Raw genomic sequence first — 72089 nt, 5'->3', positions numbered from 1 at the left:
TGCTAAAATAAAGGTTTAAGGAAATACATGCATGCACCACATTACTACAAGACAAAACAACTCAACCAAGCCTGATGGACTTGTAAGTATAAAAGCAAAGCTTGCTTTCATGACATTTAAAAAAAAGCATGAAACGGTTGCGTAATGGGATAATGTCTTACTGTGGTGTGTGAAGAATCCAATAATTTACCTTGTATACGGTACAAATCACATTATTTTGGAAGCACCTCCTCTAAGGGCATGAATTAGGCTGTTTGAAAATGTTTTGAATGCTAAGCAACCTGCCTACACATAGTTTGAAGTACAATACCAACATAGCTATTATAGTAGGTCAAAGCTGTGTGCTGGAAATTCTTGGTGGAGTGTTGGTGGAATAGGCATTGTGGAGCTCATGTGAATTTCCTTTATTTTTAATATCAACTGAAATATTGCATTTACATAAGTATTCAGACCCTTTACTCAGTACTTTGTTGAAGCACCTTTGGCAGCGATTACAGCCTCAAGTCTTCTTGGGTATGATGCTACAAGCTTGGCACACGCGTATTTGTGGAGTTTCTCCCATTCTTCTCTGCAGATCCTCTCAAGCTCTGTCAGGTTGGATGGGGAGCGTCGCTGCACAGCTATTTTCAGGTCTCTCCAGAGATGTTTGATTGCGTTCAATTCTGGGCCCTAGCTGGGCCACTCAAGGACATTCAGAGACTTGCCCCGAAGCCACTCCTGCATTGCCTTGGCTGTGTGCTTAGGGTCATTCCCCTGTTGGAAGGTCAACCTTCGCCCCAGTCTGAGGTCCTGATCGCTCTGGAGCAGGTTTTCCTCAAGGATCCCTCTGTACTGTTGCTCCATTTATCTTTCACTCGATCCTGACTTGTCTCACGGTCCCAGGATTCACAAGATTCTCTGGTCTGATGAAATCAAAGATTGAGCTCTTTGGCCATAATGCCAAACGCCACGTCTGGCGGAAACCTGGCACCATCCCTACGGTTAAGCATGGTGGTGGCAGCATCATGTTTTTCAGCGGCATCCTTTAGGTGCCTTTTGGCAAACTCCAAGCGGGTTGTCAAGTCCACAGAGGAACTCTGGAGCTCTGTCTGGGTGACCATCGGGTTCTTGGTCACCTCCCTGACCAAGACCCTTCTCCCCCGATTGCTCAGTTTGGCCAGGCGGCCAGCTCTAGGAAGAGTCTTGGTGGTTCCAAACTTCTTCAATTTAAGAATGATGGAGGCCACTGTGTTCTTGGGGACCATCAATGCTGCATAAATATTTTGGTTCCCTTCCCCAGACCTGTGCCTCAACACAATCCGGTCTCGGAGCCCTATGGATAATTCCGTAGACCTCATTGCTTGGTTTTTGCTCTGACATGCACTGTCAACTATGAGACCTTATATAGACAGGTGTGTGCCTTTCCAAATCATGTCCAATCAATTGAATTTACCACAGGTGGACTCCAATCAAGTTGTAGAAACATCTCAAGTATGATCAATGGCAACAGGATGCACCTGAGCTCAATTTGAGACTCATAGCAAAGGGTCTGAATAATTATTATTTTATTATTTTAAACACATTTGCAAAAATTTCTAAAAACCAGTTTTTGCTTTGTGATTATGGGGTATTGTGTGTAGATGGATGAAATATACCATTTCATAAATTTTAGAAAAAGTCTGCAATGTAACAAAATGTGGAAAAGGGGAAGGGGTCTGAATACTTTCCAAATGCACTGTATATCCATAAAAATGATGCCAGCTGACTCATGATTTCGACTGGCTGAGAATAGCTGCCTGCCTTTCTGTCTCGTCCTGATACGACACATTCATTACTATGGGACAGCTGGAGGTCCAATTTGAGCTCCAATTTGAGCTCCTAAAATCACACAAAAAATGGATGTTCTTAGTCCACAACAATGCTTAAACCACATCAGGAGACCACTTTTGAGGTCTGGGAATAATCTAAGAAATGTCTATTTTTTGGTGTAGTTATTCTTTACAGTAATTCAAGTGTGCACCTGCCAGAGACCATTGTATGGTTAGCAATATTTATGTAGCACTCATGTGATTGCAGAGTTTGCAAAACAAATGGCTACTGAATAGACACATAATCATGAGGCATAGGGGAAAGCTTTTCCATCTCTACCAGAAGGTTAGGATTAGAATCATTGCTAAGGGCTAAAGTGTAGACATACGCACACAAACAACAGAGAGATAAGGATCAACCTAGAGGAAACCTGTTTTACATTAGGATGCATGTACCTGTCACTCTGTGGGAGCCCTTTTTTCAACGGCATGCATGGTTTTATAACCTAGGGCCTTTGTAGGACTATGTACTTTGGCTTGCATCCAAACTATAAACATGAGAGAGAAAGAGAAAGGAGAGAGAGAGAAAGAGAGAGACAGACAGACAGACAGACAGACAGACAAACAGAGAAGGGGACAAACAGAGACAGAGAGAGCGGGAAAGAGAGACAGATACAAAGAGAGAGTTGAGAATGTGAAGCATGCATAACAGCTAAATAGCACCCTCGAGCGTCTTGAGGGGCCCTCCATTCGGGGCTGAGAGAATCATAGAATAAACACGACAAAGACACACACACGCACTGCAGTCGGCAGAACAGGGCTGCTGTGAGTGACCTTCCACAGTGACAGTGTTGCCCATGGGAGAGATAGGCACAGGGAACTCAACCTGATTAATAATAAAGACCAGGGCCTGGATTCCCAAAAGCATTTTAAGCCTAAATTCACCGTTATATCCCAGAGCTGTCTCCAAAAACAATCGTTACTAAAGTTGCACTTAAAGACCCTTGTTATTTACCTCAGACCAATCGTAGAACAGCTAAGTTAGATGCTTTTTGCATTACTTTATACACAGATCTCCACTAAACAAAGAATCAAGAAGTTGATCTGTCTCCCTGTGACCGCCGACAACTCCCGAACCAAGTTGACTTCAAATACAAAGTAACCAATGTCTTTGCAATTGTTACAAACCCAGGATAAAAATATGCTTCAAATGAAAATTGAGATGACGACTGCATTAAAAGAAAAATACAGTATAGGCTACATCCCTTTATACATGCATACTACATGACCAAAAGTATCTGGACAACTGCTCGTCAAACATCTCATTCCAAAATTATGGGCATTTATATGGAGTTGGTCCCCCCTTTGCTGCTAAAACAGCCTCCACTCTTCTGGGAAGGCTTCCACTAGATGTTGGAACATTGCTGCTGGGATTTGCTTCCATTCAGCCACAAGAGCATTTGGGATGTCGGGCACTGATGTTGGGCGATTAGACCTGGCTCGCAGTCGGCGTTCCAATACATCCCAAAGGTGTTCGATGGGGTTGAGGTCAGGGCTCTGTGCAGGCCAGTCAAGTTCTTCCACACCGATCTTGACAACCCATTTCTGTATGGACCTCGTTTAGTGCACAGTCATTGTCATGCTGAAACAGGGTAGGGCCTTCCACAAACTGTTGCCACAAAGTTGGAAGCACAGAATAGTCTAGAATGTCATTGTGTGCTGTAGCGTTAACATTTTCCTTCATTGGAACTAAGGAGACTAGCCCAAACAATGAAAAACAGCCACTGAGACCATTCTTTCTCCTCCAACAAACTCTACAGTTGGCACTATGCATTGGGGAAGGTAGCGTTCTTCTGGTATCCGCCAAACCCAAATTCATCAGTCGGACTGACAGATGGTGAAGCGTGATTCATCACTTCCACTGCTCCAGAGTCCAATGGCAGCGAGCTTTACACCACTCCAGCCGACGCTTGGCATTGTGCATAGGGATCTTAGGCTTGTGTGCGACAGCTCGGCCCCGAAAACCCATTTCATTTAACTCCCGACTAACAGTTCTTGTACTAACGTTGCTTCCAGAGGCAGTTTGGAACTTGGCGGGGGGGTGTTGCAACCGAGGACAGACGATTTTTACACAACACGCTCTTCAAGCCCTCAGTGGTCCCGTTCGGTGAGCTTGTGTGGCCTACCACTTTGCGGCTGAGCCGTTGTTCCCCCTAGACGTTTCCACTTCACAATAACAGCACTTACAGTTGACCGGGGCAACTCTAGCAGGGCAGACATTTGACAAACTGATTTGTTGGAAAGGTGGCATCCAAGGACAGTGCCACATTGAAAGTTACTGCGCTCTTCAGTAAGGCAATTCTACGGCCAATGTTTGTCTATGGAGATTGCATGGCTTGGTGCTCGATTTATTACACCTGTCAGCAACGGTGTGGCTGAAATAGCCAAATCCACAAATTTCAAGGGGTGTCCACATACTTTTGTATATATAGTATTTCAATCACATTGAAATAAATTTCATGATAATTAAATTTAGTTATATTTTAGTAATTGTAGGCTACTGTCTTAAAATGTTGCCTCAATATATTTCATGATGTGTAACAACAAGTGCGCAATGATGTGCCAAATCTTGATTGAGTGCATTTTTATAGGTTAATTATAGGGCAATGCTTATAACTATTAGAATAAGCTGCCTCGATATTTGCAGCCATAGGAGATAATATCTCTCTAGAAGCTGATCCGTCGTCAGTATTGTGGAATAATTAGAATGTTAAGGTAAGATTTTATGGGAGAAAGCTGATCTGAGAGCAGCGTTGCTTTTCTTTCGATCCTATCAGTATCGACACGTCGTGACGCTCTTAGCAAATGTTCTCCCAGCTTAGTGTTTTGTGAAAGGAATGTTACATCTTCGGCCGTTGTTGAAACGATGCATCATTAAAACACTCGTAAGTCTAAATTCCATCGCTATCAGGAAACTGGGACGCTAGATTTCAATCACACCCACAACTGCAATGTTTACACTGTGTCTTTGTTTACAAACTAGTAACCACACACACACACTTCTTATCCTACCAAGACTGTCGTTTTTTCAGTTTCACAAGATTTTGTTTGACCATGGGCTAAAGGCCTACTGTAAAAACTAACACGGGATCAATTAATTTGCGCACCTAATGGCCATATTTACATAATACAGTGCCTTGCAAAAGTATTCATCTCCCTTGGCGTTTTTCCTATTTTGTTGCATTACAACCCGTAATTTAAATTGATTTTTATTTGGATTTCAAGTAATGGACATACACAAAATAGTCCAAATTGGTGAAATGAAAAAACTTGTTTCAGGAATTTTTTTGGGGGGGGGGGGGAAAGTGGTGCGTGCATATATATTCACCCCCTTTGCTATGAAGCCCCTAAATAAGCCCCTAAACAACCAATTACCTTCAGAAGTCACATAATTTGTTAAAGTCCACCTGTGTGCAATCTAAGTGTCACATGACCTGTCACATGATCTCAGTATACAGTTGAAGTGTACATACACCTTAGCCAAATACATTTAAATTCAGTTTCTTAGGTTCCCTGTCTTAGGTCAGTTAGGATCGCCACTTTATTTTAAGAATGTGAAATGTCAGAATAATAGTTGGGAGACTATTATTTCAGCTTTTATTTATTTGATCACATTCCCAGTGGGTCAGAAGTTTATATACACTCAATAATTATTTGGTAGCATTGCCTTTCAATTGTTTAACTTGGGTCAAACGTTTCAGGTAGCCTTCCACAAGCTTCCCACAATAAGTTGGGTGAATTTTGGCCTATTCCTCCTGACAGAGTTGCTGTAACTGAGTCAGGTTTGTAGGCTTGTGTCCCTGCTCGCACACGCTTTTTCAGTATTGCCCACAGATTTTCTATGGGATTGAGTTCAGGACTTTGTGATGGCCACTCCAATACCTTGACTTTGTTGTCCTTAAGCCATTTTGCCACAACTTTGGAAGTATGCTTGGTGTCATTGTCCATTTGGAAGACCCATTTGCGACCAAGCTTTAACTTCCTGACTGATGTCTTGAGATGTTGCTTCAATATATCCACATAATTTTCCTGCCTCATGATGCCATCTATTTTGTGAAGTGCACCAGTCCCTCCTGCAGCAAAGCACCACCACAACATGATGCTGCCACCCCCGTGCTTCACGATTGGGATGGGGTTCTTCGCCTTGCAAGCCTCCCCCTTTTTCCTCCAAACATAATGATGGTCATTATGGCCAAACAGTTATATTTTTGTTTCATCAGGTCAGTGGACATTTCTTCAAAAAGTACAATCTTTGTCCCCATGTGCAGTTGCAAACCAGTCTGGCTTTTTTATGGCGGTTTTGGAGCAGTGGCTTTTTCCTTGCTGAGCGGCCTTTCAGGTTATGTCAATATAGGACTCGTTTCATTGTGGATATAGATACTTTTGTACCCGTTTCCTCCAGCATCTTCACAAGGTCCTTTGCTGTTGTGCTGGGATTGAATTGCACTTTTCGCACCAAAGTACGTTCATCTCTAGGAGACAGAATGCGTCTCCTTCCTGAGCGGTATGACGGCTGTGTGGTCCCATAGTGTTTATACTTGCGTACTATTGTTTGTACAGATGAACGTGGTACCTTCAGGCGTTTGGAAATTGCTCCAAAGGGTGAACCAGACTTGTGGAGGTCTACAATTTCTTTTCTGAGGTCTTGGCTAATTTCTTTTGACTTTCCCATGATGTCAAACAAAGAGGCACTGAGTTTGAAGATAGGCCTTGAAATACATCCATAGGTACACTTCCAATTGACTCAAATGATGTCAATTAGCCTATCAGAAGCTTCTAAAGCCATTTCATCATTTTCTGGAATTTTCCAAGCTGTTTAAAGGCACAGTCAACTTAGTGTATGTAAACTTCTGACCCACTGGAATTGTGATACAGTGAATTATAAGTGAAATAATATGTCTGTAAACAATTGTTGGAAAAATTACTTGTGTCATGCACAAAGTAGATGTCCTAACAAACTTGCCAAAACTATAGTTTGTTAACAAGAAATGTGTGGAGTGGTTGAAAAATTTGTTTTAATGACTCCAACCTAAGTGTATGTGAACTTCCGACTTCAACTGTATATATACACACCTGTTCTGAAAGGCCCCAGAGTCTGCAACACCACAAAGCAAGGGGCACCACCAAGCAAGCGGCACCATGAAGACCAATGAGCTAGCCAAACAGGTCAGGGACAAAGTTGTGGAGAAGTACAGATCAGGGTTGGGTTATCAAAAATATCAGAAACTTTGAATATCCCACAGAGCACCACTAAATCCATTATTCAAAAATGGAAAGAATATGGCACCACAACAAACCTTCCAAGAGAGGGCCGCCCACTAAAACTCACAGACCAGGCAAGGAGGGCATTAATCAGAGGCAACAAAGAGACCAAAGATAACCCTGAAGGAGCTGCAAAGCTCCACAGCGGAGATTGGAGTATCTGTCCATAGGACCACTTTAAGCCGTACACTCCACAGAGCTGGGCTTTATGGAAGAGTGGCCAGAAAAAAAGCCATTGCTTAAAGAAAAAAATAAGCAAACATGTTTGGTGTTCGCCAATAGGCATGTGGGAGACTCCCCAAACATATGGAAGAAGGTACTCTGGTCAGATGAGACTAAAATTTAGCTTTTTGGCCATCAAGGAAAACGTTATGTCTGGCGCAAACCCAACACCTCGCATCCCCACAGTGAAGCATGGTGGTGGCAGGATCATGCTGTGGGAATGTCTTTCATCGGTAGGGACTGAGAAACTGGTCTGAATTGAAGGAATGATGGATGGTGCTACATACAGGGAAATTCTTGAGGGAAACCTGTTTCAGTCTTCCAGAGATTTGAGACTGGGATGGAGGTTCACCTTCCAGCAGGACAATGACCCTAAGCATACTGCTCAAGCAACACTCGAGTGGTTCAAGGGGAAACATTTACATGTCTTGGAATGGCCTAGTCAAAGCCCAGAACTCAATCCAATTGAGAATCTGTGGTATGACTTAAAGATTGCTGTACACCAGCGGAACCCATCCAACTTGAAGGAGCTGGAGCAGTTTTGCCTTGAAGAATGGGCAAAAGTCCCAGAGGCTAGACATACCCCAAGAGACTTGCAGCTGTAATTGTTGCAAAAGGTGGCTCTACAAAGTATTGACTTTGGGGGGTGAATAGTTATACACGCTCAAGTTTTTTTTTTTTGTCGTATTTCTTGTTTGTTTTACAATAAAAAATATTTTGCATCTTCAAAGTGGTAGGCATGTTGTGTAAATCAAATTATACAAACCCCCCAAAAAGTATATTTTAATTCCAGGTTGTAAGGCCCCAAATAGGAAAAATGCCACGGGGGTGAATACTTTCACAAGCCACTGTATGTTTGCATCTGTGCAAAATGTGTATCAGGGTTGGGGTTGATTCTATTTTGATTCAGTAAATTCAGGAAGTGATTCGAAATTCAAATTCAATAATCTAAAAATCAAATGCCCTATATATGGGTTAGCCTATTAGGCCTACTTTTCATCTGTCAAAAGATCTGTTCATTCTGTGACAGATGTAGGTCTAGGCCTATTTGGTAACTGGGCATCTTTAACAAGGTTGGCTGATTAGGAAGACAGCTTCCGGTGTGAGATGGGAGCGATTGCATGTCTGCCAAACAGTGGTTTATTTGGGCTCTTGGCTGGACAACATTACTGCAGCATTCCTGTGTAAAGTAGGCCACTGCACTGTCTGTCTGTCTACACCTGATGACAACTTGGAGCCGAGCCGGGTGGTTCATATGAGATACCGTTTAGATACAGACAATAAGAAGATGGACACACAGACAGACCATAGAAACACACGCACAAATCATAAAACATTGGATCAGATTGCAAAGCCATTACTCTATCGTTCATGTGTAAATTAGGTGATTGCTTTTTCTGTCTATATACACCCAATGACAACTTTGAGCCAGGTGTTTTGTGTGATATGCTGTTTCAATAGCCTACATACAAAGACAGACATTAAGACACACCTACAATTTTGGATCTGATTGCAATGCTTTCCAGCACTGCCCATACACATACACACTTGCAATTGCCCTGAGAATAGTGTGCCCAGTGTGTGTGTAGCATCAGTGCTCTGATACTGAGGAAGGTGACCACTGCTGATGTCATTCTGTACCATCAGAACACCATTATAAGAGAGACAGTGAGCACGGTTACACACAATAATTAAATTATTGTGGATAGTCAGGTTAATATAATAGTTAGTTTAAAAAGTTCACATGGTTTGTAAGAAGGATTTCCCTAATTATCCTGTTTACATGGATATATCTGAAATCAAGCTACTGATGGAACTTTTGATAAACGTGAAAACTAATTATAAGATGCATACTTCACTCCCGGCTAAAAGGCGTTGCATGGTCAATCTGTCATCTGCATTAGCCATGCAGCATTTACAGTGATGTGGTCTCTACAGAAGTCAGGGTATTCATACTTCTTGCGCTTTGTGGAAGCAGCGCATAACTGTTGTGAAGGAAGTTGTCAAGGAAGTGAGTTTGTGTTTATACAGAAACTTATGCCAACCAGTCATGTCAATGTGGAGCTTTACGGAGCCCTCCTTATTGTTACAAAATTTGAGCGTTACGGAGGTCATTTTGGCCCCTGCATGACTCCGGAGGCTCTGCAATTGCGTCACACCATCCATATGGCGTCTCCGACATTTTCGGATCAAGCATAAAATGCCTTTAAGAGGGAAGTTTGCGCTAACGTTACCCGGTGCTGGCACATGCGCAGATCAAATACACCACTGGAACGCGGATTAAGATGTCCAAATAATTCAAAAGATTGCTCAGAAAACCAGGTGTTTTAATCGGCGTATACTTACTTCAATTATGACCTTATGCCGATTAAGATAAGCAGAGTAAGGTGTTTACATGACTAATGTCATAATCAGTTTAATATCAAATTATTAGTGTGCATGTAAATGTACTTAGTAAGATACCAAACAAACACACATACACAGCACAGGGACGCTGAAACCAGTGAACACCAGCTATCGCATATAAATCAGCTATAATAATGTTATGATGAGGAATTATGGTTGCCCAACATTTTCAGCTGTCAAAAGAAAAAACAAAGCTTGCTACTCACTTGTCATAACTCAGTCAGTCAAAGGAACTGACAACACCAATGCCACACTTGGCCAGCATACACAAGTTGTTAGCCAGCATGATATTAACTAACCAACTAACGTTACCTACAGTATGGCACACATTTTAATACCAGTCGGTCACTAACTAGCCGACTTTCCAGATAAGTAACAAATTAATTACTTAAAGCTGCCAGCACTAGTCACGTGTATTATTGGTAAACACAGACAGTTAGAATAAACGATGGATCTGTCAACAAAAATGCAACAGTTAGCATGCTAGCTAGCTAGATAACTGGTTATCTCCCCATGCCCATTGTATATTGTTGTTAGCTAGGTACTGTACGAAGCTACTTACACATCGATAGTCGTCAGAATCTGTTTTAAAGAAAATACAGCGTCTACTGTCGTTATTTAATGGAATAATATTTTTACTATCCATTTCTTTTTACAATTTGCTAGCAATGTTTTGATGTTTGGACGTCGCTACACATCATGTGAAATTTGATGACATCAACTTCCTAGCTAGCTACAGTGCACGGATAAGGACAAACAGAATGGACGCTGCAAACGCAGAGTGATCTTCTTCTTTGGTATTATGTCGTTCGAACATTTTGTTTGTTCATGCCGCCACCTACTGTGCGGTAGTGTGTGGTCGACACGTCACATTTGGACATTTTTGTGATACAAAAATAAAAGGAAGGGAGAAAAGGAAACAATTGTACCACTAAACCTACACCTATATACCACTATTTCATAAAAACGTAAATTCACCACCCCATTCCACTACCTTGACCCTAACTGATTAACCAACAGTGCAGTTCAAGAAGAGTTAAGAAAATATTTACCAAATAAACTAAAGTAAAAAGTAATAAAAAATAACACAATAAAATAACAATAACGAGGCAATATACAGGGGGTACCGGTACCGAGTCAGTGTGCGGGGGTACATGTTATTTGAGGTAATTTGTAAATGGAGGTAGGGGTGAAGTGACTATGCATAGATAATAAATAATGAGTAGCAGCAGTGTACAAAACAAATGGCGAGGGATCAATGTAAATAGTCTGGTGGCCATTTGATTAATTGTTCAGCAGTCTTATGGCTTGGGGGTAGAAGCTGTTAAGGAGCCTTTTGGTCCGAGACTTAGCACTCCGGTACCGCTCGCTGTGCGATAGCAGAGAAAACAGTCTATGACTTGGGTGACTGGAGTCTCTGACAATTTTATGGGCTTTCCTCTGACACCGCCTATTATATAGGTCCTGGATGGCAGGATGCTTGAGGGGGAGGGGGAGACCCTCTTTGTCGTGCCCTCTTTATGACTGTCTTGGTGTGTTTGGACCATGATAGTTCGTTGGTGATGTGGACACCAAGGAACTTGAAACTCTCAACCCGCTCCACTATAGACCCGTCGATGTTAATGGGGGCCTGTTCGGCCCGCTTTTTCCTGTAGTCCACGATCAGCTCCTTTGTCTTGCTCACGTTGAGGGAGAGGTTGTTGTCCTGGCACCACACTGCCAGTTCTAAAGACCTCCTCCCGATAGGCTGTCTCATCATTGTCGGTGATCAGGCCTACCACTGTTGTGTCACAAGCAAACTTAATGGCAACCATGGCAATGAGTGCTAAGAACTTAAACACATGTAATTTTATCTTTGAAACATTTAATTGAAATACTGTACAATTCCATTCATTCCTATGGATGACTACTCCTACTGAGGAGTGCCAATATGACTGACAGGTAGCTTCAAAGCCTCTCAATGACCAATACATAGCATCAGCAATCCAGGGTTTATACATAGTACTTTATTGGTATTGACCCTTGATATGAGGTTCTCTCTTCTGATGCAGACTGTAGCTAATCCTTTCACATTCAATTATACTTGTCAGTAAGATGTATGTCTATCTTCGTGCATGTGCAAGAGGTAAAGGCTGGTGTTCAGCCAGGCATATGGCAAAATCAAGAGTCACCCTCATTTGTTGTAAATATTGAGGTTGTAAATCTTGAATCAACTTATCTGGTTTTCTTATGCAAACTTCCTCCACACTTTCTCATTTTAGAATACAGTAAAACTGTATACTTTTCTTAAATGTACCATGCTATTCACCTAACTGGTTATTACCATGTAATTAACCTTGAAATTATTTCCTTGAAATGAATTCCTTCCTTGTCCCTTGAAATGCAAAACACCCTTCAAAGGGATAGGTGACAGAGAAGTGACCAAATGATGAGGAATCCAGAGGAAAGCAAAACCCACATGTTGCAACACTAATTAGAGAGATAGTAGGAGGAAGAATACTGTGGGGGGTGTGACTGCTGTAAAGGCACAGCATGTCTTCAGGTATTTGCCAATGGGTAAGAGGTGTTGCTCTCGGTATCTAGACTTAAACTGGTTCTGTTCTGTTCAATGCTATTGTGCTTCACCACAATGGAATCTGCTGTAGGGGTGAGACTCGGAAACAGAGTTGGTGCTGACCTCATGCCAAAGACATTTTCAGAAACCTGTAATGAAGATTCAATCTTTCGATATGCAGCAGTCCTGTGTGTTTTTGTATGTGAGTATGTATGTATGTGGGTATGTGGTAAGTACAAGGTAATATTGTCCGTTTATGATTGATTTAGTTTTGTTATTTGTGTAATAAGGTCTGTGTTTGTGATAGGTGTCCCTTTGTATGTGTGTGTGTGTGTGTGTGTGTGTGTGTGTGTGTGTGTGTGTGTGTGCGTGCCTGCGTGCGTGCGTGCGTGCGTGCGTGTGCGTGCGTGTGTGAAATATGTGTAGAGAGGCCCATTGTTGCCACTAAGCCCCAGCTGCACCCATCACCAATGGTGGCTTCAGAGCTTCAGAGACTGTCACACCCTGGGAACGATGAGGCAACACTGACATGCCTCTGTCTCAGTTCCCTAGAGATGAGGTTACAATGGGACAAAACAGAAGAAATACACACACTACACAGACACCACGCACACACACCTACATTCCTCCTCGCCTCTCACTCAGTGACGCCTGCTCCCTAACACATTTGTAGCACACAATATTGAATATCCTATGACTGTAATGCTGCGTTATAACGTGAAGTGTATTTGCAATTTGCAATAAAAGCATGTTAGGTGTGGGACAATAAACGTAATGATCAAATTGATCAGTACGCTCGGAAAGTATTCAGACCCCTTGACTTTTTCCACATTTTGTTACGTTACAGCCTTATTCTAAAATGGATTAAATTATATTTATTCCTCATCAATCTACACACAATACCCCATAATGAGTAAGCGAAAACAGGTTTGTAGAAATTGCAGTGCATGTCAAAGCAAAAGCCTAAGCCATGAGGTCGAAGGAATTGTCTGTAGAGCCCCGAGACAGGATTGTGTTTAGCCACAGATCTGGGGAAGGGTACCAAAACATGTCTGCAGCATTGAAGGTCCCCAAGAACACAGTGGCCTCCATCATTCTTAAATGGAAGAAGTTTGGAACCACCAAGACTCTTCCTAGAGCTGGCCGTCCGGCCAAATTGAGCAATCGGGGGAGAAGGGCCTTGGTCATGGAGGTGACCAAGAACCCGATGGTCACTCTGACAGAACTCTAGAGTTCCTCTGTGGAGATTGGAGAAATTTCCAAAAGGACAACCATCTCTGCAGCACTCCACCAATCAGGCCTTTACTGTAGAGTGTCCAGATGGAAGCCACTCCTCAGTAATAGGCACACGACAGCCAGCACCTAAAGACTCTCAGACTATAAGAAACAATATTCTCTGGTCTGATGAAACCAATATTTAACTCTTTGGCCTGAATCCCAAGCGTCATGTCTGGAGGAAACCAGGCGCACCATCCCTGCGGTAAAGCATGGTGGTGTGAGCATCATGATGTGGAGATGTTTTTCAGCGGCAGGGACTGGGAGACTAGTCAGGATTAAGGATTGAGGGTAGGAGCCCGGACTTGAACCCGATCAAACATCTCTGGAGAGACCTGAAAATAGCTGTCCAGAGCGTCCGGCGACAGTACCCAGTCCAGAGCGTCCGGCGACAGTACCCATTCCAGAGCGTCCGGCGACAGTACCCAGTCCAGAGCTTCCGGCGACAGTTCACAAACCAGAACCTCCAACGACGGGCCACAGTCCGGAACCTCCAACGACGGGCCACAGTCCGGAACCTCCAACGACGGGCCACAGTCCGGAACCTCCTACAACGGGCCACAGTCCGGAACCTCCAACGACGGGCCACAGTCCGGAACCTGCAACGACGGGCCACAGTCCGGAACCTCCAACGACGGGCCACAGTCCGAAACCTCCAATGACGGGCCACAGTCCGGAACCTCCAACGGCGGGCCACAGTCCGGAGCTTCCAGAGACGATCCCCAGTCCGGAGCCTCCAGCGACGATCTCCAGTCCGGAGCGTCCAGCGACGATCCCCAGTCCGGAGCCTCCAGCGACGATCCCCAGTCCGGCGCCTCCCGCGACGATCTCTAGTCCGGGGCCTCCAGCGACGGTCCCCAGCCCGGGGTCTCCAGCGACGGTCCCCAGCCCGGGGTCTCCAGCGACGGTCTCCAGTCCAGAACATCCGGCGATGATCCACGCAGCGACGGTCCCCAGCCCGGGGCCTACGGCGAGGATCCGCAGTCCAGAGCCTCCGACGATGATCCACGGGTCTGTGCTACAAGAGCGGATTCAGTGTAAAGAAGGGGGGCGGCGTCCAGAACCAGAGCCGCCACCGAGGTTAGATGCCCACCCAGACCCTCCCATATAGGTTTAGGTTTGCGGCCGGGAGTCAGCACCTTTGGGGGGGGGGGTACTGTCACGCCCTGACCTTAGTTATCTTTGTTTTCTTTATTATTTTGGTTAGGTCAGGGTGTGACGAGGGTGGTATGTGTGTTTTTATCTTGTCTAGGGGTTTTTGTATATCTATGGGGTTTTGGTATTGTCTAGGTAAATGTAGGTCTATGGTGGACTGAATTGGTTCCCAATCAGAGACAGCTGTTTATCGTTGTCTCTGATTGGGGATCCTATTTAGGTTGCCATTTTCCATTTTGGTTTTGTGGGTTATTGTCTATATGTAGTTGCATGTCAGCACTTGTTAATATGTAGCTTCACGTTCATTTTGTTATTTTGTTAGTTTGTTTAGTGTTTATTTCGTTAATTAAAAAAGTATGTATTCATATCACGCTGCGCCTTGGTCTCCTCACTACGACAAACGTGACAACTGGACCGTTTCTTTTATACTGTTTTTATATTAGAAAAACGTATTAGAAAGTCTTGTGTTTTTGTGAGCCTGAAGTGTTTCCCTGTCAGCATTACTGTTCTCAGTTAATCCAGTACATTTACCAGCTGCAGGTTGTGACAGATCTTCCTATGGAAAATTGAATAGCATATCCAAGCAAATTATATCCATGTTGAAACACTATCATTTCAGATAAGTGGACATGTATGTCGAAGGATAATAACATGAGTTTTGGATACATACAAAGCCATGCCATGAACCCAGAGTCATATACAGTTTACTGCACACATATCTCTCTGCATGATGCACTCTCCAATCAATGTACCTCTATATGTCTTTTACCACCACAACACCACCAGCTATCTCACCCATGACAACCTGAGTTATAGTTCATAATACTTCCATTGATAAATAACTTACAACTGTCAAGTTTTCAAAGTCCAAGTGCTTTCGTGATAAAGTAAAGGTGCTTTCAGTAATAAGAAACTGGATTGTTGTCTAGTAACATTCCCCAGCTTCCAACGTTACCAACGTAATCAGAGCAATACAAATAAATGTTTTGTCATACCCGTGGTATACGGTCTGATATCCCACGGTTTTTGGCCAATCAGCACTCAGGGCTCGAACCACCCAGTTTATAAATGTACTTGGGTGGTTCGAGCCCTGAATGCTGATTGGCTGACATCTGTGGTATATCATACCGTATATAATCACATTTATGACAAAACTTTTATTTTTTACTGCTCTAATTACGTTGGTAACCAGTTTATAATAGCAATAAGGCATCTCAGCGGTTTGTGGTATACAGCCAATATACCACGGCTAAAGGCTGTATACAGGCACTCCGATTTGCGTTGTACACAAGAACAGCCCTTAGCTGTGGAATATTGGCCATATACCACACCCCCTCGTGCCTTAGTGCTTATGTATCTACTTCAATTACCTCTTACCACTGAACATAGACTCTGTATGTAAAGGTTTTCTTCCAGGGGTGAAGGAGAGGACCAAAGTGCAGCGCGGCTAGTGTTAAACATGTTTAATACAAACACAAGTGAAACACTACAAACAACCTACAAAATAACAAACGTGCAAAACCGATACAGACCTATCTGGTGCAGAACACAAACACAGAGACAGGTAACAAACACCCACAAAATCCCAACACAAAACAAGCCTCCTATATATGAGTCTCAATCAGAGACAACGACTACCATCTGTCTCTGATTGAGAACCCACACTAGGCTGACATAGAAACAGACAAACTAGACACACAACATAGAATTCCCACCCAGCTCACGTCCTGACCAACTAAACACATACAAAACAACAGAAAATAGGTCAGGAACGTGACACTGTACTGGTACCTTGTGTATATAGCCAAGTTATCATTACTCATTGTGTATTTATTATTACATCTTATTAATTTTCTATTATTTATCTATTTTCTTTCTCTCTGCATTGTTGGGAAGGGTCCGTAAGTAAGCATTTCCCTGTTAGTCTACACTTGTTGTTTACGAAGCATGTAAAAAATAAAATTTTATTTGATGTGTGTACTAAACATCTCACTATCTCAAAAGCAAAGAGCAACTACCTTCAGGCTATGCTCAAACCCTACACACCAACCTGAGCACTCCGTCCTGCCACCTCTGGTCTCTTGGTCGTCCCAAACCTACGGGGGTCAGCTCCCGCTCAGCCCAGTCAAAGCTCTTGTCTGTTCTGGCACCCCAATGGTGGAACGAGCTTCCCCCTGAAGCTAAGACAGCTGAGTCCTTGCCCTTCTTCCAAAAACGTCTGACTGAAATCCTATCTCTTCATAGAGTATCTTAAATAAAACATCTCAGTCTTATTCCCCTTAACCCCCCCCCCCCCCATATAAAACATTTTTACTTTTCTTTTCCTACTAGCACTGACTTTGCTGATAACTTCTTTACTCTGGAAAAATGTACTTCCTACAGCTGTGATATGTAGTTGTCTCACCTAGCTATCTTAAGATGAATGCACTAACTGTATGCCACTCTAGATAAGAGTGTCTGCTAAATTACTAAAATGTCAAAAGAAATATAAAAATGTACTCTTGGGAGTTGTATTTGCATGGTCATAATAGTCAGTGAATGTTTCATGATCTTGCATACAGAATAGAGGGGTCTATTTCAATGCCCTGCAAATACCTTGAATCTGAGCTGGATGGATGCAGCGTATGCAGTTGCTGTAGCTGAGAACAGATTCACACTTTCATGATTTCTTCTTACTTGATTACTTGTACTTCAATATGAGCAATTTTAATGCATGTTTCCCAAAATATGTTTGTTTTGTATCTTTAGTGTAACCTATGAGTTTCTGTGTGCTTTAAGTTGAATTATGTTTGACAAGTGGATATATGTTACAGGTTCACTCTGTCTTTGTATGCCTTTAAGTATTTGTATAGGGTGAATAGGGTTTGTAAAGAAACATAAGATGGAGTGATCCCTGGACGAACATTAAATGGTAGGGAAATGTCAAACACTGGTTGAAATGTATTGGGGTCAGTTGGAGGATGATAGCTGTTGCATTTGTAATCCTGTTCAACAACATTCTCCGTGAAGTGTTGCTATAGGCAAAGAACTTGCATAACAAATTACTTTCATTTATAAAAAAGTTTAATTCTCAGTACAAATACAGAATCTTTCATACAAAAACATAATATAGTACATACAAAAACAATGGCTTATGGAGTTTCACCTCTCCATAAATACCATGGCAACAGCAACATATTAACATGACCTCTTGGAATCCTTCATTATTCTCTATGCAGAAGAACCATCAGTTGATTTCAGTTCATTGGTCATATAGGACAGCAGTGGGATCATAGGCAAGAATCTCTCAAGCCTCCTCCATTTAGCTAAGCACATAATGAAGAAACATAACAATAAGCAAAAATACAAGACCTGTACAGACTATTTGACACACTGGCAATATTAGACATGCGCATTTCCCCTTGCTGGGAAGTTAAAAAATATAGCCAAATGTCTCTGAGGTCATGCACTTCTTCAACCTTGAAATATACAGCTCTCAAACATACAGTGCGAGTTAACAAGTTAAATACATCAATATTAAATAAATGTATACATGTGTATTATCTGTGTCACTTGAGCTGAAGGCATGTGGCGCCATTGAACACCGTGCATAAAACATAGACTTGGTGGTAAAAAATCTGAGTGCAAACAGGTGTAGTGGAACCCGGATATACCACATAGCAGGTCAACCACAACATTACTATGGATCAACACAATATACCACAAAGGTAAAATAATACCGCATATAGAGAGCAGAAATGTTTATTTCTGTCTCTCTTATTTTCTTTCTCTCTCCGTCCATTCAAAGGAATTTCATCAGTTATAGACTATTCAGTTCAGTTCACCTCATTCCCGCAAAATAATACACAATCGATCATCAGGGAATGAGAATCGATCATCGGGGATCATCGTTGCGCTGCATTTTAGTAGCATCCAATGCCGATCTCCTGCTTGTAGCGGTTGGTCAGGGTATTGGCCTGTTGCGTCAGCTTGGACAGCACCCCGTGGAGCCCCGTCATGTGGAACTGGAACTGCTTCTGCAGGTTATCCTCGTCTTCCTCTGACGACACCTCAGAATCTTCCTCCGCTGAATCCAACCGAGAGATGGAAGCCCGGCTCTTCTTTCGCTTCTTGGCTTCCTCGGCGCGCATCACTCCCCACTCGATGTCGCAACGGATAGACTTGAGCAGCTGGTAGTAGCTGTACATGTCGCCGTCCTCGATGTCGCTGTTTCCCGAGCTTTTCAGGGCGGCCATCTCCCTCTCCTCTTCAAGGGGGACGTCCCGCAGCAGGCTGGGCACCATCACCGTCTGGTCCATGTTGTTGACGGCACCGATGAAGCGGTTCATGGAGTTGAACAGGGAGTTCTTCTGCAGGTGGGATTCTGAGAGCTGCATCATCTTGGCGACTGTTGTTGATTCTTGAACTTCTTTAACAAAATGAAATGTATAACTGTCAACCAGAGCTGGATAGTTCGTTTCTTCTACTTTCTAATCGGCTTTGGAAAGCGGCTTGTCCTTTTGTATTAAATTATTAAACGGAGCTATGAAGAGAGTTTGGCAGTTGTTCTTGTTTCTTCTTTTGCCTATTCCTTCTTTTCGTTTCTGTTCTGACTCTTACTGGTCCCCGGTCGGATCTTTATAGAGCAGGTGGATTCGTGTCCAAGGGCGTGCCCAGAACCTGTTTGTCAGGAATATTCTTCCTCTACAGTAACCGGACTCCAATGAGCTAGTACACAGACAGAAAAAACATGTTGGCATAGTTTGCATGAAGGGGATTGGCCTCCCAGTAGCGATAGGCCTACTATCCGGCCCCTGCCCAGTAAGAAAGCAATGAATGCATCTTCTGCAAACCAAATGATAGCAGGCTCTATGTCCGCGCAATTGTCAGCCTGTGTTGCGCATCAGCCACTCAAACACAACACAATGGTTTATAGTGAGCTTTCTCAAAACATTCACACACCAAGCACACTAAAAACGAATTATAGTTTACATTGCAATCGAATTCAAACTTCATTCACATTGGCCTATATTTTGCTCTCATGTATTCCAATGCAAAAATGACTGATGCTACATCAAACCCCGCAACCTCACCGGATAAACCATTCAGGGCGAGGTCTGATCTAGCAGAACGCCATGTTATGAATATTCATGAAGAAAGCTATCAGCCCACAACCGTACCTCCAATTGAAACCAATCATATGTTCGGCTGTCTGTCTCGGCACCGGGACTAGCTCTCTATTGACCAATCGGTGGGTGAAGGAGGGAAGCGAAGCGCTGGATCCCTGCCAATGGGGAAAGCAGAGGATTAACCCTATACATTCCACTTTTTTCTTGTTGGAGACGAGTCCGCAAGGTCTGTAATGTTAGGACATAGGCCAACACTAATAGGAGGTTGTCAGAGTAAAGTTATTAATCCATCTCCTGGATCAGCGATTTTTCCAAACTAGGCTGAACTATATTTTAAATGTAACCTTTATTTAACTAGGCAAGTCAGTTAAGAACAAATGATTTACAATGAAGCCTATTGAGATGCAGTGCCGTAGAAAAAATAAAGTTATTCTATTCTATTATATTCATAACAATGTTATCATCCCATTCATATACAGTATCTATCAGCTGCTTTGCCTTTGACAGTAATTATTACAGTTAGAGCCAAACTAATACCCCTATTGCCCTTACCATGAAAGACTGACGAGAACAGCTGAAACTACCCCCACCCCCCTGTAGGTCAATAGTTTACCATCAACGGGGGAAATCAACAGAGACCGGTTGCCCCACATAGAGAGAACTCACTGACATGGTAAGCAAAACACCACAACAAGCGGGCGGAAATGATTCAGCCCAGCCAGTCTGAATTCTAATCATAAGTTAACACTTACAGTTAACCACCAGCACAATCAACACATGACAGAAATAGCAAACAACATGCTTTCAGTCACCACAAAATGATTATTTCTTGCAACCAGGGTGCTGAATCATTGTGACCACAGCCTGGTCCATCTACATGATGTAGAACAGCACTCACCAAGTATATTTATTTGGCTTATGGTAATCCTTGAAATAGCTACATTTATGAGGACTTTGCACCTCACTCTTAGATGAATTAGAAGAATAAATCAATCAAGAAGAACAATCTGTCAGTACTGCCCAAGCAGTCACATCAAGCAATGATTCATTCCAGGTAGTACCATTTAGCAGTAATGATTGGGCCTGATAAAAGTAGAAATAGAAATATGAGTTTGCACTCGTGTGTCACACACATACACTCACAAATACACAAATGCACATGCGCACACACACACATAAAGATGCAGGTCGGAGATAATGGGTGTAGAGAGAGTGTTCTGGAATGTCTGGAGAGAAACTATACAGATTGAATCAGTGTTCTAAACACTGAACTGCTCAGCAAGAATGGGAGGAACGTCAACATACAGTACATGACAAAACATGCTTAGTCAGTCGATCTCTCTCGGTCTCACCCTCCCTCCCTTCCTTCCATTCCGATAATTATACTTCTCAATTTTGCCTCTGCTCCTCTTAAAGCCGTCATCTGAAACAGTTCGTAACAGTTTGTGCATATATTATGGCGACATTTTGTGACGTTTTTCTTCTTTTTGGTCTTCGGCAAGGTTTTTTTGGGGCTGTTCTGAAGACTACTCCCCTTCGTTGGTGATTGGTCAACAGTTGGGATTCTTCAATTAAATGTTTGTCGGTGATTGGTCAACAGTAGAGATTCTTCAATTAAGTGTTTGTTGTCATACTACGAGTTGTGTAAGAAGGGATTCAATCGACCACGCCCACAATTTGGGGAAAACAAACATTCTTTCCTATTGAACCCCATTCTAAAAGAGCCAACTTTGTCCTCCAGTTTTTGTCATACAGAAATAACAAAACATGCTGAAAAACTGCTGTGTCATTCAATGTACATATAACCTGGTAAAAAATCTCGACCTACAGTTTGCAATGCTCCCACCAAAATAGAACCTGCAAGAAGAGTCCTGTGGCTTCAGGCTATTCGGTGTGAAAGAGTGGGAAATTGTGGGGACCCGGTGTCCAAGTAGACTTCACATAGCCAGTGCATGTTAACTAGCTAGCTAAATATCGCCCGGTGGGCCAGCTACAGTTATTAGGCACCTGGTTGGCTAGTTAGCTAAAGTTGTCTATCTATCTCACAAAGGACTTGTGGGATCAATGTTTTCCCCATACAAAACACAAACAGTTTATTCCATGAGTGCATCTGTTGTACATGACTAATCAAATGACCTGTGAAGTCTGTTATACATGTCTACAGTAGGCTAGTACTTTTCAGACTGGGCTAGTAGACAATGTGTAGTGTGTAGTCGGTGGCTAGCTAAGACAGAGAAAGGGGACGGAAGAAGTTGAACACTTTATTTAATTCATTTCAATACAGCATATGGGTTCATCATGGATTCGGCACAGATCTCTGATCGTGCTGGTGAATGGTAGTTGACCGTGTCGGCTAGAGATGATGTGCAGGAGCTTCCTGCAGGAATTTGTAGTATTCCTGAGGTCTTCTCTGTTGCTTATTAGCATTTAAATAAATACAAATTGCACGGTTTTGTTTTTCAAGAGAAGGTCTTTTAAGGGAGGATGTGATTGGGTTGGTTTTCAAATTCTTTGTGGAGCTGTGTAATCTGAGGGAAATATGTCTAATATGGTCATACATTTGGCACGAGGTTAGGAAGTGCAGCTCGGTTTCCACCTCATTTTGTGGGCAGTGTGCCTGTCTTCTCTTGAGAGCCAGGTCTGTCTACAGCGGCCTTTCTCAATAGCAAGGCTATGCTCATTGAGTCTGTATATAGTCAAAGCTTTCCTTAAGTTTGGGTCAGTCACAGTGGTCAGGTATTCTGCCACTGTGTAGTCTCTGTTTAGGGCCAAATAGCATTCTACTTTGCTCTGTTTTTTTGTTAATTATTTCCAATGTGTCCAGTAATTTTCTTTTTGTTTTCTCATGATTTGGTTGGGTCTAATTGTTTGCTGTCCTGGGGCCATGTGGGGACTGTTTGTGTATGTGAACAGAGCCCCAGAATCGCTTCCTTTTAGGTGGATGTAGAATTAACGGCCCTTTTCTGGATTTTGATAATTAGCGGGTATCGGCCTAATTCTGCTCTGCATTATTTAGTGTTTTACGTTGTACAAAGAGGATATTTTGCAGAATTCTGCATGCAGAGTCTCAATTTGGTGTTGGGCCCATTTTGTTAATTTTTGGTTGGTGAGCGGACCCCAGACCTCACAACCATAAAGGGCAATGGTTTGTATAACTGATTCAGGTATTTTTAGCCAGATCCTAATTTGTATTTCCTTTTGATGGCATAGAAGGCCCTTCTTGCCTTGTCTCTCAGCTCGTTCACAGCTTTGTGGAAGTTACCTGTGGCGCTGATGTTTAGACCGAGGTATGTATAGTTTAGGGCAGGGTTCCCAAAGTCGGTCCTGGGGCCCACCCTGGGAGCATGTTTTGTTTTTGCCCTTGTTCTACACAGCTTGTTTAAAAGATCTAAGCTTGATAATGAACTGGTTACTTGAATCAGCTGTGTGGTGCAAACCCAAAACGTGCACCCTGGGCCCAGGGCTCGAGTTTGGGAAACCCTGCTGGTGTCTAGATGGAATGTTATTTGTGATCCTGGCATCTGGACCTTTTTTGGAACACCATTATTTTTGTCTTACTGAGCTGTACTGTCAGGGCCCAGGTCTGACATAATCTGTGCAGAAGATCTAGGTGCTGCTGTAGAACCTCCTTGGTTGGGGACCGAAGCACCAGATCATCAGCAAATAGTAGACATTTGACTTCAGATTCTAGTAGGGTGAGGCTGGGTGCTGCAGACTGTTCTAGTGCCTTCGCCAATTCGTTGATATATATGTTGAAGAGGGTGGGGCTTAAGCTGCATCCCTGTCTCACCCCACGGCCCTGTGGAAAGAAATGTGTGTGTATTTCGCCAATTTTAAACACACACTTGCTGTTTGTGTACATGGATTTTATAATGCCGTATGTTTTTCCCCCAACACAACTTTCCATCAATTAGTATAGCAGACCCTCATGCCAAATTGAGTCAAAAGCTTTTTTCTCTGTCTCTCACACATTCTCTCTCTCTCTCCTCTCTCTCCTCTCTCTCCTCTCTCTCTCTAATGTAATGAATGTCACATATCATCTGCATTTTTGGGGTGTTGTCGCTTCCGGTTTACAAACCCTCACACCATTTTGAGCACAGTTTCAACAAATTATTATTAAGTAACTGGTTACACAGCCTTTTTTACTTTACTCAAGTGTTACCTGAACTTAAAATGTAGTGTCATGTTTATTCAACTAGAAATGATTATTTGGGCATCTTCACTAAAATGGCTGTGGAACTAGTTACACACACACACGGTGCTTTTGTCATAGAATCATTTCAATGTACATATTTGACACACGATGACATACATGATTACATTGTGCATGTTAATTTATACAGTAATTATTATTTAGCATGTCCTAACCTGGGATTTGAACTCACAGCATTCCAATCTTCATGCTATGCCACCATATCTGTGTCAGTTATCAGTTAATCTGACTATTCTCTCATCATTGATTTGATTGACTTATTTCAGCAATATTAAAGTTTTCTGTCTAGTTGTCTAATGTTGCTGGGGTATATTACTCTGTTTTAATGTTTCTCCTGAATCACTATGATAAATACAATTGATTTGCTTCATTGTTCATTTAACAGAGCTCAGATTACTTTCAATTGCAAAGTATAGCAATACAGGTAAAATCATTCACACAGACATTGTGGCTTGGCAAGAAGATCAGTATTCTGTGAACCAAGAAGTTGTGTGTTCAAATTCCAGGTGAGGACAATAATAATTACTGTATAAAATAACATGCACAATGTATGAACATTTGAGCAAACACATTATTTTACGTTGACTGAATTTTTGTCTAAATTTCAAAAGTTGGAGCTAAGTTTGGGGCAACTAAAAATGTTAAGTTCAGGTAACACTTTGATTGAAAAGTTGAGTAAACTCAAAATGGCTGTGTAACTAGTTACTTAATAATACTAATTAGATGAAACTACAATTTTTTTACAGTGCAGCTTGGCTGATCCTAGATCAGATAAGGAAAGATAAAGGTCAGCACCACCCAGGACGGTGCGGCCATGACCGCAGGGTTGGACTGATTTCAAGTCAGAAAGGTGGATTACATTTTTTTCTTCAAAGATGTCAATAAACTTAAGGTGAAAAAGCCTTTGAGTGACATCCATTTGTTAAGGGTAGCCTACATACACACATACTCTATGTACACGTGTAGAATAATAATAAGAAGAAGAAGAATAAAAAGTACACACACACAGACACACACTGTTTGGCTTGATATGACCCAAGTCCTCGACATCTGAACATCTGTTTCTGGATTCCGCTTGGTAATCTATTAATGTCTGGAAAACATTCTCTTATAATGTTCATTCACAGTCACAACCAGGAACTAGATTAAAATGTCCCCTTCCTTTATGTTCTGGGAAAGCTTTGTATTAGCTGGCACACATGAGGGGTGTCAATGAATGTAGATTACAGGAGACATTCCTCAATTGCATGTGAGGGATTCGACTCCCACTGATTACAGCTGGTGTCATCATCCCACAGGCTGAGAGAGATGGGGAGAGAGATAGATGGACAGCATAGAGATAGGAGAGAACAAGAGAGCTAGAGAGAGAGAAAGAGAGGGAGGGAGCATCATAAGAGAGAAAATGGGAGAGAGAGGGATGAGTCTATCATAATCAACAGGTCATTTACAGTTTATGCTCAGATAAACTGTGTGTGTGTGCAATGTGTAATGGTGCATTCCATGTTCACGAATCATAGAACACGTAATTCCCCCCATCCCATTAAGTCACGCAGAGCGGGGGAGGAGAAGGGAGAAGGGGGTTGGCACAGTGCCGGGAGATGGCACGGTGCCAGGAGATGACGGCACGTGCCCTCTATTAGGGGACGCACTGACATGCTGATATGCCGGTAATTTGCGTAACGAGATGAGAATTTCTCGTTTAGCTGTCTCCCTGGGTAACGGCCACTCACGCCCTCATCATTTCCCGTCCCCAACTCCACACCTCCACACCACAGACAGACACACAGATGTCACGGCTGGAGAGCCTCACAGTGTTCAGCTGCGTCCATACGGCTGACCCGAAGCCGAAGCTCAAGGTTGACCCAAAGCCTATATAGCCTATAAAACAATGGTTTTATTGGTGTTTTCAATTAAGGTGTTTGATGTAGGAGGATGGAATGGGTTATGATAGGTCCAGAACATACTTACAGCATACATTTGACTAAACAGTATGATCTTAATAGACTAGTAGAGTAGCCTATTCAGTCACTATGATTAGAATCAATCGTGCTTCTGAAAGCGCCATTCGGAAATCCACTATCTGCCATCGATTGAATCTCAGACATAGGCTACTTTGATCTGACAAGGAGTTGCTGATGCCATGCCTTACTATCTGAACATCTGACAGGTTGTTTACACAGTCCTGTCACATGATCTTGTCATATAGCCTACATACTGTATCTGACATGACGTGAATAAAGGTCCAATGCAGCTGTTTTTATCTCTTCTCTTCTCAAAGAGCAATTTCTCAAGCAAGAGAAAGTCAAGGTATTGGAGTGGCCATCACAATGCCCTGACCTCAATCCTATAGAAAATGTGTGGTCATAACTGAAAAAGCGTGTGCGAGCAAGGAGGCCTACAAACCTGACTCAGTTACACCAGCTCTGTCAGGAGGAATGGGCCAAAATTCACCCAACTTTTTGTGGGAAGCTTGTGGAAGGCTACCGAAACGTTTGACCCAAGTTAAACATTTTAAAGGCAATGTTACCAAATACTAATTGAGTGTATGTAAACTTCTGACCCACTGGGAATGTGATGAAAGAAATAAAAGTGAAAGAAATAAATCTCTACTATTATTCTGACATTTCACATTCTTAAAATAAGGTGGTGATCCTAACTGACCTAAGACAGGGAATTTTTACTAGGATTAAATGTCAGGAATTGTTACAAACTGAGTTTAAATGTATTTGGCTAAGGTGTATGTAAAGTTCCGACTTCAACTGTAAAAGAAAGCAATTCCCAAACCTTCCATAACAACGCAATCACCTACAGAGAGATTAACTTGGAGAAGAGTCCCCTAAGCAATCTGGTCCTGGGGCTCTGTTCACAAACACAAACAGACCCCACAGAGCCCCAGGACAGCAACACAATTAGACCCAACCAAATCATGAGAAAACAAAAAGAAAATTACTTGACACATTGGAAATAATTAACAAAAAAAACAGAGCAAAGTAGAATACTATTTGGCCCTAAACAGAGACTACACAGTGGCAGAATACCTGACCACTGTGACTGACCCAAACTTAAGAAAAGCTTTGACTATGTACAGACTCAATGAGCATAGCCTTGCTATTGAGAAAGGCCGCTGTAGACAGACCTGGCTCTCAAGAGAAGACAGGCACACTGCCCACAAAATTAGGTGGAAAGTGAGCTGCACTTCCTAACCTCGTGCCAAATGTATGACCATATTAGACATATTTCCCTCAGATTACACAGCTCCACAAAGAATTTGAAAACAAACCCAATTTTGATAAACTCCCATACAGTATCTTCTCGATAAAATACCAGTGTGCCGTCACAGCAGCAGTATTTGTGACCTGTTGCCACAAGGGCAACAAGAGAATAACAAACACCATTGTAAATTCAACCCATATTTATGTTTATGTATTTTCCCTTTTGTACTTTAACTATTTGCACATTGTTACAGCACTGTATATAGACATAATATGACATTTGAAAAGTCTTTATTCTTTTGGAACTTCTGTGAGTGTAATGTTTACTGTAAATTTGTATTGTTTATTTCCCTTTTGTTTATTATCTACTTCATTTGCTTTGGCAATGTTATGTTTCCCATGCCAATAAAGCCCTTTAATTGAATTGAATTGAATTGAATTGAATTGAATTGAATTGAGAGAGAGAGAGAGAGAGAGAGAGAGAGAGAGAGAGAGAGAGAGAGAGAGAGAGAGAGAGAGAGAGAGAGAGAGAGAGAGAGAGAGAGAGAGAGAGAGAGAGAGAGAGAGAGAGAGAGAGAGAGAGAGAGAGAGAGAGAGAGAGCAGTGGCCCGGGTCATTCCAGTACAAGTAGCAGAAGATCTACACAGCTCAGTCAACCAACAAAGCGCCTTGGTATCAGTTGTTACGGTTTGTACTGATACCTAAGCGCCATCCTGTGGTTAGTCAAAAAATCCTTGACTTTTTTGCAGTCTCACCTCATAGATTTGACTTAAATTTTTGATGTTGAAAAAAAAATAAGTGCAAAAGTCAGAGCCCTCTGTGGTCTACGAGCTCAAAGATACTTCACTTCAAATAAAGTAGATTTGCTTCAATGTGGACACAAATATGAAAATGTGTTTATCTTGTCTGACCCCCCCCATCTCGCTCTTGCTCTCTCTCTCTCTCTCTCTCTCTCAGTGTAACCACTCCACTGTAGTGCAGCGGGGGGGCTTGGTAACCACAGGAGAGTATGTAATGACAGTAATTTTCTGTCTGATCCCCACCAGCAAACACACTCCTGCTGAGTTGGGGGAAAGAATAGAGCTCACACACAGATGCATGCACACACACACACACACACACACACACACACACACACACACACACACACACACACACACACACACACACACACACACACACAACGGAGAAAGAATATAGCCCACACACAGATGCATGCATATATGCACACACACAGATGCACACATACACACACAAATGCACACACACAGGACTGGTTCCATGACCTCCAGGGAGCCCCCATTGATTTTGTTAGTCATTCTCACTCCGATATCATATTAACATAGCATAAGTCATTACAAAATGTGTAGAATTGCAGCAAATGAGCTTTAAAATTGCACACATTTATCTCTACAACCTTGCAAAATGGGTAGAATTAAAAACCATGAATTTCAGACCATTGTATTAGTGTAAATCTAGGCCCTCAAAATAAGGCCTTATAAATACTTGATATATGTGCTTAAATATTTTTATTTTTAATGATGACATATTCACTTATGATCTGACTTGAAGACCACAGGACTGAAAATGTATGAATGCAACAACCCTTACCCTGTCAATAACAAATACAGTCATGGGTGGTAACTCTACAATTCACTCGAAAGGCAAGGCACTCAGGGAAATATGCAAATAATGCTTTACACTAAGCAGTGTGTTAATTTAACAATGAAAAGTGTGGCCCATGTATAGACACTGGACCAGTGTTAAATTTAACACTGTCAGTGTTGATTTAACACTGGAGAATTTGCTGTGAAATTGCAAAGTTCCCTCTCTGCCCCATGACAAAATGTGTAGAATTGCAGAAAACTTGCTTTAAAACTGCTAACCTTTTCTCTACGCCCCATGGCAACATGTGTAAAATTGCAGGAAATTAACTTTAAAACGTAACATTTTCTCTCCATTGTCAAGAGGGGGGCCACTAAAATGTTTTGCTGCGAGGTGGGGAGCCCCCCAACCAAATCTTGCTAAAGGCCCCCAAAAGGCTAGAGACAGCCCTGCACACACAAAGCAAGTGACACTGAATATTTTTTAATGGTCAGTCTGAAGAGTCAAGTAATGTAGTTCATCTGATTTATGCTATTTTTGTAGTTTGAAAAACAACACATTTAAAATTGAATAAAAATACATAAGCATTCTTGGGGACAAATCAGTTAATTGGATTGAAGTGAAACTTAACATCCATCATTATTGTTCACTATATTTGTCAGTAGGCTCTCTTTGGTCTTCCTAGCCACTTTGTGAAAATGAAAAGTAAGACATGTAGAATAGAAAATTGTGTCAGCTCTATTCATTCCATTTCTATCTGGAACATTGAAGACTTTTTCACATTCCGAGTAGCTCTCAAGAGGAGTTTTGGCCATCCCTTGTATAGATTTACTGAAGAGGAGTTTTGGCCATCCCTTGTATAGATTCATTCAATAGGAGTTTTGGCCATCCCTTGTATAGATTTACTGAAGAGGAGTTTTGGCCATCCCTTGTATAGATTTACTGAAGAGGAGTTTTGGCCATCCCTTGTATAGATTCATTCAATAGGAGTTTTGGCCATCCCTTGTATAGATTTACTGAAGAGGAGTTTTAGCCATCCCTTGTATAGATTCATTCAAGAGGAGTTTTGGCCATCCCTTGTATAGATTTACTGAAGAGGAGTTTTGGCCATCCCTTGTATAGATTCATTCAATAGGAGTTTTGGCCATCCCTTGTATAGATTTACTGAAGAGGAGTTTTGGCCATCCCTTGTATAGATTTACTGAAGAGGAGTTTTGGCCATCCCTTGTATAGATTTACTGAAGAGGAGTTTTGGCCATCCCTTGTATAGATTTACTGAAGAGGAGTTTTGGCCATCCCTTGTATAGATTCATTCAAGAGGAGTTTTGGCCATCCCTTGTATAGATTTACTGAAGAGGAGTTTTGGCCATCCCTTGTATAGATTTACTGAAGAGGAGTTTTGGCCATCCCTTGTATAGATTCATTCAAGAGGAGTTTTGGCCATCCCTTGTATAGATTTACTGAAGAGGAGTTTTGGCCATCCCTTGTATAGATTTACTGAAGAGGAGTTTTGGCCATCCCTTGTATAGATTTACTGAAGAGGAGTTTTGGCCATCCCTTGTATAGATTTACTGAAGAGGAGTTTTGGCCATCCCTTGTATAGATTTACTGAAGAGGAGTTTTGGCCATCCCTTGTATAGATTCATTCAAGAGGGGTTTTGGCCATCCCTTGTATAGATTTACTCAAGAGGAGTTTTGGCCATCCCTTGTATAGATTTAATCAAGAGGAGTTTTGGCCATCCCTTGTATAGATTTACTCAAGAGGAGTTTTGGCCATCCCTTGTATAGATTTACTGAAGAGGAGTTTTGGCAATCCCTTGTATAGATTTACTCAAGAGGAGTTTTGGCCATCCCTTGTATAGATTCATTCAAGAGGAGTTTTGGCCATCCCTTGTATAGATTTACTCAAGAGGAGTTTTGGCCATCCCTTGTATAGATTCATTCAAGAGGAGTTTTAGCCATCCCTTGTATAGATTCATTCAAGAGGAGTTTTGGCCATCCCTTGTATAGATTTACTGAAGAGGAGTTTTGGCCATCCCTTGTATAGATTCATTCAAGAGGAGTTTTGGCCATCCCTTGTATAGATTTACTCAAGAGGAGTTTTGGCCATCCCTTGTATAGATTTACTCGAGGAGTTTTGGCCATCCCTTGTATAGATTCATTCAAGAGGAGTTTTGGCCATCCCTTGTATAGATTCATTCAAGAGGAGTTTTGGCCATCCCTTGTATAGATTTACTCAAGAGGAGTTTTGGCCATCCCTTGTATAGATTTACTCAAGAGGAGTTTTGGCCATCCCTTGTATAGATTCATTCAAGAGGAGTTTTGGCCATCCCTTGTATAGATTCATTCAAGAGGAGTTTTAGCCATCCCTTGTATAGATTCATTCAAGAGGAGTTTTAGCCATCCCTTGTATAGATTTACTCAAGAGGAGTTTTGGCCATCCCTTGTATAGATTCATTCAAGAGGAGTTTTAGCCATCCCTTGTATAGATTCATTCAAGAGGAGTTTTGGCCATCCTTTGTATAGGTTCATTCAAGAGGAGTTTTAGCCATCCCCTGTATAGATTCATTCAAGAGGAGTTTTAGCCATCCCTTGTATAGATTCATTCAAGAGGAGTTTTGGCCATCCCTTGTATAGATTCATTCAAGAGGAGTTTTGGCCATCCCTTGTATAGATTCATTCAAGAGGAGTTTTGGCCATCCCTTGTATAGATTCATTCAAGAGGAGTTTTAGCCATCCCTTGTATAGATTCATTCAAGAGGAGTTTTGGCCATCCCTTGTATAGATTCATTCAAGAGGAGTTTTGGCCATCCCTTGTATAGATTCATTCAAGAGGAGTTTTAGCCATCCCTTGTATAGATTCATTCAAGAGGAGTTTTAGCCATCCCTTGTATAGATTCATTCAAGAGGAGTTTTAGCCATCCCTTGTATAGATTCATTCAAGAGGAGTTTTAGCCATCCCTTGTATAGGCTTAGCAGTCCAGAAAGGACTTGTTTTGTTGTGTAGCAATAACTCCACCCAGGGTTTCAGATCTGTGAGAAAACCAGGGCATAAGGAAGGAGGTGAAATGCATCCGTGTGTTTGTTGTGGCATTGAACAATGACGTCCTAGTGAGCAATGACGTCCTGTCTTGTTTAGTATTCAATTCTCCTGCTTTTGCTTCCTACTAACACGCTGCAGAGGGTAGTGCATACAGCCCTGGGGCCAAGCTTCCTGCCATCCAGGACCTATATAATAGGCATTGTCAGAGGAAAGCCCATAAAATTGTTAGAGACACTAGTCACCCGCACGGCAAGCTCCGGTACCGGAGCACCAAGTCTAGGACCAAAAGGCTCCTTAACAGCTTATACCCCAAGCCATAAGACTCCTGAACAATTAATCCACCGGACTATTTACATTGACACCCCCCCCCCCCCCCCTCTCCCTCTTCCATTTGTTTTGTACACTGCCGCTACTCGCTGTTTATTATCTATGCATAGTCACTTCACCCCTACCTACATGTACAAATTACCTCAACTAACCTATACCCCCGCACACTGACTCGGTACCGGTACCCCCTGTATATAGCCTCATTATTGTGTTACTTTTTAAAAATGTTTACTTTAGTTTATTTGGTAAATATTTTCTTAACTCTTCTTGAACTGCGCTGTTGGTTAAGTAAGTATTTCACGGTAAGGTCTACACTTGTTGTATTCGGCGCATGTGACAAATAAACTTGATTTGATATGATTCATGGCAGAGTTCTTTAACACAGAGAAAGAGAGAGGTAGGAAGAAGGTTAGAGATAGGGAGGAAGAGGGAAAAGGTGGGAAGAGGGAGAGCTACAGGGGGATAATGGAGGTGAAAAGTAAGAGGGGAAGGATAGAATAAGAGGACAGAAGGAGTAATTGAGAGAAAGAGAGTGTAGAGAATACACCTCCCATCACTCCAAACACAAAAAGAACGAGACACAGCGATTCAGCAGTAAAGTTATGATGATCATTTATTAATACAGTGATCACTGATGGTTACAATATCAACAACTGAACACACTGTATTGGCATGCAGGGGTGTCATGCACCCCAAAAATCTGAGTGGGCACAAATTACATAAGGATGGCTGGGGGGTGGTCTGGAGTGATGGGAAGATGGATAATTTTGCATTTTTCAACCACCTGAAAACAGCTTTTTCCTGCAATCTAGAGCCATAATCATTATGTCAAAAAATATTTGTATTTTTCTGCATATCTAAGCATACCTCCTGAGCTGTCTGTATAATCCTGACTGGTGTCTTTTTTTTAAAGAACTAATTTTCTTCTCTGATCTCTGCAAAAATCAGAGTAAAAGATTGAAAGGAATATGAGTCTTATTCAGTACATTTAGTAATTGCTTGCTTTTCTAAAATCTACCAGCCTTTTCAGCAGGCATGCCAGCTAAGATAGTTAGACAAGCTAGCTACTCTAACTTGATTGATAGCCTGAAACGACTTATTGGTAGCTAGTTATGAGGTTGGGAGATTGGGAATTTATCTGGGCTAGGTAAAGCCAACAACAACAACAACATGTTTTACCAAAAAATGTATACATCTTTTTGAACAGGATATGCATGATGCCTCTGTTGGCATGCTATAATTGCTGGTGCTGAGTTATTTAAAAAGGTTGGCTACAAAACAGTGTTTTAGCTTTTCGTTAACGCTGCAACTTTGGATTGCAATATTTATTGACTGGTCACGTTTGTTTTGTTAGTTTGGTACGATTTAGTGATCTACTTAATAACAGTAAACTGGCTTTCTACTCTGCTGGAGGTGGGGAAACTGGGGACCCAACCTGTTCACGGGATTTCACATAATCCATCCATTATAGGGAAGGAAATTAATTTCAATACACTGGCAGTTCTTGGTAGCATTTTATTTAAAGGTTCAGCTACCGGTTGTTTACCTGGTATATGGAATGGTGCTCCAATTTAGTATCAATGAAACAAATAAATGATCCATAGGTTATTATTGTGTAATTACCGTTTTACCATGCAATTTCTATGTACATACCAGTAATCCCTTCTATAAAATAATTTCATGCAAAATAGTTGAGATTTGAATAACCCAGTATTGTAAATCTGAGTCATTAGTGAAAACAACATACATGGAAGAGATCCAGAACCAGGGCTGAGATCCCTTGTATAGACGGGTTGGTTGTTTAGCAACAAAACCGAACCATGTACAACTAACGGGGCAAAACATACGGGGTTGGCTTGGATTGTTGACAGGTCAACTATATTTCGTCTCCAATGTTTACTGAAAACATAAATAAAGTTGCACAATGAGCACTCAAATGCATTGTTACAGTTGTTGGTTAGCAAGTTAGCTCGCAAATTTTTGCCATAATAGCATAGACATGACGTGGCATAAGTCGAAACACCTCAAAACAAGACAAGTACAAGAGCAAACGAGCCACTTACGATTCCCCACATGTCAGTGTTGCTAGCTATCTGGCCATCCAGAACCATAACAACACACAGCTTCTGCCCCAATGAAGCACACGCATTGTTTTCATGACGTTGTCAGCGAACCCGTCTATAGCACAGAGGTCCCAGCTGCCTCTGTCATGACTCTAAGACATGGACATACATACATACACAACACCATAAGAGGCCCCAGTCGGAGCGTTGAAATCATATCATTGACCTGAGCCTTACATCTATATGAGCATTGGCTGTATCTCACATGATACCCTATTCCCGGTTGTACACTCATGTCGGGATTCCACCGCAACTCTTTCTCACTCACACACACGTGCACAAACATGCACAATCGTAAGTGTGCACACAGAAAGGCAGACATTCAAAAAATGAAATGTCAACAATACATAAATTAAGCAAAAAGTAAACATAGGCCTATATATCTCAACATGTGGCACAAAAACACATAACATCAATAAAATCAATAAATAATGCTATTTATCAGAATCAGACAAAACTAAACATACAAATATTACAAGAACATACAAATAAATCCAAACAGCACAGTGTTCCAGACCAAAGTCGGCACACACAAATCATGATGTGTTAATATAATAAATGATAAATAATCTCGGAGTGCGTAAGACAGAGGAGGTAAGTGGAAGGAGCTATAGGAATGGAATAAATGGAACGGTATCAAACGTATGAAAACCACGTTTGACTCCATTCCAGCCATTACAATGAGCCAGTCCTCCTATAGCTCCTCCCACCAGCCAGAGTAAGCCACATTTACACATCCACAGACCAAATCAATTGCACAGTTCATTGTTATCTAATGTCATAGATATGGACACAATAGTCAGATATCATCCATGTAGCAGCGAAAAAGCAAAGATGCAAATGAAAGGCTAAAGTTAGCTCTAAATGCTCTCTCAACGTTATATCAACATATCTTCTCTAAATGTCTGAAGTTTAGGTATTTACGGTGATCATGAACATCATGACAATACAGTGTATGTCGGCTACTGTATATATTTTTATGTGGGTTAATAATGTAATGTCTATTCAAATATGTGCATCGCTTTGGAGATGCTAGGGCCTATATGGAGCATGCCAGACCACAAGGGGGAACTATGAGAGGACAGGGAGACACAGGGGTCAAAGACTGCTAAGGAGAAGGATGAAGTTGCCCCTTAGCACTAATGCAGGGTCAGATATTCATTCATTATCCTAATGGTTAAAGTTAGCATCAAGGGTGGTGTGAGCTGATCCTAGACCTGTGCCTCAGTGAAACTTCTCCACAGTGTCAGAGACTGCTAAGCTCATATGGAGTAGGAGGACGTTGCCCCTAGATGCTGGTCCAAGGTCAATCTTGTGTTGGGGAGGGTAAGCTGATCCTAGATCAGTGCTTACTTGCAACTTTTACCAGCAGTCATTCAGTGAAGGAGTTTAAGGTACTGAGAGAAGCTCATGGCACAGTAGCATTAAGGAATGGTGCTTATTTACAATAAGTTTCAATAATGAGAGAGAGAGAGAGGGAGTGAGAGGGGGGAGAGAGGGAGAGGGGAGAGAGGGAGAGAGAGTTTTAGTGATGCAATGTGCTAGTGTTGTGGGGATCTTCTGTCCCAGTCTACCAAGATGTTGTTCGCCCTCTCCTCTTCATCTCCCTAAAAACAAACAACCACATAGGCTCTTAGATGTGTTTATAGTGTGTGTGTATAGTGTGTGTATAGTGTGTGTATGTGTGCGTGCGTGTGTGTGTGTGTGTGTGAGTGAGAGAATAGTCACTAACCTGCTCTCCCAGCTACACCATCTCATACTGATTAGCTGTAATGATCCTGGACAGACAACATGCCAGCAACATGCCAATCAACTGAGAAGGAGAGAGAGAGAGATAACTAGATCAGTGTTTTTCAACTCCAGTCACTGAATACCCCCAGCAGTACACATGTGTATTGTCCGGGGCTACAATAAAATGTGTACTGTTGGGGTACTGGAGGATTGGAGTTGGGAAGAACAGCTTCAGATTACAGTAGACCTTAAAAACAGCACTCATATCAACACACAAGTGCATTCTCTCTATCTCACCTGTGAGAAGGCGATGCCAAAAGTCACTCCTGCAATGATGGCCATGTTGATCTCGAGGAAGGAGGTGACCAGTTCATAACAGCCCTGAAACACAGGGGACGGGTTAGTGTGTAACACAGTGGATGGGTGACAGACAGACAGACAGACAGACAGACAGACAGACAGACAGACAGACAGACAGACAGACAGACAGACAGACAGACAGACAGACAGACAGACAGACAGACAGACAGACAGACACACACACACACACACACACACACACACACACACACACACACACGCACACGCACACGCACACGCACACGCACACGCACACGCACACGCACACGCACACACACACCTGCTGGTTGATCTTGGTGTGGTTTATGGTGGTGTTGCGGAGGTCCTGTGGGCTGCAGTCAGAGGAGTTGGAGCAGCAGCTCAGGGGAAAGCCGTTAGCAGGGTAGTACACACTGCCCAACCAGCTGGTGTAGTTGTACACCCCACAGCAATGCAGCTGGAGAGAGACACACAGACAGAGATGTGATTGAATTGTGTATTGTTGTTAGAATAGTAGTTTTGTTGTTGTTGTGACTCACGCTGCTTTGGACGTTGTCCACAACCAGGCTCTTTTCATCCTCAGCATCATAGTTCAACACCGCGTCAGTATACGTCCTCAAGAAGGTTCCCTTTATCTGTGGACACACACGCACAAACACGCAGGCACACACGTGATGTGACATATTTCTATTGGCAGATAAGCGGCTGAGATGGGGCCAGATGAATTGTGGGTAATGTATTACAAATAGAGAAACTGACCTCATGACGAAAAACAAAGCCAGAGATCCCAGCCACCAACTCAGCTAGGAACACCAGGGACAAGAACATTGCATACTGTAGAGAGATAGAGAAAGAGAGATGGGTAGAGAGTGGGGAGAAAAAAATTCTATAAAAATAATCCACACACACAGGTTGGGTGTGGTGGGGACAGGCTAGTGAGTGAAGCACTCTATGTGTTATGTACACTACCGCTCAAAGGTTTGGGGTCACTTAGAAATGTCCTTGTTTTTTAAAGAAAATAAAACATTTTGTCCATTAAAATAACATAAAATTGGTCAGAAACACAGTGTAGACATTGTTAATGTTGTAAATGACTATTGTAGCTGGAAACAACAACCATCACTCCTGTGTTCCAATAGCACGTTGTGTTAGCTAATCCAAGTTTATAATTTTAAATGGCTAATTGATCATTAGAAAACCCTTTTGCAATTATGCTAGCACAGCTGAAAACTGTTGTCCTGATTAAAAAAGCAATAAAACTGGCCTTCTTTAGAGTATCTGGAGCATCCGCATTTGTGGGTTCGATTACAGGCTCAAAATGGCCAGAAACAAAGAACTTTCTTCTAAAACTCGTCAGTCTATTCTTGTTCTGAGAAATGAAGGCTATTCCATGCGAGTAATTGCAAAGAAACTGAAGACCTCGTACAACGCTGTGTACTACTCCCTTCACATAACAGCGCAAACTGGCTCTAACCAGAATAGAAAGAGGAGTGGAAGGCCCCGGTGCACAACTGAGCAAGAGGACAAGTACATTAGAGTGTCTAGTTTGAGAAACAGACGCCTAACAAGTCCTCAACTGGCAGCTTCATTAAATAGCACCCACAAAACACCAGTCTCAACATCAACATTGAAGAGGCGACTCCGGGATGCTGGCCTTCTAGACAGAGTTGCAAAGAAAAACCCATAACTCAGACTGGCCAATAAAAATAAAAGATTAAGACAAAAGAACACAGACACTGGACAGAGGAACTCTGCCTAGAAGGCCAGCATCCCGGAGTCACCTCTTCACTGTTGACGTTGAGACTGGTGTTTTGCGGGTACTATTTAATGAAGCTGCCAGTTGAGGACTCCAGATACTCAACTACTCTAAAGAAGGACAGTATTATTGCTTCTTTAATCAGAACAACAGTTTTCAGCTGTGCTAACAATTGCAAAAGGGTTTTCTAATGATCAATTAGCCTTTTAAAATGATAAACTTGGATTAGCTAACAACATGCCATTAGAACACAGGTTGGTTGCTGATAATGAGCCTCTGTACGCCTATGTAGATATTTCATAAAAAATCTGTCGTTTCCAGCTAAAATAGTAATTTACAACATTAACAATGTCTACACTGTATTTCTGATCAAATCTATGTTATTTTAATGGACAAAAAAAGTGCTTTTCTTTCAAAAACAAGGAGACCTTAAGTGACCCTTAACTTTTGAATGGTAGTGTAGATAATTATCATTGTGTTTCTCCAACTGCTCTGGGTTAATCAGCATCAAAACAATGCTTCACAACCCCAGCTGCAGATTCCCAGATCCAGTGTGTGTGTGTGTGTGTGTGTGTGTGTGTGTGTGTGTGTGTGTGTGTGTGTGTGTGTGTGTGTGTGTGTGTGTGTGTGTGTGTGTGTGTGTGTGTGTGTGTGTGTGTGTGTGTGTGTGTGTGTGTATGCTCCTCTCCTCCCTCTCCCCTCACCAGTTTGAGCATCCATGGGCTCCCCCTGCAGGTGGCGAAGCATCCGAACAGGCCGAAGACGATGATGACAGTCCCAGTGCCGATGAGGACGTATGGAGCATTGGTGGTGTTCTCAGCTATCAGAGAGATATAAGGGCCCAGCATAAACTTCCCCCATACTCCCACTGCCAAGAGGATCGCTCCTGTGATCTGAAGAACAGAAAGAAAGAGAGAAACAGAGCGGGAAAGGAGATGAGTGAAAGGGGAGAGGACAGAGAGAGGGTAGGTAGTAAAGGGGAAATATATGAGTAAAGGGTGATGACGATGGGTGGAAAGAGGTGAGAGAGCAGATGGAGGAGACAGAGGAGGAGAGGGGAGAAGATGCCAGATAGATGTTGATATCCAGAGGTACACTATTCAGCCAGCAGAGTGCAGTGCTGCTACTGATGGTGCTACTGATCGTGCTTAGACCAAAGACTAGAGAACACCCCCCATGGCTCAACAATGCATAGCCACCCACCCTCTGCCTCTCCACAGTATGGGACAATGAAGTTTCCCCTGGACACAGATCTAAGATCATTGTTTTGAGTGTAATTGATAGCAGGTTTAAATGTCGTTATAAACTGTCTGGTTTGAGCCCTGAATGCTGATTGGCTGACAGCCATGGTATATCAGACCATGTGTATGACAAAACATTTATTTTTACTGCTCTAATTATGTTGGTAACCAGTTTATAATAGCAATAAGGCACCTCTGGGGTTTGTGGTATATGGCCAATATACCATGACTAAGGGTGCGTTGCATCGTGCCTAAGAACAGCCCTTATCTGTGGTGTGTTGGCCATATACCACAAGCCTTCGGGTCTTATTGCTTAATTATACCATGGAATACTCCTTTCTGATTGGTTTGAAAGCCATTCTAAAGCGTGCATTATTTCCCTATAACACACAGTACTTTTACACGGTAGAATTCAATGGCTATGATTATTTTTTACATTTTGTTTGAGCTGCTTTTGAAAGCAAAAGTCAAACTGAAAACAGTATTGGTATTGTTGAATTCGATTTTCATAATAGCAAGCTAGGACTCATGGTTTGGTTAGCTAAACTAGCAAGTCTGTTTGGTTACCACGGCAACTACTGTAGCTATCTAGTAAACTTCATTCCTACTGGCAAATGAACACATTTCTAGTTGCAAATGTGTTAAATTATAGCCATGGTATAAAAGGGATAATCAACTCGGGGCTCTAAGCATTCCCTGGAAAATAATACAACTCAGTGGAAGGTCTGTTCCACTCTGCTAATGCGTTGTGGAAAACACCTTCCACACGTCGTTCATTATTTTCCACAGAACGCATAGCCCCTTGTTATTTATCCCTTACATAAGTGATAACTAGAGCAATCTTTCAGCTTGTCCTCTCTGACCAAGGAGCAAATAGCAGTTGTTTCTAGGTGTCATAACAGAGAGGGGAGTGCAGAGAAAGAGACAGAGCGAGGGAAGGAATGGGGGAGAGGTTTAAGGCGAAGGGATATGTTGATCGTTTTTCTGTGGAACACACATACACACACACACACACACACACAAAGAGGGAGCGAATCAAAAGAACCCTTTGATCCAGAGCGAGCCGCTTCCTCCTGTGGCACTGCTCTTAGCATTTCTAATGAAGGCCACTCATAAAGGAGTGTGTTGTGTGGGCCAGCTAAATGCCTGTGTCCCAGCTGGGGGGCCGCTGCTTTTTGGGACGGGGTACAGAAGGGGTGCCGATCTGTTAATGCCACCCCACTAGCAAAGCCTGTTGCCAACTCATCATCAGCCCCATACCCCCCACCATGAGGTCCCTCTCTCCTGCCGGCTGTCATACTGCCACATAGCAGGCCTGCACACACATCCACATAAGCAGAACCACACAGGCACACAAACAATGTGACATAGTTTTACTGGCAGGTGTACAGGCCCAATTGTGGTCTAAATGTATTTTCATTACCTGAATGAGGTACAGTGCTGGACTGTAGCAAACGTCTGCACATCATAAGACTAGTTATCAAGGCCTTGATTAGTTGCATCAGGTTTGTTAGTGCTGGGCTGGGACAAACATGTGCACCCGTTTGGGATGGAAGAACACTAGGAGAGGTGTCAAGGACAGGGACCGTTTGGCTGGCAGGGCCAGAGTTAAACTGTATCCATGGTAACAAACATCCATCTCTGAGGTGCTGCAGTATCCAAGCAGAACTCAGCCAAAACATACAAAAAATCTCCCTCTCCTCCTCTCTTTGTCATTCTAACCTTGTATGAACAGCAGGTGGCAAACCCCCCCCTCTCCATAAGTCTAAATGTACTAACTGCCCTCGAAACCTGGACTGTTCTTCACAAATTAAAAGACTGAGGCACTACAATCCCTTAAAAACCACAATATGATAACACTTTTTATCAAAGCACCACCACAGACCTAAATCAATAAAATGTCCCTATTATCTCTGAATATGTTTATTTCTCAACCATTCATAAGTAATGACACCAACACAGACCAAAGGGCTCGGTTTAGTAATGAGTGGAAACACAAACACTGCATAATCTGTACTGTATAGCTGGTACTACATAATGTACAAAGTATAATAACAATGCTCCTACATTTATCACTGTTGGAAGTCTTGCGGTTTTAATGTGCGTAGGGAACTTAGCAGAGAATCAATTAGGCTCCACCTCGTGGCCTGTGTGTGGGCTTGTACTGAGTGAACTATCTGGCATCATTATAAGAATACTGCCTTGATAATGGTTTATTCTATTGTTCTAGTATTGCTGATATTCATCTTCTATCTTATTTAACAAGAATCGCTTGCTTGTTTCTATAAACAAAAAACAAAAAGTAGTTATCAGGTAGGCTAACTATCATGTAAATACGATTTTACCAAGGGATTCAAGAAAATGTGTATTTTTTTCAGAATCTTTTGGGACTTTGTGAGAAATTATAATATCTTAATCATAAGTTATAAGTGGGGGCACACACATAAGATAAGTGCACAAACCAATTTCACACACTAATAGTCATATGTTCATGCCAGCTGTTCTGCGGTGAGGTGACAACAGGGGGTCATATGTATGCCCTTGTCCAATGGCCCTGAGAGGTGAGTTCTGCATGTTAAGGAGTGTGTTGTTGCCATTTTGTTATGTTTTTTTTGTACCAGTATACTTGCTCCTCTACTGATTGATCAATGTCTATCAATCTATCTGTCTTGTCTTTGTATTATAAAAATCCTTCCATCTATTTTTTAAATGTAACCTTTATTTAACTAGGCAAGTCAGTTAAGAACCAATTCTTATTTACAATGACTGCCTACACCGGCCAAACCTGGACAACGCTGGGCCAATTGTGCGCCGCCCTATGGGACTCCCAATCACAGCTGGTTGTGATACAGCCTGGATTCAAACCAGGGTGTCTGTAGTGACGCCTCTAGAACTGAGACGCAGTTCCTTAGACTGTTGCGCCACTCGGGAGCCCCTATTGCATTGATAGTCAGGCCAGATGATAGACTAGACAGTGTGTTTGTCTGCATGCAATATAGCTGATGTCATATGTTGAAAACAGAACCCAGGCTAGGGCTGCAGGAAGTGATGATGTTGTTGTTGTTGTGATGCAATCGACCATTGTAGAGGTTGCCCTTAGTCCTAGATCTAGGATCAGATGACTCTAACAATCTGAACCATTAGGGCTATGAAGAAAACATTGGACTCTGTACCACAGGTAACGAGGCAAAATCTAACTAATAAATTCCAATGCAATCTGGTAGATTACTCAGAAACCAGCAGCCATGGCAACATGAATGACCCCTTTCCCCCCAGTCCCCAAAAGAGAAAATATGGCCCACTTGGTTAAAACTGGTTGAATCGACGTTGTTTCCATGGCATTTAAAAAACAACAAAAAATCAATGTGATGACCTTGAATCAACGTGGAAAACTGATTGGATTTGCAAAAACTCATCAACCTAAGGGAATTTCGTCTTTTTTTCACCCAACTTTTAATGTAATTCCAATGACATGGTGAAATTTTTTGTTGATTTCACGCATAATTCACGTTAGTCGAACACTTAACCAAATGTAAATCAAAACTAGACATTGAAATCAGAGGAGGTTGGTGGGAGGAGCTATAGGAGGACAGGCTCATTGTAATGGCTGGAATGGAACAAATGGAATGGTATCAAACCACCTGTTTGACTACGTTCCATTTATTCCCTTCCAGCCATTACAGTGAGCCTGTCCTCATATAGCTCCTCCCACCAGTCTCCTCGGGGAGTGGGGGAGGGCTATTTTTAACATTAAAACATGCCAGTGTCTCACATACCCCAAGTCTGCCACCTGCACTACTGGAGACCACACCGTGTGAACTAGAGTCTGAAGCACTCGCCGGATGACATTAGCTGTGGGGCGGCAGAGTAGCCTAGTGGTTAGAGCGTTGGTTGCAAGTTCGAATCCCCGAACTGACAAGGTACAAATCTGTTGTTCTGCCCCTGAACAAGGCAGTTAACCCACTGTTCCTAGGCCGTCATTGGAATTAAGAATTTGTTCTTAACTGACCTGCCTAGTAAAATAAAAAAAGCTGATGACAGTGAAACTCAGGAACCAAACTATCTGAAGAATTCCAAACCAACACCCACCCCTCTGACCTCAGCCCATTCCAAGGTGTAGACACCCTGACCTCTGACCTCAGCCCATTCCAAGGTGTAGACACCCACCCCTCTGACCTCAGCCCAAGGTGTAGAAAGAGCATCTCTCAGGATAAGAGCTGCACAAACACTGTGAGTTTGTTTTGGTTTGACTGTAGAGGGATTATGTTTCTACTGACTACTGTTTCTCATGTAGCCTAATAGACACAGGAGTTGGCTCAAGAAATACATGCTATGGTATGACAATGATAGTCTCAGGAAACATATGACAAACGTATAAGAGTGAGTCAGTCAGACCATAGAATTAGGAATTAGAATACTAGAATGGACAACCCTTCTTATGACAGTATAAAAAAGGTCAGCCATTTTGGTAAGGGAGTTGGTCAACCCATAGAATTAGGAATTAGAGTACTAGAATGGACATGAACCTTCTTAAAATGGGATAAAGGTCAGACATTTTGGTCAGGGAGTTGGTCAACCATGGTTTGCCAGTGCTGTGATAAGAACAATATTATGTAAAATAATGAATTTCAATAATATATCTGCACTGTATGTTTGTTAGAGAGCTATCCAGCCAGTTTAGTGGAATGATTCCATTAGTTTTTCTTCAAATTAACTGCCAATATGCCAAAATGCCATAAAAACAATGCTGTCAATCCACAGCCATACACTGACTAAAATCCACTGACTTAGACAGCTGACTTAGACAAGTTGTAAATGCAACAAGTACTGATATTGTATCATATAATAACACTCCCAGCTTTGGAAGATGTAAACATTTATGGTCTGTTTAGTTACATATATTTTAAATACTATTTATACATATTTTCTGTTTTATAAAACCAGTATAAACTGTATTTAGTATTATATGACAATATTTTGCAATGACAGTACTTCTTTTACACCATGTTTTAATATCACATGAATTACTTTAATTTTCCAGCATAAGTAAAAGCAGGGAATGCATTACTTCAACTCTGGACCTCAATGCCAGTTCCACTGCATTTGTTTTATTGTTCCCCTCTAATCAGGGAATGATATAGACCTGGGACACTAGGTGGGTGCAATTAATTATCAGGTAGAAAAGAAAACCAGCATGCTCTGGACCTCATAGGGTAAGAGTTGAATACTCCTGACCTATGCCTATTCGGCCATTCTTTCCAATTAGACTGGTTTGGATTTATCCCTGACCAAAATGGCTGCCATTATCATATCATTCTGGATCTTTGAAGGTTTGTGACATAGAGATCCTATTAAATTAATAGAGGGGCTATGGTAAAAACAAACAACGTAACAGGATATAGACAAATCATTTCAAGTGGGCTGTAGGATATGTTTACAAAGTCAGGTGCACATCCATGGCGGGGCTATATAGTGCCACACATCCAGTATGGTTAGTCTAAATCAATGACAAAACATTGTATGCTGGTATAATGACCAATGACTAGAGCCTATGCATACTGTAGCCTTGGCATTGACGGGATGACTTCCATGTTGCTACGCACCAAACGATGGACCAGACAGAAACCGTTACATGAGTGGCTGCTGATTTGCCTGCATCAACAGCCTCGACTGATAACCTCTGCCTATCTCTGTCACTACAGAGAAGCTGCTGCGCTCTATATTCTACGCATATGCCATGCATATGTATTGCGGTCATACTGACAACTTCGAAATAGAGAGCAACATTTCGCGAGCTGGAGTCGGTGACAATGTGCGCAATAAGCCTACAGCTGGGCTGGACAGCTGAGGATGTCGCATTTCTCCAAGCGTGTGGTTGTAAACATTACCCGATAAGAAGTCATCATCATAAAAGGCACAGCTGAAACACATTTATAGCATTACATGCACGGTAGCAAGAAGTCCTATGAAGACAAAAGTCCACCCTCGAATTAACTGAATTAATCATCCATATAGAAAAATAAAGGTAGGCTACCCCTTTCGTCATAGAGGGCACGTTGGCATGCACTTATTTTCTATACGGGTACACCTCACATGTCTGCGTCTACAACGACAACTATCTCCCCAAGGCTTACATTGGGGCATGGATAAACCGAGGGTAACGTTAACTTACCCAAAATACGAAGGAGTAAACGATGAGGAGGGTTTTGAGAAAGGTTATCACTGGTTTGGTCTCCATTATGCCCAATGCCATACCACAGTAAACTGAAAAGGAGGTTTCTGCAAACGTTGCGCTACCATGACTCTCCGCTGGAGGACATTCACAGCGCAGCCGCCAAAGTGCCCCATTAACCACTGATACAGGGTCAGATATTCTTTCTCCGTAATAGTAGGTAAGATTCGCTTTGACAAGGGTTATCTGTTCCTAGATCTGATCTGTGGTTAGGAGCAAATACCTCGAGAAACAACACAGCTCCATTACACCCTCTGGCGTGCGTTTCCAAGGGCAGTATTAGCAGCCAGGGGTGCGTTCATTACGGTAGAACGGTGTTCAACGTTAAATTAAAAAAATTGCATACAAGCAGTTTAACTATGATTTATGCAGTGCATGGTCGAACTAATCAAGTGTCAGGCCCTGGGAAATAACATTTTAAAGGACCCCCTATTGGCGTCAGAAATAACATTTTAAAGGACCCCCTATTGGCGTCAGAAATACAATTTTAAAGGACCCCCTATCTGCGTCAGAAATAATATTTTAAAGCAAATGTTCTGCAATTCTAAGCATTTTGCCTTAGGGCAGAGATACCATTTAGCATTGTGCCTGAGGGCAGAGATACCATTTAGCATTGTGCCTGAGGGCAGAGATACCATTTAGCATTGTGCCTGAGGGCAGAGATACCATTTAGCATTGTGCCTGAGGGCAGAGATACCATTTAGCATTGTGCCTGAGGGCAGAGATACCATTTAGCATTGTGCCTGAGGGCAGAGATACCATTTAGCATTGTGCCTGAGGGCAGAGATACCATTTAGCATTGTGCCTGAGGGCAGAGATACCATTCAGCATTGTGCCTGAGGGCAGAGATACCATTTAGCATTGTGCCTGAGGGCAGAGATACCATTTAGCATTTTTCAGGCTTAAATTACCATGCTTTTAAATTCAAAACAACATTTTCGGGGAATAAAATAAGAATTTAGTTATACCAATATCCCTGTAGATACCAATATCCCTGTGACCCCCCCCCCCCCCCCCCCCCCCCCCCCCCCGGCCCATCTTGTGCAGCTAAAGGGTTATGAAGAACATACATTGTGGATGAATAATTACATTTTATTGCACCCTGTAAATATTTTCCATGGATCCCTTGTCCAAAATTCCTGTCATCTGTTGTTGCTACGATGCAATATTCATAAACATTCAGTTGTAAAAAATGGCTGCGGACCCCCTGCAGTACATCGGACACTTCTTTGGGAACCCCTGGCCTAGCCTACTCTGTCTAGTTGTAGATGAAGTAGTAGGGTACTGTGTCTCTCCTACATATCTGGGAGTCATATGCCACCCTGTGGCCGATGCAGTACACAAACACGAGGAAACGAATATGCATCAATGACTGGAATGCTACGGAACACCAGAAATCGTTAGTCATTCGTCTGGCTAAATCCTGTCAGCCGAAAATGTTGGCACTGGAATCACTACCACTCATTCATACCTGGCAATGGAGACACGGTGATTAAGAGGGCGGGGTGCGGTTCAGCCATTGCACTCCGGCTGTGATGATCCCTGCACTGTTGAAATATCGATTGCAACATTTCTGGTAGCTCTGCCCTGATCTTGTTGTCTAAAAGTACTTGTATGTAATTAGTCTGTTGCTGGTGGTCCAAGTAGTGATTTGGTGATCTGTTGAGTTTCGTGTTGAGAAATAGATTTGTTAGCATTTACCTTTAGGCTACTTTAGCTTTGCTTCTTCATCGGATGAATGGTTTTAGAATTTAGCATCTACTGTATTTCAAAGCGAACTAGGTCCACTAACTTTTATTTGATATATTTCGAATACCCCGATTGTTGGCGAATATGTGCTGATAATTTATTGGCCTAATAGGCCTACTTTTGAATGGATTGTTTTGCGTCCTCAGACATAGTCGGTTTTATTTGCTAGATAATAAAGTATATAACAGTTTGTACTTCAAGACCACAATAAATAAAAGATTACTGCTCATTGTAACATAAATACATTACAGATTTGTGTGCTGCTATATGGTTAGTTCAATAAAAACATTATTGAATGACTTTCGGGGAATCACATTAACTTGAAAAGTGTGCCTTGAAAAGTCCAGCATCTGACAATTTTATCACATCAAAATATATTGGTCGGTACACAGTTTAGCATATGTTATTGCTTGTGTTACTACCAGGGCAGCAAAAATGTCAAACAAGTACACAAATAATAATAAAAAACAAAAAACAAGAAATCACTCATGTCTGAATCCAATGAACAACCCAATAACACTGTCATCTATGCGTACATACACAAACAATATATACTTTTTCGTGTATTTTTATGTACAGCAGTATATATATACAGCGGGCTATGTTGAGCCTCCAGTGCATAAATAAACAGTGTAACAAAATGCAATGTACAGTAGTAGATATAGTAGAATGAGCTCTGTGAATAATGCAGTATGAATACACTGTGTGAAAACAGTATAAAAGAAACGGTCCAGTGTTTGTCTCTACAGTGCATTCCTAAAGTAGTCAGACCCCTTGACTTTTTCCACATTTTGTTACGTTACAGCCTTATTCTAAAATGGATTCTCATTTTTTTTATCACCATATTGACAAAACAAAAACCTAACTTAATAAACATAAAAAACATAAATACCATATTTACATAAGTATTCAGACCCTTTGCTATGAGACTCAAAATTGAGCTCAGGTGCATCCTGTTTCCATTGATCATCCTTAAGCTGTTTATACAATTTGATTGGTGTCCAGCTGGGGTAATTTCAATTGATTGGACCTGACTAGGAAGGCACACCTGTCTATATAAGGTCCCACAGTCGACAGTGCATGTCAGAGCAAAAACCAAGCCATGGGGTCGAAGGAATTGTCCGTAGAGTGCCGAGACAGGATTGTGTCAAGGCACAGATCTAGGCACTAAAAAAATGTCTGCAGCACTGAAGGTCCCCAAGAACACAGTGGCCTCCATCATTCTTAAATGGAAGAAGTTTGGAACCACCAAGACTTTGCCACCAAAACCTTTCCGCCCGGCCAAACTGAGCAATCGGGGGAGAAGGGCCTTGGTCCGGGAGGTGACAGAGAACACGATAGTCACTCTGACAGAGCTCCAGAGTTCCTCTGTGGAGATGGGAGAACCTTCCAGAAGGACAACCATGTCAGCAGCACTCCACCAATCAGGCCTTTATGGTAGTGGCCAGACGGAAGCCACTCCTCAGTAAAAGGCACATGACATCCGCTTGGAGTTTGCCAAAAGGCACCTAAAGGACTCTCAGACCATGAGAAACAAGATTCTCTGGTCTGATGAAACCAAGATTGAACTCTTTGGCCTGAATGCCAAGCGTCACGTCTGGAGGAAACCTGGCACCATTCCTACGGTGAAGCATGGTGGTGGCAGCATCATGCAGGGGGGATGTTTTTCAGCGACGGGACTGGGAGACTAGTCAGGATCGAGGCAAAGATGAACGGAGCAAAGTACAGAGAGATCCTTGATGAAAACCTGCTCCAGAGCACTCAGGACCTTAGACTGGGGCAAAAGTTCACCTTCCAACAGGACAACGACCCTAAACACACAGCCAAGACAACCCAGGAGTGGCTTCGGGACAAGTCTCTGAATGTCCTTGAGTGGCTCAGCCAGAGCCCGGACTTAAACCCGATCGAACATCTCTGGAGAGACCTGTAAATAGCTGTGCAGCGACACTCCCCATCCAACCTGACAGAACTTGAGAGGAGCTGCAGAGAATGGGAGAAACTCCCCAAATATAGCTGTGTCAAGCTTGTAGCGTCATATCCAAGAAGACTTGAGGCTCTAATCGCTGCCAAAGGTGCTTCAACAAAGTACTGAGTAAATGGTCTGAATACTAATGTAAATATTATATTTCATTTTTTTCAAATTTTTATACATTTTCAAAAATGTCGAATAACCTGCTATTGCTTTGGCATTATGGGGTATTGTGCGTAGATTGAGGAGGGAAAACACCGATTTAATACATTTTAGAATAAGGCTGTAACGTAACAAAATGTGGAAAAAGTAAAGGGGTCTGAATACTTTCCGAATGGACTGTACATAGGACGTGTGTGAGTGTATATGTGAGTACAGGAGTCTCTTTGTGTATTAAGTCTGTGTGTGTGTTTTGCAGGGGGGGTACTGTCACGCCCTGACCTTAGAGATCCTTTTAATTCTATATTTGGTTTCGTTGTTGGCCTGGTTCCCAATCAGAGGCAGCTGTCTATCGTTGTCTCTGATTGAGAATCATACTTAGGCAGCCGGGGTTTCACGTTTGGTTTGTGGGTGTTTGTTTCCTGTGTCAGTGTTTGTGCCACACGGGACTGTTACGGTTAGTTCGTTTGTATCGTGTATTGTTTTCGTGTATATTAAATATCATGGAAACTTACCACTCTGCACATTGGTCCTCCGATCCTTCTCGCCTCTCCTCGTCTGATGAGGAGGACAAATAGACTGCCGTTACAATTTCAATACTTTCTTTGGATATTAGATAAGGGGTGTTGAATATTCGATGAGGGGTGTGGTCAGCAACTGCCTGAATTCTATGGGGAAGGTATTTCAAATTCATTGAGAAGTGAGAACCAACACCAACTTCTTGGAAAGGTAAGTCAGTCATTAATTTAGCAGTCATTCAATAGCAAAGCCAGCTAAATATACGCTGTCATTTTTTTATGATGTAGCTATTGTCGCTTGGTAGCTAGCTGACTGTTGTCAGAGAGCAGGAGTTGTTGAGGAAAGCTGACAGTGTTAGCTAGCTATGTACATTAAATTGTTGCTACGAAGTAGAAAAACACCTTGATAGGGGTGGCGCATGCTAGCACATGAGGACATTTGGCTAGGATGGAACAAATTACACTGAACAAAAATATAAATGCAACATGTAAAGTGTTGGTCCCATATTTCATGAGCTGAAATAAAAGATCCCAGAAATGTTCCATATGCACAAAAAGCTTATTTCTCTCAAATTGTGTGCACACATTTGTTTACGTTCCTTTAAGCAAGCATTTCTTCTTTGCCAAGATAATCCATCCACTTGACAGTGGTTTTCAATGAAAGTTGAAAATAAGTACATTTATAGAAGTCTATGTTTGGACCAAACCAAGGCTGGTCCAGACCGGACAAAATCTGAACCAAACATAGACGTCTACCAAACACATTGCTATATATTGCTGACCAGCAGATGTCACTGTTGTGTATTTTGAACAGATAGTGAAGCTCTGATTAATGAACTGTTTTTCGGCTCAATTTGGTGAAAGCGCCGAAGACTTCAGAAAGCCTCGATTTCCCATCACTACTTACTTGCTGGTCTTATTTCGCATGGACAGGTTTTGTGCAGAGTAAACCCTCTCACTTCATCTCTTCCTCTCTGCCTTTACTACCACCTATTGGAATGTCCTTTGATATTATATATACCTTATCAGCTCATCATGTCAATATGTGCCAACTTACCTCAATACTGGCTGTTTACCTCTGCCACTAGCCTGGCCTGCCCAGTCAGCCTGACCTGAGAGTGGGGAAGGGGGTTAGAGAGACAGATAAAGAAACGAGGAGATGTGAGACTGAAAGAAAAACAAGAGTTAATCAAATTTGAAAGATGAGAGAATGGGATAGGCAATTGAAAAAGGAATAAACATAACAAGACAAGGAGAGAAGACAGGTAAGAGGCTGAAAGAGAGGGAGGGTAATTCATCATGCTTATATCAATCAGTGCAACCTCGTATGGAGTGTACCCAATCGATTATTGAGCAGCTCAGAGAAAAGCACTGGCCCATTTTAAAAGACTCACCTGGTGAACCATTGAATGAACATTAATAGCGCTTGGCTTTGAGCTGTATTGTTAGATATAGCCTATATGCAGGGGTGGGCATAAATTAAGAATTTGAAATACAACTTCAAAATACCCTAAAGACCAATGTATGAAAATCAAATATAAGATACTTTTGTAAAGTACTGTATTTAATTAAAGTACATGTATTTTGTATTTATGAATACAAATAAAATTGCAAGTAGTTGGCGGAACAGTAACATAATTCTCAGTAATGGTTACAGAAACGTTTTACTTGCTATGACTGTGATAATGTATTTTGTTGTTTGTATACCTTAGTTGAACACACTGACACTCTGGATAAGAGTGTCTGCTAATGACCAAAATGTAAATGAATGTGAAAATGAACAACTGCAAAGTACATTGGGTATTGTCATTGGCCTTGTTTTGGGGCGGAGCTCATTTGAGTAATACTCAGCAAGCTTTGCAATTGTTCATTTTTACATATGCATTTACATTTTGTTCATTCAGCATCACACCATAGTGCCATCAGACTTTTGATACCAATGTAGGGTGAAAGGGGGCCACAAAATTGTGAACCGCTATAAAGAAATGGTATAGAATTTTGTTTTGTATTTTGAAAATACAAATGATAGCTTTCGAAAGCATATTGTTACAAAATACATTGGTGTGTAGTTCAGCCCAGTGTAATTAAAATACATATTTGAAATACTGCTCATCTCTGCCTATATGTTTATGCTGTGTGTCATCACTGTAGTATGGATGCTTATGTGACTGTTTGTACTGAATGTGTGTCAGTGTGTGTTTAGAAATGTGTTTGTGCATACAGGGGTCTTTTGTTAGCACCAGTTCATTTTTTCCCTATTAATGTGACACACAATGTTCAGGAGTAAAAAGAAAGATCTACAAACACACCTCTTCTCTGAGTCAACCTACCGCTGATGAAAGGGGAATGACGCAGAGCTGTCCAGTACCTTCATGGTGGTAGGAACTACACTGAAGAAAAATATAAACACAACATGTAAAGTTGTTGTCCCAGGTTTCTTTTTCCCAGACATGCACACAAAGCTTATGTCCCTCAAATTCTGTGGCAAATTTGTTTACATCCCTGTTAGTGAGTGTGTCTCCTTTGCCAAGATAATCCATCCTCCTGACAGGTGTAGCATATCAAGAAGATGATTAAACAGCATGATCATTACACAGGTGCACCTTGTGCCGAGGAGTATTTCTGTCTGTAATAAAGCCCTTTTGTGGGGAGAAACTCATTCTGATTGGCTGGGCCTGGCACCCCAGTGGGTGGGTCTATGCCCCGGGGGCTTTGCAAATGCGTCACAACCTCCATACGGAGCCTCTGACCACATTTTCGTATCAAGCATTCATTGGCTTTTACTCCCTCTACCCTTGGCCTGCAGCGCTCCTCCCCTCTGCCTTTATTTTTTCCCCATCTGCCCTCAGGCCACCACGACCAGACCAGGAACAGCTGACCGCCAACCACCCGGAGCAGACCACCCGGAGCAGACCAACAAAAGGAGAGCCCAGACCAGACACCTTCACCACCCGAAACAGAGGCATGGAGGAAGAAACAAAGATGCCAACCTTCACCTGGAGCAAGCAGACCACAGGGGAGTGCCACTATTAACCTCTGGGTCACGGGCTTCCAGGTGTGTCTGCTCACTCTGAGGTTTGTCCTTCCTCCTCCTGCAAGACCGGAGCAGACCCAAAAACCACCATCCCTCACCTGAACAAGATGACCGGGATGAACCCAGAAGCCATGGGCCGCTACAATGTGGTGAGGCTGACGTTATTCTCCAACGAGGAGGGTGCCGAGGACGGAGCCACCAATCGCCGGGGAGCAACAGGAGCAGCAACAACAACCGCCAAACCAGAAACGATGAGCCGTCTGGAATTCAGCACGGCAGTTCTCCAGAGAGGTATGGGCTTTGTGCCGTCTGACCAGGAATCATTTGAAGCCAGTTTCAAGACCCCCCAGCTACTAGAACAGTTTTGGTTAAAATACAGAAATTGTGAAGATAAGGTCCCATTTAACAAGTTCCCTGTAATTCCACTCTCAGACACAGAATCAAAAGTAGTTACAGTCCAATTTCACAATCAAAGCATCTAAGAGCACAACATAGAAGTTTGGTTACCACGTTTTGCCACCTTCAAGTCAGTGGTTAGGAGGGTCCTGGATAAAGCCACGGTCTGGACTAGGGGAACGGAAATGACTGGTTCACGCTGGGGAACAACAGGGACTCCGTCCACTATTACGGCATGCCCAGACATCATCACTATTACAGCCTGCACAGCCATCATCTGCAAGATCTGTAAAGACAACCATCCCACCACAGACTGTACCAACATACGCCCCTGTAACCTGTGCAGGAAAGGGGGCTACTTCAGAACCTGCCCCAGTTTCTACTGGCCAATGCCACCAACCCCACTAACCCAAATCCCAAAGCCACCAACCCCCCTCCACCAGACGACAAGAACAACGAAGACCCAGAACCAGGCCCAGACCTTAACACAGGCACCTCCCAACCCACCATCCAAGACGTCCCAGAAACAGCCCCCACCCCTGTCGGACCCTCCAACTCTGTCCCACCCCAACAAATCATTTCCTAGCCACCTCCACCCTCTCCAAACCCCTGGTCAAAGGGGAGCAACTCCAGTTCTTAGACAGCGACCCAAACTGGACAAAATTACCAAAAGGGAAAAAAACAGACAAACAGACCAACAAGAGACCAGACCAGAAGACCACCCGAGAACCCAAACCCCAACACCAGCAAGCATGACCCCTATCCCCTCCGAGAAACCGTCTCCCCTCCTAGACCCCTCACCATACCACCCCCCTCCCAGTCCATTGCTTCCTCTGATCGCTACTCCCTGCATCTTATGGTCCCTGATCCCCCTCTCCCACCACCAACTGCCCTTGATCTTCCTACCATACTCCCTACTGCCACTGACTCCTCCCCCTGCTCCTTAACAATCCAGATCCACCCCCTTAGACCTCCCTGCTCCTGATCCCGCATAGCAGCAAACCAGCCAGCATTCACTCATCCCAGCATCCCGCATTCTATCACCATGTCTATCACCAAGTCAGTACAGGGTGCCACCAAGCATTCAGTGGGGAGGCATGTCAAGACCTGTGAACAGCCAAGAATCACCCAACAACACAAACTACCTGCTAGAGGCCCTCATCCAAATGTGCAATGAAATGATCAGACCTGGACCCCTCCAATAACCCATCATCATGACCCTGACAACACACTCCGAACAGAAGGACTTTACTCAGACAGCTGTTCACGGTTGCCTCCCCACTAGGGAATCCATCCATAGATGGCACAAGGTACGCACAGAGAACTTTCCACATGTAGGCAATCACATTGAACACACATATCAACTGTTGAGTGCTCTGAGGCCAGGCAGGCCCTGTTTGTTCCCTCTGTCCTCCAGCATCCAGCCTTCGCAGTACTCCTCCTTCAGCACCAGCCCATGGAGATCAACATATTTTCCACCACCCCCTTCCCCCTCTCCATCTCTTTCCCCCTTCCTCCCACAACACCTATCCCTCTCACAGAACCCTACCATAACCAGGAACCATTCATCCCCACACCAGAAGAGGCACAGAGGAAGGACCAAAGATCTAGACCTAAACCCAGAGCGAGTAGGCCACAGTGGAGTACCATCAATGACCTCCTGGTCCTGGGCATCCAAGTGTGTTGGTTCGCTCCGCCAGGTTGGCCTTTCTCTCCTCTGCAGATCCAATCCCAGTTCCAGACCCAGTCACAGCACAGGAACACCAGAAGTGGAGCAGAGGAGGGACCAAACTGGAGGTCTTCATGGGTCCAAAAAGTTGGACCCGTTCCGAAATGGACCTGGGGTATTCCCACCTGGATCCGATATGCATAAATGAATTGTTTAAATATAGATACCCATTCCGAATGGACCCGAAGACAACTAGATCAATTCCATATAGACCTGGTCAGATCCAGACCCGGTCCGATCCGAGTGAGGGAAGCAGCAGAAAATCTTTTTTTAAGCTACTTTATTAACCGGTGCTGATAAAGCGCGAGAGGAGGAAGAGAGGTGCCACTCTAGCAGTTCTGGGGAGGGGCCATACTGTGAAGGTGTGACACAGTGAGCAAGGAGGAGGGAGGGAGAGACGAGACAGCAACCAACCAAGCCGACTCACGCGATAGTAGACTAATAGCTGCCATAGCGAGGTTACTTATCATCAAATATGATTACGTAGTACCTGTCTTGACTGCATCGAACCGGAAGAAGCTTGTTAAGCTAGCTAACATTAGCTCTTGGTCGTTGTAGACTTGGTCGTTGTAGCCTATCCTTCTCCTTTAACTTTTAATTCCATCATTTTAATTCCATCTTCTATTGATTAGATATCTCCTAACTTTTGCCACACACGGAGCAAGGCTCTATGACTGTAGCCTATTGCCGCTTTGATAACTTATGATTATCCAACAACAAGCTACACAAACAACGCTCCACACTCGTGAAAAAATAGAGCAGTAGCATAAATTATAAAATGTCTCTCTCTCTGACTACTGCCACAGTCGCTTTCGGATCTGTACGGGCTCTTCCGGACAAGTGAGTTGAAATTACACATATCCTTAGACCTGTGACAATCTTATCACATCCGACCCAGACCTGTGACATTATTTTGAATTCTGGATCTGGACCCGCTCGGGTTCTGGACTGGGTCGGGTATTCGGGTACAGGTGGATCTGTGAAGACCTCTAGACCAAATATTGAACCTTCCTCCGGAGCGAGCGGACCACAGGGGAGTGCCACCATTGACCTCCGGGTCTAGGGCTCCCTTGTGTGTCTGCTTGCTCCTCATGTTGTCCTTCCTCCCCTCTGCAGATCCAGCACCAGTCCCAACACCAATCCAGATCCCGGTTTCTAGCACCAGTCCTAGCACCAGGCCACCAGATGAGCTGCGGAGGAGGAACCAAATCTTCACCCAGAGCGAGCAGGCCACAGGGGAGTACTACCATTGAATTTTGGGACTAGGGCTCCCTTGTGTCTCGGTTTGCTCCTCAGGTTGTCCTTCCTCCCCTACACAGATCACCTGCAGCAGCCCCAGTTCCTGGTTCCCGGTTCCCCGTTCATGTTTTCCCGGTCCCCAGTCCCAGCAAAAGACCCAGCACCAACCCCTGGTCTCCAGTCCTGGGCCCAGATTCACAAAACCTTCTTAAAAAGAAGGATCGGACCCTTTTTTTCAATTTTCTCAAAAAATGACATACCCAAATCTAACTGCCTGTATCTCAGGACCTGAAGCAAAGATATGGATATTCTTGAAATCATTTGAAAGGGAACACTTTGAAATTTGTGGAAATGTGAAATGAATTCAGGAAAATGAAACACATTAGATCTGGTAAAAGATAATACAAACAAATAAGCATGCACATTTATTTTAGCACATTCACTAAATTGTTTGATAACAATTAGCAAGCTAGTTTGTTACCACATGTTCATATAAATCAGATTTGATCGTTCAGACACAAGTCTGGCCATGAATCAGATTTGTATCTGACTTCAAACCACCTATGAAGGTGATTTGAAATGTGGTTTGAAATATTCGATTCCATGTGCTTTTTGGCTGTAAAGACTTCAGAAAAAAGGACATACTTGAATCGGATATGCAAATAAACAGGATTTGAGTCACGTCAAACTGCCAATGTGAACATGGCTGTAATATTTTGTACATCGGTGTAAGGTGTAGCACCTTAATGCATCTCAACTACAGGTTTAACATAGGCTTTTAGTAAGTCTCTTTAAAGCATAAAATATGTCAATGTTCAACTTTAACATGTGATAACTATGCAACACAACAGATGAACAGCAATTACATTTCCACTCATGGGTGGCTAAAAAGATGAGAACTAGCTGAATGCCACGCACCTTCTAAACTACTCCTCCAGGACGTCAGGTAGCCTAGCGGTTAAGAGTGTTGGGCCAGTAACCAAAAGGTCACTGGTTCAAATCACTGAGCTGACTAGGTGAAAAATCTGCCGATGTGCCCTTGAGCAAGACACTTAACCCTAATGTCTCGTGTAAGTTTTCTGCTAAATGACTGGGTTATATCTCAATAATCCAGCATCAATAACACAACCAGACTAAGTGACCCAACACCAGCAGTTGAGTCAGCCAAATAACCCATATGCAGTGTGTGTGTGTGCAGATATGAGTTCCCCAGGGGGTGTTTAAATGCCCATGGCAGCATAAAGCAGAGACTATGGGTGGAGGGTTTAAATATTTATACCAGGCTTACTGCTTAGTGTACAGTCAGCCTCAATGGGGCTCCATAGGGAACAGACTTCTAGGGGGCATCCAGGCTTGATACAAGGCCGATGTGTGTGTGCGTGCAAGCCTGTGTGACAGAGCAAGCATGAGTGTGTGTTTCTCAAATTCTCACATTGATATTCCATTCAGTCGGGCACAGTAGGTCACTCTGTTATTATTAGAGCTGGTAATAAAAGCTGAAGAGTTGTCGCCCTCCTTGGACCAATTCTGAGAACAGGGGTGATACATTCTTGTGAGATGTAGGAGTGAGAGTTCTGCAATGACGAGGGTAGATGGAGAGTTTGGTGTCACGTAAAATATTGTTCAATGTGTTACGTGACGTCAATGTGACGACATTCCCAAACAATCTGACATTAGCCTGTGTGTTTGACTCCTGACGTCTTTATGTGTGTTTATTAACATAGTACTGTAACGTCTCTTAGCACGAGGCAAGTAAATAGAAGTCTCTTTAAATACACTAAACAGTCTTGAGACCCCATATGTGAAACACATGCTACAGTGGCCCCAAGCATTGAGTACACACACACACAGACGCGCCCGCCTTGAAAACATATAGCTACGCTATCAGATAATCTCTGTCACTTCCTGTTGTTGTTGATCTAGGTCAAAGGGCAGTACACAAAGAGCAAGCACATCACTGGGCTGGATTATTTTCTCTGCTTTAATGACATAAATGTGCATTAAATACTTAGTTCATATAGAGTTGTATTTTTCTTGAATAAAGAAATATAGTTACGGTTTATATGTTTAGGGACTTTTCTGACAATTTCTGTACTGGGGTCTTCTTTTACATACTCTGTGGAGAACCTGTAGAAGGGCCCAGAGTTGATCCTGGTCAGGTCACATTTTAAGAAAAAACGCCTGGCCCTAATCGTAGATCATACAGCCTATTAATAGTCTGTAGAACGAGGTGAGAGGTACTCAAATGTCTCAGCTCTTTCCACAGCCCTGTGTCTCCACAGTGTGAAGTCATTCCCTCTTGTGCGTAAGCAGGTGAGGAAGATATCATTCTGTTACAGTGCCTTCAGAAAGTATTTACACCTCTCCACATATTGTTGTGTTGCAGCCGGAATTTGAAATTGATTAAATTATGATTTTGTGTCACTGACGTACACACAATATCCCATAATGTCAAAGTGGAATTATGTTTTTAGAAATGTTTACAAATTAATAAAAAATTAAAAGCTAAAATGTCTTTGAGTCAATAAGTATTCAACCCCTTTGTTATGGCAAGCCTAAGTAAGTTCAGGAGTAAAAATGTGCTTACCAAGTTGCATAATAAGTTGAATGTACTCCCTCTGTGTGCAATAATAGTGTTATTCATTATTTTTGAATGCTTACCTCATCTCTGTACCCCACACATACAATTATCTGTAAGGTCCCTCAGTCGAGGAGTGAATTTCAAACACAGACTGAACCACAAAGACAAGGGAGGTTTTCCAATGCCTCGCAAAGAAGGGAGCCTATTGGTGTATGGGTAAAAAAAAAGCAAGAAAAAAGCATTTAACATTAATTTGAGCATGGTGACGTTATTAATTATACTTTGGATGGTGTATCAATACACCCAGTCACTACATGTCACGCCCTGACCTTAGAGAGCCTTTTTATGTCTCTATTTGGTTTGGTCAGGGTGTGATTTGGGGTGGGCATTCTATGTTTTTGTTTTCTATGTTTTGGCCGGATATGGTTCTCATTCAGGGACAGCTGTCTATTGTTGTCTCTGATTGGGAACCATACTTAGGTATCCCTTTTCCCTCCTTTCTTTGTGGGAAGTTATCTTTGTTAGTGGCACTTTGCCCTTAAGCTTCACGGTCGTTTTTGTATTGTTTATTGTTTTTGTCGGTGTCATCCATAATAAAAAGGGAATATGTACGCTCACCACACTGCGCTTTGGTCCAGTTCTTTCGACGGCCGTGACACTACAAATATAGTCAGTTGCCGGAGAGGAAGGAAACCACTCAGGGATTTCACGATGAGGCCAATGGTGACTTTAAAATAGTTATAGTTTCATGGCTCTGATAGGAGAAAACTGATGATGGATCAACAACATTGTAGTTACTCTACAATATAAACTCAAATGACAGAGTGAAAAGAAGGAAACCTGTACAGAATAAATATATTTCAAAACATGATGCAAGTTTGCAATAACTGTTTGCAATAAGGCACTAAAATGAAATTGCAACAAAAAATGCAAATAGTTACGTAAAGGTATTTCTGTTTTACATTTTTAATACATTTGCAAACAGTTATAGAAACCTGTTTTCGCTTTGTCTTCATGGGGAATTGTGTGTAGCAGTCCTGAGCATTTTCTTTTTTAAATCCATGTTAGAATAAGGTTGTGACGTAACAAAATCTGGAAAAGTCAAGGGGTCTGAATACTTTCCAAAGGCACTGTAGCTAGCCAGTAACTAGTTAACACCAGACACAGATGAAAGGAGATTCAAATAAGTATCTTTGCCATAGATGAATAGTGTAAACTTTTAATTGTATTTGCTGACACCCTACATTCAAATTTTGGCACCAGTCGAGTAGCTACAATACCTAGCTATACAAACCATGGCCCTCCGCAAACACGCCTTCGCTGATTTTGGTTACAAGGTGGTACTTATTTAAATTAGATAAGAGAATATCATATAACCATTGGTGTATTAAAAGGAGAGTTAGGGTGATGTCAACCTATCCCCTTAATAATCCCGCCTCCTGAATCCAAGTGTTTGATATGGGGGAGTGGACCTTTAAGTTTATGATGAAACTTTATTAATCTAAAAGCAACAGTCATTTTTCATTATTTGGTCATCATACTTTAATCTGGTTTCATCCAAATACCATCCAATCTCAAGGAAAACATGATTTTGACTGTTCATGACCTTTAATATATCAGAGTACAGCTATTAAAGGTGCAATATGCAGAAATCGCTCCACCATATCCTGGTTGCAAAAATAAAAATAGTTAAACAAATTTCAGTTTATACAGTTGAAGTCGGAAGTATACATACACTTAAGTTGGAGTCATTAAAACTCAGTTTTCAACCACTCCACACATTTCTTGTTCACAAACTATAGTTTTGGCAAGTCAGTTAGGACATGCGAGCAAGGAGGCCTACAAACCTGTCTCAGTTACACCAGCTCTGTCAGGAGGAATGGGCCAAAATTCACCCAACTTATTGTGGGATGCTTGTGGAAGGCTACCCGAAATGTTTGACCCAAGTTAAACAATTTAAAGGCAATGCTACCAAATATTAATTGAGTGTATGTAAACTTCTGACCCACTGGGAATGTGATGAAAGAAATAAAAGCTGAAATAAATCATTCTCTCTACTATTATTCTGACATTTCACATTCTTAAAATAAAATGATGATCCTAAGACAGGGAATTTTTACTAGGATTCAATGTCAGAAATTGTGAAAAACTGAGTTTAAATGTACTTGGCTAAGGTGTATGTAAACCTCTGACTTCAACAGTATAAACCATTGTGCAGAGCATGTATTCCCATACTGGGGCAATTCTGTCAGGGGTACGCCAAATAAAAATATGATTCAAATTTTCAAACAGTCCATTTATATTTTCCAACGGGGCTATACATTTGGGTGAGGTTTTTTTCTCGCCTGAGTAGCCTCATTTCACTGCCAATTTTTTTTTCACCATCTAGTGTTCAGCAGAATTACAACACAATGTCAAATACAGGTAGCCTAGTCAAATAATTAATATCCAATCAGATTAACAGTTACTCTCTCGCGGTAATTCCACTAACGGTCCGTATGTAGCCAAACATAGCTGCTGCTCATTCTGTTTGCTTGAAAACTGATAAATGGTTAAAAAAAAGTAGGGCTCATTTGCATAGAGACACATACCAGCTCTACTGGTAGTGCTGCTACTACCAGCAGTACTACACCTGCACCTGTCGACGACACAAGTTGTTTTGCTTCCACGAGCACATCCAATGCTAGCATCAGTAATTCAACATTTGTTGTTAGCCCAGCTAGCATGGACACCGACAGTTGTGAATCAATCAAATCAATCAAATGTATTTATAAAGCCCTTCTTACATCAGCTGATGTCACAAAGTGCTGTACAGAAACCCAGCCTAAAACCCCAAACAACAAGTAATGCAGGTGTAGAACACGGTGGCTAGGAAAAACTCCCTAGAATCTGATGCAGCAGAAGAGGTACTGCCCCTTTACCCGGGAAAGCACTGAACAACAGACAGGGACGTTGGACCATCGAAGAGGCGCACATATGATGAACTACATTGATTTGGGGTTCACTTATATTGGGAGTAGTGCCTTTCCTCAGCCACAGTGTGTTATATTTGTATTTGTATTTTTTATTTAACCTTTATTTAACCAGGTAGTCAAGTTGAGAACAAGTTCTCATTTACAATTGCGACCTGGCCAAGATAAAGAAAAGCAGTTCGACACATACAACAACACAGAGTTACACATGGAGTAAAACAAACATACAGTCAATAATACAGTAGAAAAATAAGTCTATATACAATGTGAGCAAATGAGGTGAGATAAGGGAGGTAAAGGCAAAAAAAGGCCACGGTGGCGAGGTAAATACAATATAGCAAGTAAAACACTGGAATGGTAGATTTGCAGTGGAAGAATGTGCAAAGTAGAAATAGAAATAATGGGGTGCAAAGGAGCAAAATAAATAAATAAATAAATACAGTAGGGGAAGAGGTAGTTGTTTGGGCTAAATTATAGATGGGCTGCGTACAGGTGCAGTAATCTGTGAGCTGCTCTGACAGCTGGTGCTTAAAGCTAGTGAGGGAGATAAGTGTTTCCAGTTTCAGAGATTTTTGAATTTCGTTCCAGTCATTGGCAGCAGAGAACTGAAAGGAGAGGCGGCCAAAGGAGGAATTGGCTTTGGGGGTGACCAGAGAGATATACCTGCTGGAGCCCGTGCTACAGGTAGGTGCTGCTATGGTGACCAGCGAGCTGAGATAAGGGGAGACTTTACCTAGCAGGGTCTTGTAGATAACCTGGAGACAGCGGGTTTGGCGACGAGTATGAAGCGAGGGCCAGCCAACGAGAGCGTACAGGTCGCAGTTGTGGGTAGTATATGGGGCTTTGGTGACAAAACGGATGGCACTGTGATAGACTGCATCCAATTTTTTGAGTAGGGTATTGGAGGCTATTTTGTAAATGACATCACCGAAGTCAAGGATCGGTAGGATGGTCAGTTTTACGAGGGTATGTTTGGCAGCATGAGTGAAGGATGCTTTGTTGCGAAATAGGAAGCCGACTCTAGATTTAACTTTGGATTGGAGATGTCTGATGTGAGTCTGGAAGGAGAGTTTACAGTCTAACCAGACACCTAGGTATTTGTAGTTGTCCACATATTATGAGTCAGAATCGTCCAGAGTAGTGATGCTGGACGGGCGGGCAGGTGCAGGCAGCAATCGGTTGAAGAGCATGCATTTAGTTTTACTTGAATTTAAGAGCAGTTGGAGGCCACGGAAGGAGAGTTGTATGGCATTGAAGCTCGTCTGGAGGGTTGTTAACACAGTGTCCAAAGAGGGGCCAGAAGTATACAGAATGGTGTTGTCTGCATAGAGGTGGATCAGAGACTCACCAGCAGCAAGAGCGACATCATTGATGTATACAGAGAAGAGAGTCGGCCCAAGAACTGAACCCTGTGGTACCCCCATAGAGACTGCCAGAGGCCCGGACAACAGGCCCTCCGATTTGTCACACTGAACTCTATCAGAGAAGTAGTTGGTGAACCAGGCGCGGCAATCATTTGAGAAACCAAGGCTGTTGAGTCTGCCGATGAGGATGTGGTGATTGACAGAGTCGAAAGCCTTGGCCAGGTCAATGAATACGGCTGCACAGTATTGTTTCTTATCGATGGCGGTTAAGATATCGTTTAGGACCTTAAGCGTGGCTGAGGTGCACCCATGACCAGCTCTGAAACCAGATTGCATAGCGGAGAAGGTGCGGTGGGATTCGAAATGGTCGGTAATCTGTTTGTTGACTTGGCTTTCGAAGACCTTAGAAAGGGAGGGTAGGATCGATATAGGTCTGTAGCAGTTTGGGTCAAGAGTGTCCCCCCCTTTGAAGAGGGGGATGACCGCAGCTGCTTTCCAATCTTTGGGAGTCTCAGACGACACGAAAGAGAGGTTGAACAGGCTAGTAATAGGGGTTGCAACGGCAGATCATTTTAGAAAGAAAGGGTCCAGATTGTCTAGCCCGGCTGATTTGTAGGGGTCCAGATTGTTCAGCTCTTTCAGAACATCAGCTGACTGGATTTGGGAGAAGGAGAAATGGGGAAGGCTTGGGCGAGTTGCTGTGGGGGGTGCAGTGCTGTTGACCGGGGTAGGGGTAGCCAGGTGGAAAGCATGGCCAGCTGTAGAAAAATGCTTATTGAAATTCTCAATTATTGTGGATTTATCGGTGGTGACAGAGTTTCCTATCCTCAGTGCAGTGGGCAGCTGGGAGGAGGTGCTCTTATTCTCCATGGACTTTACAGTGTCCCAGAACTTTGTTGAGTTTGTGTTGCAGGAAGCAAATTTCTGCTTGAAAAAGCTAGCCTTGGCTTTTCTAACTGCCTGTGTATATTGGTTTCTAACTTCCCTGAAAAGATGCATATCATGGGGGCTGTTCGATGCTAATGCAGAATGCCACAGGATGTTTTTGTGTTGGTTAAGGGCAGTCAGGTCTGGAGAGAACCAAGGGCTATATCTGTACCTGGTTCTAAATTTCTTGAATGGGGCATGCTTATTTGAGATGGTGAGGAAGGCATTTAAAAAAATAACCAGGCATCCTCTACTGACGGGATGAGGTCAATATCCTTCCAGGATACCTGGGCCAGGTTGATTAGAAAGGCCTGCTCGCTGAAGTGTTTCAGGGAGCGTTTGACAGTGATGAGTGGAAGTCGTTTGACCGCTGACCCATTACGGATGCAGGCAATGAGGTAGTGATCGCTGAGATCTTGGTTGAAAACAGCAGAGGTGTATTTGGAGGGCAAATTGGTTAGGATGTTATCTATGAGGGTGCCCGTGTTTACGGCTTTGGGGTGGTACCTGGTAGGTTCATTGAAAAATTGTGTGAGATTGAGGGCATCAAGCTTAGATTGTAGGATGGCTGGGGTGTTAAGCATGTCCCCGTTTAGGTCACCTAGCAGCACAAGCTCTGAAGATAGATGGGGGGCAATCAGTTCACATATGGTGTCCAGAGCACAGCTGGGGGCAGAGGGTGGTCTATAGCAGGCGGCAACGGTGAGAGACTTGTTTTTAGAGAGGTGGATTTTTAAAAGTAAAAGTTCAAATTGTTTGGGTACAGACCTGGATTGTAGGACAGAACTCTGCAGGCTATCTCTGCAGTAGATTGCAACACCGCCCCCTTTGGCCGTTCTATCTTGTCTGAAAATGTTGTAGTTAGGGATGGAGATTTCAGAGTTTTTGGTGGTCTTCCTAAGCCAGGATTCAGACACGACTAGGACATCCGGGTTGGCAGAGTGTGCTAAAGCAGTGAATTAAACAAACTTAGGGAGGAGGATTCTAATGTTAACATGCATGAAACCAAGGCTATTACGGTTACAGAAGTCATCAAAAGAGAGCGCCTGGGGAATAGGAGTGGAGCTTGGCACTGCAGGGCCTGGATTCACCTCTACATCACCAGAGGAACAGAGGAGGAGTAGGATAAGGTTACGGCTAAAAGCTATGAGAATTGGTCATCTAGGACGTCCGGAACAGAGAGTAAAAGGAGCAGGTTTCTGGGGGCGATAAAATAGCCTCAAGGTATAATGTACAGACAAAGGTATGTTAGGATGTGAATACAGTGGAGGTAAACCTAGGCATTGAGTGATGATGAGAGAGATATTGTCTCTAGAAACATAATTGAAACCAGGTGATGTCATCGCATGTGTGGGTGGTGGAACTGAAAGGTTGGATAAGGTATAATGAGCAGGGCTAGAGGCTCTACAGTGAAATAAGCCAATAAACACTAACCAGAACAGCAATGGACAAGGCGTATTGACATTAAGGCGAGGCATGCTTAGCCGAGTGATCATAAGGGTCCAGTGAGTAGTGAGGTTGGTTGGGATCACGGCGATTCAGACAGCTAGCCGGGCCATGGGTAGCAAGCTGGCAGAAGATGGAGGTCTGTTTTTAGCCACCTCGTGCGTTTCCGTTGGTAGATTAGTGGGGTTCCGTGTGGTAGAGGGGACCAATCCAATTGGCAAAATAGTTATAGTTATAGTGGCCCAAGAAAATTGTCCGATAGACCTTAGTATAGACCTAATACTTATATGTATCAAATACTTATGTCATGCAATAAAATGTAAATTAATTACTTAAAAATCATACAATGTGATTTTCTGGATTTCTATATATTTACATCTTTTCTTCGCATATCTTTTTATATATTTTTTTAGGTCTATATATTTTTTTAGGTCCATCTATACTAATTCCACTCATCACTGTCAAACGCTCCCTGAAACACTTCAGCGAGCAGGCCTTTCTAATCAACCTGGCCCAGGTATCCTGGAAGGATATTGACCTCATCCCGTCAGTAGAGGATGCCTGGTTATTTTTTTAAATGCCTTCCTCACCAACTGGCCCCTCTCGACAGCTAACGATTAGCGGGACATAGATGGGCGTTCAGGTTATGTCGCGACAGAGGGGCCAGTTGGAAAACTCCCTCGGGCAGATAACGTGGGTAGTCCAGTCGTGAAGGCCCAGTGTGGCTCCGCATCGGCAGTAAAACGGGTCCGGATAGGTGATTGTAGCCCGGATAGGTGATTGTAGCTGATGGAACTCTTCAGCTGGCTATCTCCGGAATAATTGATGTTTGCTCCGGGACCGACGTTAGCCAATAGTCACTCGGATAGCAGCTAGCTAGCTGCAAGATCCAGGTGTAAATGTCCAGAGCTTGCGGTAGAAATCTGGGGATATGGAGAGAAAATAGGTCCGGTATGCTCTGGTCTGAGTCGCGTTGTACAAAACTGGCGATAGCTTTTCGAGCTAAAGGATAGCTTATGACCGCCAACACTTGGTTAGCTGAATACTAACGTTAGCCAGTGAACATCTGTTGTGGATTTCAGATTTGAGGTGAATTATTTTTATTTTTTTTGAATTGGTGAGGCGGGTTGCAGGAGAGTGTTTTGAAGTTGAGTTTTTAGAAAAAAATATATAAAAAGATATGCGAAGAAAAGATGTAAATATATAGAAATCCAGAAAATCACATTGTATGATTTTTAAGTAATTAATTTGCATTTTATTGCATGACATAAGTATTTGATACATCAGAAAAGCAGAACTTAATATTTGGTACAGAAACCTTTGTTTGCAATTACAGAGATCATACGTTTTCTGTCGTTCTTGACCAGGTTTGCACACACTGCAGCAGGGATTTTGGCCCACTCCTCCATACAGACCTTCTCCAGATCCTTCAGGTTTCCTGGCACTATGAAGACCAAGAGCTCTCCAAACAGGTCAGGGACAAAGTTGTAGAGAAGTACAGATCAGGGTTGGGTTATAAAAAAATATCAGAAACTTTGAACATTCCACGGAGCACCATTAAATCCATTATTAAAAAATTGGAAGAATATGGCACTACAACAAACCTGCCAAGGGAGGGCCGCCCACCAAACTCATGGACCAAGCAAGGAGGGCATTAATCAGAGAGGCAGCAAAGAGACCAAAGATAACCCTGAAGGATCTGCAAAGCTCTACAGCGGAGATTGGACTATCTGTCCATAGGACCACTTTAAGCCGTTGTCACGAGAATTATGTTCTCAATGTTCATAAACCCAATTCAATTAACTACTCAGTCTGAAACCCAGAATTTGTAAGAAACTGGTTGAAATGATACAGACGGAGGCCCAGCTACGATAGTCAGAATGTTTATTTACGAGAGCGCTCGTTAGTTGTACAAAACCATTCATTTTATACTGGCTTCTTACGCACATACTTTCACACACAAAACAGACTCCTTACGCACATACTTACACACACAAACATTAGGTATCCTACGCACACACTGTCCCACTACCCAGCCGACAAAGATTAGGGACCGTGAGAATCACTCCCTGTCCTTTCCCAAATCTCTCAGTGGCCCCTAGCCAAGGTCAGCACCGAATCTTGCTCAGACAGTCTGTGTTTAAGACACTTTAGAGACATATGGTACAGTTTATATTGTGTTACTCTAATTCTGACTAAAACTACACACATCATGACTAATAATTTGATGATGCTAATGTATTTCATTGATGATTCTAATCAATTACATACAATCATATAGTTTCAGGGTGGAATATTCTAATCATTCATTTAAACATATAAATTCCATCCACAGCCGTACACTCCACAGAGCTGGGCTTTACAAAAGAGTGGCCAGAAAAAAAGCCATTGCTTAAAGAAAAAAACAAGCAAACATGTTTGGTGTTCGCCAAAGGCATGTGGGAGACTCCCCAAACATATGGAAGAAGGTACTATGGTTAGATGAGACTAAAATTGAGCTTTTTGGCCATCAAGGAAAACTCTATGTCTGGTGCAAACCCAACACCTCTCATCACCTCGAGAATACCATCCCCACAGTGAAGCATGGTGGTGGCAGCATCATGCTGTGGGGATGTTTTTCATCGGCAGGGACTGGGAAACAGGTCAGAGTTGAAGGAATGATGGATGGCGCTAAATACAGGGACGTTCTTGAGGGAAACTTGTTTCAGTCTTCCAGAGATTTGAGCCTGGGACGGAGGTTCACCTTCAAACAGGACAATGACCCTAAGCATACTGCTAAAGCAACACTCGAGTGATTTATGGGGAAAGATTTAAATGTCTTGGACTGGTCAAGTCAAAGCCCAGAACTCAATCCAATTGAGAATCTGTGGTGTGACTTAAAGATTGCTGTACACCAGCAGAACCCATCCAACTTGAAGGAGCTGAAGAATGGGCAAAAATCCCAGTGGCTAGATGTGCCAATCTTATAGAGACATACCCCAAGAGACTTGTAGCGGTAATTACTGAAAAGGTGGCTCTACAAAGTATTGACTTTGGGGGGTGAATAGTTATGCACGCTCAAGTTTTCAATTTTTTTGTCTCATTTCTTGTTCTATTTCGCAATAAAAAATATTTTGGATCTTCAAAGTGGTAGGCATGTTGTGTAAATCGATTGATACAAACCCCCAAAAAATGTATTTTAATTCCAGGTTGTAAGGCAACAACATAGTTAAAATGCCAAGGGGGGTGAATACTTTCGCAAACCACGGTATGTTTTTCACCTACTGTACTATTTTGTTATATTTACATCCTAATGACCATTACAGATGACATTTTTGCACTTACAATGAAAGATAAATAACCATTAAAAAAAATGGTTATGTGAAAATATTTTCTTGGTAGATACAGTGTGGTATTCGGAGTTACTTTGATACAAGGCCAAATTGTTGTTATGGACCTTTCACATCTTCTCTTGAGTCATCAACTTACTTCTATCCAATGTGTGAGGGAAAAATTGCTTGAATGGACCCAACAACACACTCAGGCAAGGGGATTCTAGGTCCTGTGCTTAGCTTCTCCCCACATAGAACAAACTCCAAAATAATCTGTAGGTCACCAAACGGTATTGTCTGTAAGAGAACGACAAAAAAATGCTATCATACTTTCATTGGTAATCATTGTGTAGACACATTTGCTAGCTAGCCACAACACACAGGAATAGTCTACTTTATTGTGGCGCAGCTGTCTAATGCACTGCCTTGCAGTGCTTGAGGCATCACTACAGCCCCTTGTTCGATCCCAGGCTGTGTCACAGCCAGCTGTGACGGGGAGACCCATGAGGCGGCGCACAATTGGCCCAGCGTCATCCGGGTTAGAGGAGGGTTTGGCTGGCCAGAATTTCATTTTCCCATCGTGTTCTAGCGCCTGCAAGCTGACTCGGTTGTACAGTGTTTCCTCTAATACATTGGTGTGGCTGGCTTCCAGGTTAAGCGAGCAGTGTCAAGAAGCAGTGTGGCTTGGCAGGGTCGTGTTTCGAAGGACACATGACTCTCAACCTTTGCCTCTCCCAAGTCCATATGGGAGTTCTAGCGATGGGACAAGACTGTAACTACCGATTGGATATCATGAGAAGGTGTACAAAAAAAAGCTTGGCAACGTTAGCTAAATATCTATAACATTAGACTACAGTACATTTTGGGTATAGCTAACAAAGCTAGCTAGATCAACTTGGCTATCTTGGCTTGTAGTGGTACTAGCAAGCCCTGTTATGGTGAAATCGATCACAAAATTATACTGAACAACCCTGTCATTTGTAAAAAGACAGCTTATATTGCTAGCTAGCTACCGACAACAAAACAATTTACTACCTCGTGTCTCATTTGCCTTCCTGGTTCAGCTGGTCCAGGCTGCCGTCGCCAGTTGATCTTGGAGGTTCTGAAGAATGTCTCCAGCTCACCTCTGTCCATATGTGCGTCAAAACTTTGATGGTGTCCCAGACACACGATCCATGGGGTCTGATGTGACCATCTCCAGTAAGAACTGTCCATGATCAAATTCGTTGCAGCACAATCACTCCTCTTCTGTCAGCATGGCTGGACAGCACCCGCATAGGCACCACCAGTTGGAGTTTGACCTGCTTGCTGGTCTCGCAATTCTTGTTCTCGTTGTCTCAACTCCTCTTCGGTGTATTCCAGCTCAAATGAATAGGGCAGCTCAAATGAATGTGCCTTTTACTGAGGAGTGGCTTCTGTCTGTCCACTCTACCATAAAGGCCTGATTGGTAGAGTGCTGCAGAGTTGGTTGTCCTTCAGGCGCAGCGGTCTATGGAACTGCATCTCAGTGCTAGAGGCGTAACTACAGACCTGGTTTGATTCCAGGTTGTATCACAACCGGCCGTGAATGGGAGTCCCATAGGGCGGCGCACAATTGGCCCAGCGTCGTCCGGGATAGGGCTTGGCCGGGGTAGGCCGTCATGTAAATAAGAATTTGTTCTTAACTGACTTGCCTAGTTCAATAAATGTTAAATAAATAAACATGGAAGTCAGTGATTTATGTTCACTAATGAGGTAATACAAATGTGATGTGACTAAAATGAAAGGGCATTTAGTTGACAAAAATCACCTACTGTTTCCGTAGTTTTGACAATAACTAGACTAAATCATTATTCAAATGACAATAATTTGATCAAGACTTAATTATATTTGTTTCACCAAATGAACACTGCTACACCCTGGCTCTGTTCTCATCCCCAAACCCTTCATCCTTCCTCATCTTCCTCTCCTAACAACAGAGCTAGCAAGAGTGGTGGCCCTCTAGGAATGGCTGGCTGGCATCTTGGTTATCAGAGCCATTTGTCAATTAGCATACAGATTGTATTGGATCTATTGTAGTCTGACTCTGTTGTTGTAAATACTACAATTCTACAGGCTAAAATCACATCTAAAGGCTGAGGTCGGATTGTATTAGGAAATAAATATATGTGTCATTTCTTTAATCCAATCCAAACAGTTAGTCTTCAGTTTAAAGCAGCAAGCTTCTAATTTGAAACATTGTCAAATTCAAATGGAAAAAAAATGTGTGCTCCCAAGATAGTTTTAAAATAAAAAGTTCCTCCAATCTGGCAAACGATTCAATCTATTTATGACAAGTTTATTATTTGTTTCACCAATTTTTCCCGCATCGTTTTTAGTGTTGGAGATATTGATTCAGTAAAAGTGCACACACACTCTCTCTCTCTGTCTCTCTCTCTTTCTCTCTGTCTCTCTGTCTCTCTCTCTGTCTCTCTCTCTGTCTCTCTCTCTGTCTCTCTCTCTGTCTCTCTCTCTTGCTCTCTCTCTTGCTCTCTCTCACACACACACACACACACACACACACACACACACACACACACACACACACACACACACACACACACACACACACACACACACACACACACACACACACACACACACACACACACACACACACACACACACACACACACAAATACATATACATTCATGCTACACACAAATCAGAACTGCTGCTACTGGACACTTGTTTACTATTGCTAACACTGCACAATTTAAATATTTGCCCCCTGATACATGTGTAAATATTGTACTATAAATTGTTCCTTCCTGTATTATAATTATGCTAAAATGTTTATTCTATTCTACTGAGTCATTTACGTTATGTTTTTATTCTTATCTTTTATTATTTCTTCTGGTTGTTGCATTGTCGAGAAGGAACCTGCAAGTAATCATTTCATTAAACAATGTATACCATCTGTATCCTGTTCATCGTACTAATACAACTTCAAACACACAGCTCCCTAGAGTGTATATTTTTTCCCAGCCCTGATGTCTGGCTGCCTCTCACTGTGCTTCAGGGA

General features: G+C 42.5%; 3 protein-coding genes, 1 long non-coding RNA gene and 1 pseudogene across 4 annotated transcripts in view; 2 read left to right on the top strand and 3 right to left on the bottom strand.

The window, feature by feature from the left end:
- Positions 1-10471, bottom strand: part of si:dkey-100n23.5 (cyclic AMP receptor-like protein A) — a 105217-nt gene extending 94746 nt beyond the window's left edge. The window contains exon 1 of the mRNA XM_039014587.1: positions 10300-10471. Coding sequence (XP_038870515.1) covers positions 10300-10383 — 84 coding nt within the window. The 5' untranslated portion in view covers positions 10384-10471. The remainder of the gene's footprint in view (positions 1-10299) is intronic.
- Positions 10472-17766: 7295 nt separating this feature from the next.
- On the bottom strand, positions 17767-19726 carry LOC120064195 (mid1-interacting protein 1-B-like). The gene has a single exon (XM_039014597.1). It carries the CDS (start codon positions 19098-19100, stop codon positions 18624-18626), a length of 477 nt encoding a protein of 158 aa, XP_038870525.1. The 5' UTR covers positions 19101-19726; the 3' UTR covers positions 17767-18623.
- Positions 19727-36096: 16370 nt separating this feature from the next.
- LOC120064193 (tetraspanin-7-like) lies at positions 36097-45672 on the bottom strand. Its single transcript, XM_039014596.1, has 7 exons — positions 45592-45672; positions 38883-39071; positions 37182-37256; positions 36962-37057; positions 36724-36879; positions 36381-36464; positions 36097-36165 (listed from the first exon to the last, which is right to left on the bottom strand). The coding sequence occupies exons 1-7, from the start codon at positions 45670-45672 to the stop codon at positions 36097-36099; spliced, it is 750 nt and encodes a 249-aa protein (XP_038870524.1).
- Positions 45673-47114: 1442 nt separating this feature from the next.
- Positions 47115-47243, top strand: LOC120064534 (annotated as a pseudogene).
- A 2935-nt stretch (positions 47244-50178) lies between these two features.
- LOC120064198 lies at positions 50179-58955 on the top strand. The gene is made up of 3 exons (XR_005478577.1): positions 50179-50257; positions 52896-53371; positions 56322-58955. It is a non-coding gene; the product is annotated as an uncharacterized LOC120064198 (long non-coding RNA).
- The last annotated feature ends 13134 nt before the right edge of the window (positions 58956-72089 follow it).

Source organism: Salvelinus namaycush, chromosome 19 (genome assembly GCF_016432855.1).
Source record: "Salvelinus namaycush isolate Seneca chromosome 19, SaNama_1.0, whole genome shotgun sequence".
NCBI lineage: Eukaryota > Metazoa > Chordata > Actinopteri > Salmoniformes > Salmonidae > Salvelinus > Salvelinus namaycush.
This window is presented reverse-complemented; position numbering and strand designations above follow the sequence as displayed.

What these genes read in the sequence shown, in the direction of transcription:
- LOC120064195 (XM_039014597.1), bottom strand. Translation starts at nt 19,100, where the DNA reads ATGATGCAGCTCTCAGAATCCCACCTGCAGAAGAACTCCCTGTTCAAC.
- LOC120064193 (XM_039014596.1), bottom strand. Translation starts at nt 45,672, where the DNA reads ATGGCATTGGGCATAATGGAGACCAAACCAGTGATAACCTTTCTCAAA. An exon ending in TTTACTCCTTCGTATTTTGG is followed by an intron (nt 39,072 to 45,591) that starts GTAAGTTAACGT and finishes TCTGTTCTTCAG; the next exon opens with ATCACAGGAGCGATCCTCTT. An exon ending in GCCCATGGATGCTCAAACTG is followed by an intron (nt 37,257 to 38,882) that starts GTGAGGGGAGAG and finishes ATCTCTCTACAG; the next exon opens with TATGCAATGTTCTTGTCCCT.